This window comes from Mustelus asterias, chromosome 4 (genome assembly GCF_964213995.1).
Source record: "Mustelus asterias chromosome 4, sMusAst1.hap1.1, whole genome shotgun sequence".
NCBI lineage: Eukaryota > Metazoa > Chordata > Chondrichthyes > Carcharhiniformes > Triakidae > Mustelus > Mustelus asterias.
In genome coordinates this window covers 107,165,239-107,237,327 of record NC_135804.1, presented here as the reverse complement: position 1 = coordinate 107,237,327, position 72,089 = coordinate 107,165,239, and the positions used below count along the sequence as shown (strand labels likewise).

The following is a 72,089-nucleotide window of genomic DNA, read 5'->3' as shown; positions in this document are numbered from 1 at the left end:
ATAGGATGGGGTATAGAGTATAAAAGCTGGAGTCTGATGATGCAGCTGTATAGAACGCTGGTTAGGCCACATTTGGAGTACTGCGTCCAGTTCTGGTCGCCGCACTACCAGAAGGATGTGGAGGCGTTAGAGAGAGTGCAGAGAAGGTTTACCAGGATGTTGCCTGGTATGGAGGGTCTTAGCTATGAGGAGAGATTGGGTAAACTGGGGTTGTTCTCCCTGGAAAGACGGAGAATGAGGGGAGATCTAATAGAGGTGTACAAGATTATGAAGGGTATAGATAGGGCGAACAGTGGGAAGCTTTTTCCCAGGTCGGAGGTGACGATCACGAGGGGTCACGGGCTCAAGGTGAGAGGGGCGAAGTATAACTCAGATATCAGAGGGACGTTTTTTACACAGAGGGTGGTGGGGGCCTGGAATGCGCTGCCAAGTAGGGTGGTGGAGGCAGGCACGCTGACATCGTTTAAGACTTACCTGGATAGTCACATGAGCAGCCTGGGAATGGAGGGATACAAACGATTGGTCTAGTTGGACCAATGAGCGGCACAGGCTTGGAGGGCCGAAGGGCCTGTTTCCTGTGCTGTACTGTTCTTTGTTCTTTGTTCTTTGTATGTGAGTATTCAACACTTCTTAGGGGAAAAAAATATAAAATAGCCATGTACTTATATAACATGAAAACTGTTTCAGTTGTCCACTGAAAGCATCTCTTCATTTCAATGGGCCTCGCCTGTTGAGTGCTCACAAATATTTAGAGCAATTCTATTATCTCTTGTGTTATTGTTTCAAGCAAATGCTGTGATTAATTACTTGATTATTGTAACTGATATCGCTTGTGAAGTTACAACAAAAGTAATCATCCCTTAGTAATTTGCTCTGCATAATATTTGAAAAAGTGATGACATCAAACCACAGCTCCGTATTCACAAATATGGTATTAACCCATCACTCCCCAATAAAATTTCATTCGTATTCCTTATTTCACAGAGTAAGCAAGGAAAAATAAACAAAAGAAAGGTATTATTTAAATCTTATCACATTCTAAAGTACTCCATATTTAATAACTTATTCGGAGCCTATTAGGGGCAGAAAGGGTATTGTGTTTGTGGAGGCAGAGGATATGGGTTATGTTCTTAATGAAGAAGCTATCTTCAGAAAAAAGCAGGCCAAGGATGATATTGGGACAGCACGGTGGCACAGTGGTTAGCATCGCTGCCTCACAGCACCAGGGACCCAGGTTCGATTGGGTCACTGCCTGTGTGGAGTTATGCACATTCTCCCCGTATCTGTGTAGGTTTCCTCCGGGTGCTCCGGTTTCCTCCCACAGTCCAACGATGTGCAGGTTAGGCAGATTGGCCATGCTAAATTGCCCCTCTGTGTCAGGGTACTAGCTAGGGTGTGAGGTTACGGGGATAGGGCCTGGGTGGGATTTTTGTCAGTCCACTGTATGATTCTATGATTGTTGTTAAGAAGGAATAGGGATGATAAATATTGCATGTGATAAATATTGTAACGGGAAAAATTAAACATTACCTTTATGCCTTTGTAGGTAGATAAATTAAGAGGCCCAAAAAACATATATTCCATGTTGCTAAAAGAAGCAGAGGAGGAATTATTTGAAGCTCTGACCACATATTTTAATACTTCCAAGCTCCAGGAGTGATACCAAAGGATTGGAGGATGGCCAATGTTCTACCATTGTTTACAAATGGAGGAAGGGATCATCTGAGTAATTATGGTTAGCATAAATTCAGTTGTGGGCAAGTTATTGGAATCAATTTTTTAGAGGCAGTATAAACTTTATTTAGACTAATCAAGCGTGGATTTGGTAGGGAATGATCATATCTGACTAAATTGATTGAACTTTTTGAGGAGGTGGCAAGTAGAGTTGATGAGGAAAGTGCAGTGGATCCGATCTACATGGATTTAGCAAGGCTTTTGACAAAGTTCCACACGACAGGCAAAGTAAAAGCCCTTATGGTCCAGGAGAAACAGGCAAATTGTATCCAAAATTGGCTTAATTGCAGGAAACAAAAAGTAATGCTTGACAGGTGTTTTTGTAACTAGCAGATTGTTACCAGTGGGGTTTACAGAGCCCTTTATCAATCTTGTTTTTTATAGTTTATATTAATGACTTAGACTTAAATGTAGGGACCCCAATAAAGAAGTTCGCAGATTATATCAAAATTAACCAAGTCGGTTGACAGTGATAAGGAACGTTTCAGATAGCAGGGAGTAATAAATGGTCTGATCAATTGGGCTAAAAAATAGATCAAATTCAATCGAGAGAAGTTTGAGGTAATCCATTTTGGGAGGTGCCACAAGGTAAGAGAATATAATGGGAGGACACTGAGTGGTGTGGAGGAACAGAGGGATTTTGGCATTTTTGTCCACAGATCTTTAAAGGTAGCAAGATAGGTCAAGGTGGTTAAGAATATAGCATGCTTTACTTTATTAGCCAAAGCATAGAACAAATGGATTACATTATGCTAGAACTGTTTACAGCATTTGTTAGACTGCCTGAGTGCCTCAAACAGTTCTGGTCGTCACAGTACAGGAAAGATATGATTGCCTTGAAGGGGATGTTGCCAGGACTGAAATGTTCAGCTATGAGGATATGCTGGGGTTGTTTTCCCTGAGACAGAGGAAGCTGAAGGGTGACTTAATTGAGGTGCAAAATAAAATCATGCAGAGCCTAATAGGGAAAATAGGAATGACCTGAGCAGAGAGATAAAAAATCAGAGACTTTGGGTGGGATTTTCCGGCTGTGCTCGCCCCAAAACTGGAAAAATTTGCCTGAGGTCAACGGACCTTTGCATGGCCCTTGTCCTGCCCGCTATGATTCCCACGGCGGGTGAGATGGGAAAATTCAGCCCTATAGGTTTCAAATAATCGATCAAAAGGATTAGAGGGGAGCTAAGGAAATAATTTTTCACCCGGACGGTGATTAAGGATCAGAACTCACTGCTTGAAAGGAAGGTAAAATCAGAGGCATTTGGCACATTTAAAAAACACCTTAGATGAGTGTTTGAAGAGCTGTGACCTGCAGGGCTGTAGACATAATGCAGGACAGTGGGATTAGGCTGAGTAGCTCTTTATCGACAGCTTAACCACAATGGGCTGAATGGCCTCCTTCTGTGTTGTTAAATTTTCAATGATTTCTCTGAGACTTGTAAACTTTGTATGTGTATGTCCTCAAAGATGTTGATAATCAGGTTCTAAAAATGTTTTCCAAGCACAAAGATGCATTTCATCTGACTCACAGCTGGAGGTTTTCTTTGATTTAATGGAACATTGCAAGCCCCTGTTTTGCACTTGGGTAGATTAAAATAGCACTTCCATTATTGGCATGTATTAAAATTAACAGGCTGCTGTGTAAAATCTAGTTAGTGGCAGACAACTACCTCATTATTGGCTGAAATGTTAAGATTACAACAATTGGGCTTCGAGAAATTACTGAACTTCAAAGGACAAATATTCTTAACATATGGGAACCTTGCAGTGTTCTTAGGCTTCTGCTCACTGATCTATAATATGTACAGAAAAGATGGAGCTGACTTACATCCACTTTCACATTATGATGCTGCCCTTGCCATAAGTTGTGGGATAAATTATGATTTAAAAAAAGAAGTGCATAGGCCATTCTGACAGTCCGGAGTGAAGCTGTAAATAGCATTCGACTGCAGATGGGCTATGGAATTAGGGTGGTGTGAAAATACCTAAGAGGGGAAAATCAGGAAGAGAGGAGTAAGGCATGGGCAGCTAAGGGGCCAGGGTTGTTGAGAAAGTAGGGCTGAAAAATGCCTAGAGAAGAAAAGCCCTGGTGCAGATATAAAATTTGCTGCTACTTAAAGGGGACACTGGCAGCGCTGGATGAAGCAAGCAAAGATGGCAGAAATATTGAGGAAGTGAACAATAATTTTCTATACTACCCATGTCCTTTGCCGCATTGCATTTTTGACAACACATATTGATGCGATCAGCTTTTTCAAGAATGAAAAGCATCAAGTCAAACTCATGGCTCAGATCACTCAGATTCTGCTTTCACCCATCCAAGACCTGCAGATCTCATGCAGTGACTTCAGAGACCAACCTGGAGCCTCAATGATTCTGTTACCGCTGAATGAGTAATTACTGAAGAACTCTAACCGTAATGAAGTGGAGCTAATCTAATATGTGATTCTACTTTTAGAGGTGGTTCTCATGGTTGGTGTGGATGCTATCTCCAAAGTGTTAGAAAGTCCCTCAGCGATGTAAGATGAGCATGATTTGTTAGAGTGACATAACAAGAAAACTGAAGTCATTATTATGATCTGGTTACTATGGTTACAGTTAATGAGAAGGAACATATTCTGACTATGCTACCTTTTTCAGTTAGCTTGTTGGAAAGTAGATCCAGTAGATGGTAATTTCACAATGCAAATAGAGCTATTTATCATGTTGGAAACCAACATGATAAAAGAATCATTTTTCATGATTATCATTTACAAAGCCAACGCTGCCGAATTAGGACCAGCAACTGCCTGGTTAATGTGATATAATGACAAGACAGCAGCTTTAATATAATTTTCTTTGTACTTTGTTGCTTAGCAATCAATAGCCTGCTGCAGATTTCCTTCATCTACTGTTTGTATGGCAACTGTAGCAAATCCTTTCATCATTGAAATTGGAAGGAAGGGAATCTATATGTGTACATATAGATATATTTACATTTATTAAAATGCTCTGGCTTTTAATAAAACTCAAGGTTGAGCTTTCCAACAATGCTTGTGAGGAAGATTCCTTCAACCAGACATGTAGACCTGGAATTCATGAGCCCCCTCCCCCTTCTCAAGGGTAAATAGGGATGGGCAATAAATGCAAGTCTAGCCAGCGACTTCCACATCCAGTTAATGAAAAAAAAAATTTCCTAGCTGAATGAGAGTCATGACAGAACATGTTCTCACCATGAACTTGGGTTGAATGCTATTATATTTATGTTGCTATATTAGCTGGAAGATCATCTCCTGCTGTGATTTCTGCTAATGGATCATTGGGACCACCATTGCATTGCCAGGAGGAGAGAGGTCCTCTTGGGATCAGAAGGTCTTCCTGTGAAGACAATTGGAGCCAATCGATGCTGGAGATAATGCTAGCTGTGCAGCCCTGGATGGAGTAGTATACAAAATTCAATGAGCTCACATGAATGATCAATGTCAGTGAATGTATCTTTAACTGCCACATCCTTATAAATGAGCCATCACCCCGACAAACTGCATAATTCACTCCCCTCCTTCATTCACCTACCAACAATCCCTACAAACCATGATTCATACTTCAGATTCATAACATCACATCACCTTCATCCTCACGCACTGCATTGCATTGTTGCAAGCATCACACATGCATCTCACAGCTTGCACATACTTAATTTAATTAATCATGAAAGCCACATCAGCCAAACAGATTGCACCAAACTCACCGACACACTTCGTTCTCTCGGAGCACAATAAGTGGGAGAGGAGGAGGAGATATAATAAAACAAATGCTGTCACTCAATCTCATATTCACAGCCTAGTTCAGATACAGATATTGAACGTACTTTAGAGGGTAACTTAGAAGTGAGATCTACACATGGTGATACACCCAGCATGAGTGGACTGCAATCAGGGCAGGACAAAGGTAGCCCAAATGTCAGCTTGTTAGAGGACAAGGTTACTCCTGAGTTCCACTATAGAACATTAGCAATAGTTTCTTCAGCTAATGACTTACAAAATGGTATCTAGCATGGACCAGAACAGCAAGGTGCCTTGACGTAGATGCTAATTTTGACCCAAAATGTCACTAAGAGTGCCAAAACTAAGGGTATATGAAACCAATTTGTATGGCTTAGCCAAGGTGCCAGAGGGTGATCAATACTACAGAATTATAGCCCAGGAAGGTACCAGTAACGATAATCACAAAAGACAGAATGACTACAAAATTATTCCAGTATTTGTAGGGAAGAATATTCTTCAAAACTTTCAGTGTGGCATTCTCAATGAGAGGCCACAAGATGACTGGTGTACATGGGGAATGGAAATAAATGGGTTATCAGCAAGGTTTGGATTTCGAGTTGAGGTACAATGGAGGGATCTTTAGTCTGAAAATATCTGTGCTGTATCTAACCTGGCCGTGTTTGATGCTGTATATGTGAAATCCCAGCACTAACATTCACCACAAACACAAAGAAACTTCTCTGTGTGACCCTAGAAATAAAATTGACATTAAAATCCGAGGGATTAATACTGCCAACAACCACAGCTGTACTGCTAAATGATGCCTGCTGTGGAATCAGTGGTGTTTAAGTAGGTGCTTGTCAATATGTCACCTTATGATGCACTGGATGGAAGTTTCCAGTTCCCCAGTGACAGATTTAATGGCGGATGGTGGGGAGAGAACGACAATGCAGTGGGAACCAAAAATCAGTTTCCCGTCGGCATAAAATGCTGGCAGGATTGTGCACTTCTGCTTGTCATGGCGAGTCCCCATCCACAACAGAGGCATGAAACCATTTTGCATCCTGTTAATGGATGCAGATGAAGTTCTGGCCCAATCATTGGCACTGCCAGCAGGATTTCACACCGGTCCAGAGTGCATCTGGACCAATGTGGCATGCACATGTCAAGACTTACCTGCAGAAGGCATGGGGCAGCTTGTGAGGATTGGAAGATGGAGGCTCGACTACCGTGGACCACGGAACACCACATGCAGCAGTGGGTGAGTGGAACTTCAACCAGATGGATCTTCTCTGCACAGCAGCAACTTCTAGTTGATGGATCTTCAAGCAGGAGAGGGCAACTGTAGGAGGTACTGCTGGGCAATGATGGGCTGTGCTCGGTGGTGATGGTCTATGCTGGGCGGTGATGGTCTGTGCTGGGCGGTGATGGTCTGTGCTGGGCGGTGATGGTCTGTGCTGGGTATTGATGGTCTGTGCTGGGCTGTGCTGGACTCTGTCGGGCGGTGAGGGTCTGAACTGGGCGGTGAGGGTTTGTGCCAGACGGTCAGGGTCTGTGCTGAACGGTGATGGTCTGTGCTGGAATGTGAGAGGGATTGGACAGGAGGAGAAGAATGAAGAGATGGGGTGGGTGTAGAGATCTAGAGGGGAAGGTTGGGAGTGGTAGAGAAAAGAGAAAATGTGTGAGTTGGTATGGAGTGGGAAGGTGGTAAAGGCAGTGCTGGAGTGTGGCAGGTATGCAGTTGTGAATAGGCATGAGGGTGAAGGGGGAAAAGGGGTTCAGAGGGAGGGCTCTGTAGTGTCATTTTGATGAGTCCTGATGGGGTACACTCAGAGAATTGTCAACAGGAAAGGATGGTGAGGGTTGAAGTGGGCAGTGTGAGCCAGTAGTGTGGAACAGTGAGTATTCGACAATGGTAGGTGAAGGGTGCTGGAGGGAATACAGGATGAGAAGTCGACTTTTGGGGTCTGCTGATTGAGGTGGGGGAAAGATAGACTGTGATGGGGCTGGGTTTCTCAGGAAGGTAGGGGGCATGTTTATGGGGTGAGGGTGTGATGATGGGTAGAGAGGTAAACATATTTGACTCCACCTGGAAGCTAACAGCAACCATGGCCCACCTCAATAGTCCAAAGCCTGTGGTAGAGATCTGGAGATTGTGCATTGGAGTTAGTCATAGGGGGTGTTGTGCTGGAGCACCCAAGACAATAATGCGTAGGACTGCGGGAACGGGGAGGGGGGTGCTTTTTTGGAAGGTTGGTGCGTTTACTCAGGTTGAAGAATGGCACCGATATCAGAAAGCATAGTGCAAATGTGCCAATGGTTAGAGAGCTTGTTCAAGAATGTTAATTTGAAGTCTTGATGAAAGATAATACTTCAGAAAAATCAAAAAGGTAAATCAGCATATCTACCAATATTGACTCTGCTAAAACCTGGTTAGCTGCTCTATGAGTTAATCAGATTTACTGGCATTTTCTGATATCTATTTTGCTAGCAAAGGATGTCATGTCTGTGTTTTAGCCCCAAGCAGTAAATCTGTTGCAACTCAGGTCTGCCGTTTTGTGCCTTTTTGCCAGTAATGGTCTTGCATAACTATTTAACTGTATCAATAATGCAGCAGCCATTTTGTTCCATGATTATTGGTTTGAAGGTGAGGAAAAATCCACCTCAGTGGGAAAATGGTGTCCAGTTGCAGTGAATAAATTAATCTCCCTGGTTCCCATTCAAGATTAGATTTGTGAGATGTTGCTAGATTCTTGTTAGCCTTTAGCTATTTCTAAGGTAAGACAGGCCTTTCAATGAGATAAAAACTGGTGCTGATATCAGGCTAATCTCCTGGCTTTATTTCCACAAAATGAAATAAAGGTGTAATTCCTGCTTATTAAACTTGCGAAAGCCGGATGGTAAAATAGGAAACCTGTGTTAGCCCCATGAGTTCCAAAGGGAATCATTAATTGATCTCCCTGTGGGAGGCGTTGAACACGAGTTCCATGGGTAACAGGCTATGGCCTGCCCAGGTGGAATTAGGTTTGTTAGAGAATATAAAGACTGACAAATCCCCAGGGCCTGATGGAATCTATCCAAGGCTGCTCAGGGAGACGAGAGGTGAAATAGTTGGGCCTCTTTCGCAAATCTTTGTCTCGTCACTGGACACAGGTGAGGTCCCAGAGGATTGGAGGATAGCCAATGTGGTCCCGTTATTTAAGAAGGGTAGGAAGGATAACCCGGGTAATTATAGGCCGGTGAGCTTGACGTCCGTGGTGGGGAAGTTGTTGGAGAAGATTCTTAAAGATAGGATGTATGCGCATTTAGAAAGGAATAAACTCATTAACGATAGTCAACATGGTTTTGTGAGAGGGAGGTCATGCCTCACGAACCTGGTGGTGTTTTTTGAAGAAGTGACCAAAATGGTTGACGAAGGAAGGGCCGTGGATGTTGTCTATATGGACTTTAGTAAAGCGTTTGACAAAGTCCCTCATGGTAGGCTAGTGAAAAAGGTTGGATCCCATGGGATAAAGGGGGAGGTGGCTAGATGGGTGGAGAACTGGCTTGGTCATAGAAGACAGAGGGTGGTAGTGGAAGGGTCTTTTTCCGGCTGGAGGCCTGTGACTAGTGGTGTACCGCAGGGCTCTGTATTGGGACCTCTGCTGTTTGTGATTTATATAAATGATCTGGAAGAAGGAGTAACTGGGGTGATCAGTAAGTTTGCGGACGACACAAAACTGGCAGGACTTGCAGATAGTGAGGAACATTGTCAGAGGCTACAGAAGGATATAGATAGGCTGGAAATTTGGGCAAGGAAATGGCAGATGGAGTTCAATCCTGATAAATGCGAAGTGATGCATTTTGGTGGGAATAATGTAGGGAGGAGCTACACGATAAATGGAAGAACCATAAAGGGTGTAGAGACGCAAGTCCACAGATCTTTGAAGGTGACGTCACAGGTGGAGAAGGTGGTGAAGAAGGCATATGGCATGCTTGCCTTTATAGGACGGGGCATAGAGTATAAAAGTTGGGGTCTGATGTTGCAGATGTATAGAACGTTGGTTCGGCCGCATTTGGAATACTGCGTCCAGTTCTGGTCGCCACACTACCAGAAGGACGTGGAGGCTTTGGAGAGAGTACAGAGGAGGTTTACCAGGATGTTGCCTGGTATGGAGGGGCTTGGTTATGAGGAGAGATTGGGGAAACTGGGGTTGTTCTCCTTGGAAAGACGGAGGATGAGGGGAGACTTAATAGAGGTGTATAAAATTATGAAAGGCATAGATAGGGTGAACGGTGGGAAGCTTTTCCCCGGGTCGGTGGTGACGTTCACGAGGGGTCATAGGTTCAAGGTGAAGGGGGGGAGGTTTAACACAGATATCAGGAGGACATATTTCACACAGAGGGTCGTGGGGGCCTGGAATGTGTTGCCGGGCAAGGTGGTGGAGGCGGACACACTGGGAACGTTTAAGACTTATCTAGACAGCTATATGAACGGAGTGGGAATGGAGGGATACAAAAGAGTGATCTAGTTTGGACCAGGGAGCGGCGCGGGCTAATTGTTCCTGGTTTCTCGTTTCAAGGCTTCATTCTACGATCATCTTGCTGGTGCCAGTACAGAGTGAGACTGCGGATAGTTGGGAACCTGTCTCGGGGGCAGGGGATTCATATGGTGTTCGTGGAAGTGGAAATGACTAGGGTTGGGAAGCATTTTCCGATCGGGGCCATTGTGATCTCCTGGACTCGTTTCGATCGCCTCAGGGGGTCGGAGAGGAATTTCCCAGATTTTTTTTTCCCCATATTGGCCCTGGGGTTTTTCACTCTGGGTTTTCGCCTCTCCCTGGAGATCACATGGTCTGGAATGGGGGGGTGGGGGTAAGTTAATAGGTTGTAATGAACAAAGCATCGTAGCTGTGAGGGACAGCTCGGTGGATAGGATATTGGTATGTAGATAGGCTGGAAAATTGGGTGGGGATCCTGGATTCAGGATTCAATCCTGGACCGGGGAGCGGCGCGGGCTTGGAGGGCCGAAGGGCCTGTTCCTGTGCTGTATTGTTCTTTGTTCTTTGTTCTTTGTTAGTCACCTGAGCTCTTGATAAGGCAGACACTGGGACTACTGTCCTGGTCGGGATTTATGTATGTACGCCATGGACTAGTGGCTTTAATTTGCGTTTAACAATAAACACTGTTCCTTTCCAGTCGGGCTTCCTGAGTTAATACTCAACCTTTTGTCAATCTTTTGCTACATGCTAGATTTATTTACAGGTGATAAATTACAGTTACAAATTACAAATGTCTGCCTCCTCTCTAACTCACACCCAGTGTCGCAGATGTCTCGCTTCATCATCTCTTTTAAATAAAACAAATGGTCAATAAGATAAACTAATGAACAGGAGTGAGAACCCCTGGTGGGGCTGTCACCCAGTAGTAGTCTCTGTTTACGAAAACAAAAACCAATAAATCTAATCAGCGAGAGAGGAGGGCTCTCACTCGAAGCTTGGAGAGTGAGTGAATAAATCACTTATAAAGATCACTATCAGTGAGTGAAAGAACAGCAGCAATCCCAAAGTTGATCTTTGACTGTTAATGGATCTAGCTCTCTGACTCAGCTTTCTGACCACCTGCCTTCTCCAGCTATTCTGCTTTCTCTTTTTATTCTACCTGGCCTCTATATCTCCTTGGAACAAAGGAGATTTAGGGCAGATTTGATAGAAGTGTACAGGTTATAACAAATTTCAACAAAGTAGACAAGTAAAGTCTGCACATCAACTAGGGGACATAGATTTAAGGTTTTGGGCGGGAATGAGGAAAATCTTTTTTACACAGCAAGTGATGATGATTTGGGAATCACTGATCATTAAGGATGCTGGATGCAGGAACTATCAATAATTTCAAAAGGAAATTGGATAGCCACTTGAAGGAAATAAACTGGCAGGTTTAAGTGGATTGAGTGGGGATTGGGACTGACTGGATTGCTTTGTGGAGAGCTGGCATGGACTTGATGGGTCAAATAGCCTCCCTCTGAGCTGCAAATTATGGACAAAGTTCTCCCATCTGGGACTAAGGCGCATAGTGGGGGCAGGTACAGGGAGTGTTTTCCGCTGTGGAGGCCGACGGAAAAACACACCACATCTTCCGGCTCTCATCTCATTAATTATGCATCCGGGGATCTTCAACTCTCTTCCGTGGGGGTGGGCTTGATGGCATGCATCCCCGTATTTAAAAGGTACCTGGACATCCACAATATCAGACCAGAAAGATGTCTGCAAGGTCATCCATCGGCCCATTGCTGCCCTTCAGTGAGACCTCCCTAGCATCCATCTAGGCCGCGTGCAGGAATGTTCTGCACCTGCCTAATTGGAAGAAGAGGCCAAGCAGGCAAACCAATGTTGGCATGGGTGCAGGTGGCCGGTGCTGCCAGTGGCCAGGGGGTGCATAAGACAACACAGTACAAGAGGAGGATTAACAAACTTTCGCTCCGCCAGGGTAAGTCTCATGATGGTCGCATAAATGACAAACTCCAACACGTCAGGGTCTCAGGATCAGTAATAACAGCATGTCCTGTCTCACAGCCACACTCAGTGCAGCCACTTTGCAGTGGAGTGAGAATTGTGTCTCCTTCACCCTTCAGCAGAGGCAAGAGTACAATCACTGAGCCAAGGCTCAGTGAGCCAAGGTTAACTACATGTTAGCTTTATGACAAACAAGCAGATAATTAAATAGCCTGTGAATAGATGTTTTAAAGAAAACTGAAAATAAACATAGGGATTTGCATGGTATAATGAGGGAAGAAACAGTAATTAACATCATAAAGAAGGAAGGAACAAATCTGTGTTTTAAAATAGAAATAGAGAGGAATGTTCTGAGCAAAGAAGTGTCACCAAGAGTTGATGTTCTAACCTATAAATTTACTGTAGCTCTGTGACAGTCCTTCAAACTTATCAGGTTAAACATTTTTAAATGCTTAAATATTCTTCACATTATAATCATGGGGGAGTTTTAACTCCATAAAATCCATGAGGATGAATTAGGGTTAGCTAGCATAACAGCAGTCTGTTGTCATTATTAAAATTGTCATGTATTTAAACGGTTCAATAAATGTGTATTTGATCTATTTTAAATAAGCAGATGGAAATTACTATAACCTAAGGACTGCTGCCAATCAAATAACATTTTAGCTCCCTATAGAAATATATCCCCATTGACTCATTCTTGGACATTTCATCAGGCTCTCACTATAACTCTAACATGTGTCTGGCAGAATGCACTGAAAACAGTGGGGACCCAGCTTTGTTGGGTAATTGACCCTAATGAGATTTTCCTATCCTCCAAAACTCTACTTTCCCATTAGGTGTTTTGTAAAATCAGGAGGCAACTTCAGGGGCGGAGTTTGAGGGCAGGGAATTCCTACATCTAAATTTACCAATTCCCCAGCCCAGTTGGAATGCAGCATGAAACTGGAGGCTTGTACATCAACCTGATTGAAGTAATCTGATCTCCACATGATTACAAGGATTGAGAAGTTTCTTTGAAGGTTGAGGGAAGGTCTGGTTTGAGGGAAGGTCTGGTCAACCCTTTCACACGCAGACAAGCACCATGTTTTCTTGTTGAGTGGGACAGTGGGTGCTGGAGATGTTGGCTTTTTGCCAAGTTAGAATGCTTTTTGCTTATGATATACTTGGTATTGTTAAATTAAAATAGAATATTTACTGAGACTTCTGAGATAGGAAACCATTAGTTTTTTGGAACACATTTACTGTGGGCTACATCTTATCACAAGGCTGTACAAGAGACAGCAAAATCATGTAACATTGCAGCACTTCCTGTGATGATGTATCTGTTAGCATACACAATTAGAACGAATCCCTTATATTACATTTCCCATTAGATTGCAAAGATCCAATAAATCATAACTTTAACTCCGGTATGTTGCAGTTCTTAACTTTGTTTTCTTCTCAGGTCCTCTTCTTTCCTCCTTTCCTTTGATAGGGACATTGCTGTGGTGTATTCAAAGAACAAACAAAGAACAAAGAACAGTACAGCACAGGAACAGGCCCTTTGACCCTCCAAGCCTGTGCCGATCACATTGTCCTGTCTAGATCAACCGCCTGCATCCCTCTATTCCCCATCTGTTCATATGTCTATCCAGATAAATCTTAAATGTTGCTAATGTGTCTGCCTCAACCACCTCACTTGGCAGCGCAGTTCAGGCCCCCACCACTCTCTATGTAAAAAACTTACCCTGCACATCTCCACTGAACCTTTCCCCCCTTACCTTAAACTTGTGCCCCCTTGTAATTGTTGTTTCTATACCCCTCATAATTTTATAAACTTCTATCAGATCACTCCTCAGTCTCCATCTTCCCAGGGAAACAATTCCAGTTTATTCAATCTCTCCTCATAGCTAATACCTTCCATACCAAGCAACATCCTGATACTCTCTCCAAAGCCTCTACATCCCAAGACATTCCCATAGTGGTGATGGAAAGGAAGATGACATCAATGGTTCTCTTGTTTCTCAATGTCCTTGGTGTAATCTTGGCATATTGAACTCTCAGAATAATCACTCTCTTATCATAGATGAGAACATCATCAACAACACTCAGATGTCCCCTGGGTTCAGTGTACTGTCTGAGAATGGAATTGTGTGGCATGTATGCTGGCCATTCTTTGATGTAATATTTTCTAACCTGAGCACATTCTTCATCAGATTTCTGTCCATCTCTGATTTCATTTAGTCATTGAGTTGATGCTTGTAACACTTTTATTGTTATCTGTGCAAAGGATTCTATTTCTTCAACAAGAGCTGCATCACCTTGATTGACCTTGCCACTAGGATACGGAACAATGCATCTGCACCTTGATTGGCCTTGCCACTAGGATACGGGACAATGCATCTGCATCTTGATTGGCTCTGCCACTAGGATACGGGACAATGCATCTGCAATACTCTGCTGCTTTCCCAGGGCATACTCTATCATTGTATCAAACCTCATCATCCTCAATCTGAATCTTTGCTCCCATCGAGGCATTTTTGCTGACTTCTTGTTAGAGTGTCACTAAGGGCTAGGGGCTGTCACTATTCTGAAGTAGAGAGCAAGAATATAAGCCGGAATTCTCTGACCTTTCCTGCAGCTGGGATTCTCCAGGCTCGCTAATGTGAACAGAGATTTGACTGAGCACCAAATTCTCCGTTCTCGCTGGCAGCGATAGCGGGATGTGTGAGACCAGAGAATTTGGGCAATTATCTGCAAACCTTTTCAAGCCCATATAGCAACTTCTTTCTCTACCTCTGTCAGCAAACGGGATGTGTAGTAAACTGGTCTGCACTTTCCATCCATCTGCAACTGACTTATAAACGCAGCAATACTTTCCCTTAATGTTGTGTCTGCTTGTTAAATTTAGCCTGCTCAACAATGGGATTCTTTCTCAGATTGGAGTGGGTATCATATGCCCAACTTTGCAACAAGGCCCGGTGCAGTGTGATATCTGTCAAATCTGTCCAAAGATGCGCAGGTTAGGTTGGTTGGCCATGCTAAATTGCCCCTTAGTTTCCCACGATGCTTAGGTTAGAGGGAATAGCAGGGTAAATATGTGGGGTTATGGGGATAGGGCCAGGGTGGGATTGTTGTTGGTGTGGATTCAGTGAGGCGAATGGCCTCCTTCTGTACTGTAGGGATTCTATGATTCTATAAATCTACAGCACCAATTCAGCCATGCTTCTGCTTGGTTGCAGCCTGTGACCAGCTCAAAACCTCCCAACAATACCAGAGACTTTTCCACAACTGTTCCTTCACTCACTGCCACCACATGTTTACCATATTGCATAATTAGAAGTAGCCCCTTATACTACACTGATAGCCCTAGGAAATCTGCTGATGCCAAGACTGGAGGGCATTGATGGGCACAGCACTTGTGAAATAGGTGGGATTGCAATGTAGAGTTTTGAGTTATTTTCTTTTAAAAATCTTGCATACTCAAGATGAAATTGAGAATAGGATTCTCCAGCTGCACATGCCCCAAGACCAGAAATCCCCATCCAAGCTCAATGGGCCTTTAAATGGTGCGCCAAATTTTCTGTCTCGCCCACTATGATTCCCACAGCAGGTGAGATGGGAAAAGTTTGGGCCTGAAATCTGGGTAAAATTAAGACCCAATTACATGTTAGAATCAGAATTTGTTTTCCAAAGTCAAAGTAGAAAGTTAGAGGTGAGCCATATTGTAGGTTTGGGAGCGAATTATGTTTGCAGATTAAATTTATTCTGAATTTAATGGAAGGCTTTCACTAATTATTGTAGATTGCTAATGATTAGACTTTCACAATAAACCTTTGCAGCTGCCATACACTTACAATCTCTTAGTTGGTGCTGATGCTGAGTATTGTCTCATATTAGCTGTGTTCCTACGAGTGCCTCCGGCTGCAGTGTATATCAACTAGCAATAAGCATACAAATTATGTGTACAGTATGTGCATTGACAATCTGTCACACCAATACTCATTTAGAAGCAGTCATTACTCCGTAGGTATTCATTCCCCATAAATCATAGCATTTGTATGAAAGGGTCTCTCCACTGAGACTGTTGAAAAGGAACAAATAGATGGTAAGATTTGCTTCATTCAGTTTTTGCCTTTTCAATGTAAATATTAAAAGGTGTGAAATAAAAAACAGAAAATCTCGGAAATAGCCATAGGCCACTTAAGTACTTTGATTGGCCTCTGGGTGGGAAAGCCAACCTTGTCAGATAGATTGATAAATATGCATATTCATACAAGCTGCTTGTTTTAATCATCGGTTCAATGCTAATTTAGTTCACTTGAGAGTCTCCAGACTTGTCAGTAAAAGCTTTGTTGAAAATTTTCAGTCAATAAAATGTGTGTTTATCAAACTAGAATACAAAAGTATAGGGATAAGAAATAGTTCTACCAACCTAACGAAGCTAACCCTTCTTGTGCTTTAACACTCCCACTGCAGTTGCCAGCCTCATTTGTATCTTCTCAATGATTTGTCTTCCAAAAATGTACCATTCTTGGCATTCAATAATAACTTTGCACACTCATTTTCCTTATCTATGTCAAGCTCCTCTGTCTTTCAAAATCGATCCTTGTTTCCTCTCTCTGCTACTTTAAAAGCCTCTTAAATTAACAAGCCCTTTAGGCCTCCTCAGCAGTTCCTAATCCAGGTCTTCCTCTCTGAGAACTATGAAGGTGGAAATTGTTTTTGCTAGAATAGAGACAGTTTTCCCAAAAGCTACTTAGAACTATTTCCCAGTTATTAAAATGTGTCTTCCTATTCCTACCTTCCTGTATTAATCTTCTGGACTAATCCACCTGAACCATGTACCACTTGTTATCACTCAGTGAAATCCCCTCTTAATTGCCTTTTTTTAAGACCATGAAGCTGGAGTTTCTAAAATGTTCTCTCATTGCGCATCCCCTTTAAACTTATTTTGGTAACTCTTCTCAGCTACTTTTCTAATGTTTGTATCTGTGCTTTGGGGGTGTGGTTATCAGTTACAAGCATACACTGACCATTAAAGAAGAGTGAGGAGTTTGATGTAATTAGGGTTTCAATTGAATGCTACACTTCTATCTTGACTTTTTACTTCATTTCAATGATAGATGGCTGAATGCATTAAGAAATCAGATGCTGCAGTCACTCCAGTTTCAATTTTTCCCTCTCTTTGATTACTGCTGAAACCTTTTAAGCAAGATCTTCAATTATGCAAACAAAATGCACAGCTTGACTCCTGTGGTTCAGCCTCAATTCACTAAAATTTTCTGAAGCCACAGATCATTATCAGCATCATTCATGGCTGAATAGAGAAGTTAAGGATAGTACCAAATTGAAAGAAACACTGTACAAATCTGCAAAGATTAGTGGAAGGTCAGAAGATTGGTCAACATAACGTTTAGAGTTTGTTTCTTAGTGTCACAAGTAGACTTACATGAACACTGCAATGAAGTTACTGTGAAAATTCTCTAGGCTCTACGGTTTTAAAAGAAGACAATTAAGAGGAGACCTCACTGAGTGATAACAACTGGTACATGGTACAGATAGATTAGTCCAGAAGATTAATACAGAAAGGAAGGAATAGGGAGATAGTTCAAAGTAATTTTTGGGAAAATTGTCTCGATTCTAGCAAAAGCAACTTCCACCTTCATAGTTCACAGAGAGGAAGACCTGAATTAGGAACTGCCGAGGAGGCTGAAAATCGCCACACTCCGGTGCCTGTTCGGGTACACTGAGTGAGAATTTAGCACGGCCAATGCACCTAACCAGCATGTCTTTTGGACTGTGGGAGGAAACCGGAGCACCCGGAGGAAACCCATGCAGACATGGGGAGAATGTGCAGACTCCACACAGACAGTGACCCAAGCCGGGAATCAAACCTGTGTTCCTGGCGCTGTGAGGCAGCAGTGCTAACCACTGTGCCACCATGCCACCCATGTGCCACCGTGCTGCCCATAATTTAAGAACCAATGAAATTATAAAGAGAGAGAAAGAAGAATATGAGAGAAAGCTAGCTAATAATAAAAAATTAGATAGTAATAGCTTCTGCAAGAATTTAGTAGAAAAAGAGTAACTAAAGCTAGTGCTAGTACTCTAGAGAGCGAATCTGGGGAATTGATAATGGAAAACAAGAAAATGGCAGAGGTATTGAACAGGTACTTTGTTTCTGTCAAAGACTTAGAAAAGTTCCCAAAGATATTTGAATATCAAGAAGTGAACAGGAGGGAGGAACTTAAAACAATCACCATCAGCAGGAGAAAGGTGCTGGGAAAACTATTGGACCTAAAGACTGATGATTCCCTTGGACAAGATGACCTGCATCCTAAAATCTTAAAAGAAGTGACTGCAGGAATAGTGGATGCAATGTTTACGTGGTAGCATGGCCTCTTTAAGGGGCGGGTGTTTGGGTCACATGACCCCCTGCACCCTATCAGGAGGAAGTATTCAAACCGTCACCTACCAGGTGTTAGGGTGCAGGTTCTGGTAGGAGGGAATCTTTAGTGTGGACCCAGGAGTCGGTGGAACTAGACTTGTACCTGCATTGAGCTTATTGCATATAGTTTTATCTTTCCTTCAATAAATCACTATTGTGATTTCAGGCTTCTTCATTGTGCAGTCTCAGGCTACAATATTGGCGATGAGGATAAATCAACCTACAGCCACTAAGACATCAACATCTGGAGGGGGAAGGGTGAGTTCCTGAAAGAAAAGCCTGCAAGAGAAGTAAAAAGTTTTTGTACCAACCATAGTCGAGTGGCCATGCCACTGTTTGAGAAAATCAGTCCATTTGATCCAGTAGTTGAAAGTGGAGGCAAAGTATATCAAAAGACTTTGATACTTTTTCCACAGCCATCGAAATAACTTCTGAAGAAAAGCAGAAAGTTATTTTACTCACGGTTTGCGACCCTCACACTTAAAACCTTGTAAGAAGCCTTGCACCTCCAGAGACGCCAGATACAAAATCCTTTGACCAGTTAGTCACTCTAATAAGGGACCACTATAATCCCCTATCCTCCATTATTATGCAGCGATATAAATTCCACTCAGCCGTTAGGACCCAGGGGAGACAGTTTGCTAGACTTTGCCAAATGGCCTAACACCCATCCTTAAGTGATATGTTACACTGTCGTCTCGGACATGTTATTAACAGTTTGAACATTCAAAAGAAGCCACTCGCAGAAACTAAAATTTCCCTGGATAAAGTGGTTGAATTGGCTCAAGCGACTGAGAGCACTGAACAAAGAGCTGCTGAATTGCATGACGGGCAGGACGAGGTGAACAGAATTTGGTGGGAACCACTGGTTGTTTGGATACCAGTAGTGAGGGCCCAGTGGAGCCTAAGAGAAGGAAGAGAAGTCATCAGCCACAGGAGCTTGACAAGTGCTTTCATTGTGGGGAGACCATCCTCAACACAGATGCAAATGTGAAGAGTTAATAGCCAGGATTTTACGCCCTTGCTGTCATTTATCTGTCATAACCAATCCTGCCCCATGAGGCTTGGCTTCTGACCTTTAACAACAATCATGGGTAATTGAGCAGATTAATGTTGATATGAAACCAGTGCAGTTGTGGTGCCTAACATCTTGAGGGTTTCCCCCGTATAAGTGGCTAACTTGGTCGCCATACTGCTTAACCTTAAGGGTTTTATTCCTTCTCTGAGTACTTGTAGATCTGTTCACACACCACTGTGCACTTGTATCAACCTCCATACTCAATGGTCGCCCGGGCACCATAAGGACTATTTCAATGGGAGCCATCTTATTCAACTGAGAGTCATAGCGGCATAATGCACAGAAAAGGCCCTTCGGCCCATCAGGTCTGCACTGATAATAACTACCACTAAATGCACGCTAATCCCAATTTCCTGCACTTGTCCCACATCCTTGATGTTATGATATTTCAAGTGCCCATCCAGGCATTTTTTAAAGGTTGTTAGGTATCCAGCCTTCACTACCTTCGCAAGCAGTACATTCCAGATTCCCACCACCCTATGAATGAAAAGGTTTTTTTCTCAAATCCCCTCTGAATCTACTGCCTTTTAGCCTAAAGCTATGCTTCTATGTGATTGACCCCTCAACCCAGGGGAACAGCTGCTTCCTACTCACCCTGTCCATACCTCTCATAATCTTATACACCTCAATCATGTCTTCCCTTAGACTTCTCTGCTCTAAAGGAAACACTCCAAGCCTATCTAGTCTCTCCTTATAGCCCAAATGCTCCATCCCAGGCAACATCCTGGTGAAACTCCTCTGTCCCTCCTCGAGTGCTATCATGCCCTTCCTATAGTGAGGTGACCAGAACTGCACACAGTACTTCAGCTTTGGACTAACCAATGCTCTGTACAACTCCAACATTACCTCCTTGCTCTTATACTTTATACCATGACTGATGAAAGTAAGTGTCCCATATGTCTTCTTTACTATCCTATTCATGTGCTCTGCTGACCTCAGGGATTTATGAATAATTACCCAAGATCCGTCTGTCCCTCTGAACTACCCAGTGTCCTGCCATTCATTGAATACTCCCTCAACTTGTTTCTTCTTCCAAAGTGCATCACTCTTACTTACCAGGGTTAAATACCATTTGCCATTGCTCTGCCCATCTGACCAACCCATCTATATCTTCCTGTAACCTACAACCATCTTCTTCACTATTAACCACCCTACCAATCTTGCTGTCATCTTCAACTTGCTTAACATTCCCCCACATTATCATCTATATCATTTATGGATATAACCAACAATAAGGGATCCAGCACTGATCTTTGTGGTATGCCACTGTATACTGGTTTCCAGTCGCTCAAACAGCCTTCTACCACTACCCTTTGTGCCCTCTTTCTAAGCCTGTTTCTGATCCATCTTGTCAAGTATCCCTGAATTCCATGAGCTTTAACTTTCTCAATCAATCACCCTTGTTGGACCTTGTTTAACCAACTTAACCATGTTTAACCAACTTAATCATGTTTAACCAACTTAACCATGTTTAACTTATAAATCTCAGATTCTTCCTCTGAATTTTCCTCTACTTTATTGACTTGAGTCAGGTTTTTTTTTAAATTGGGTGCATGCTGTCTGGCTCAGTACTGTGCTTGAATGTGGCCCTTTTTGTTACAATTGAATCAAACAAAATCTTTGCAATTGCATTTGTCCTGGGAGGTGATATCCTCCACATCAGTAGGACTAACCAAACTTCCTGGCCTGATGGCCAATTTTTTCCCTTTGTTTCTGTCCATAATCCGGCTCCTGGGATCTCTGTTCCACCTCCTCTGTCCCTGCCACTCGAGGGCCTCATCCAGCAGCTGTTTCCCTCCAAAGTTGATTCGCCTTCCTGCACACTTTGGCTCGAAAGTACCCTTTTCAGCACTTTTGGTGGCTTGAGATAATTCTATTGTTTTGACCAGGAATATTTTTGTTTCTGCTAAAGGCTTCCTTTGGACATTCAGGTTATTAGCACCACAAACCAAGCAATGATGTAACATGTCACTCAATGATAAGCCAAATTTACAGTGCTCGGCCATTTTCTACAAATGCAAAAATTGTCTCCCGTGGATCCCTGATGGTCAAATTGAATTTATACCATTGCAATATAACAGAGGGTCAAGGGTTGTAATGCTCTTTCATTAATGCCACTAACTGGACTTGGTATCTTGAGCCTCTGGAGATTATAAGTTTGGGGACCGCATATCATAAGCAAGATGACTTTTTGTTTGTCTTCCCCAATAATCTCATTAGCAATGAAAAGTACTGAAACCTTTCAGCGTATTGGCCCCAGTTTTCAATCCCCTGGTCATAAGGATCGATTTTCCTATGGGTGACATTTTTTTTCATTCACTGTTACTGCATAGACCTCTTTTTCCTTTTCTGGAGATCGATGGCATGCCCTTATGGCATTGTTGCCAGTTCTTCTGCCCAGACTCTGGAAATTGGTCTCCCTGGCATTCTGTTCTAATGATGTGGAGACGCCGGCGTTGGACTGGGGTAAACACAGTAAGGAGTCTAACAACACCAGGTTAAAGTCCAACAGGTTTATTTGGTAGCAAACACCACTAGCTTTCAGAGCGCTGCTCCTTCGTCGGGTGAGTGGGAGATCTGCTCACAAACAGCAAACAGGGCATATAAAGACTTTATGTGTCTTTATATGCCCTGTTTGCTGTTTGTGAGCAGATCTCCCACTCACCTGACGAAGGAGCAGCGCTCCGAAAGCTAGTGGCGTTTGCTACCAAATAAACCTGTTGGACTTTAACCTAGTGTTGTTAGACTCCTTATTCTGTTCTAAATCAGTTCTCAGTCAGAAATGAGTAAATGCTGTTTGCTCCACTACTGAGTTCTCAGAGTGCCAGCAGTGCAGACTCTGCTTGGACAAATGCTACTATCAGATAAAAGAGGAAACAGCATTTTATTTATATGCTACCTGCCTCTCTGGCAAAAGACACGGTTAGGTTGTGAATCTTGTTATCTGCATCTAAAAAGCAATGCAAACCATACCTTACCCCGAAATGTTTAGATTCCTGTGGGTTTGTTTCCCAAAACCAGAAGTTAAATTCTATGGAAACAATCAAACAATGCTCAATTCAATGTTTCTGGAAATGTTTCTTCCATAAAACCAACCTGGCAAACTCCTTCCAATGCTGTCCTATCTGTTATCATTTCCTCTATACTGCCAAACCACAAGACTCCTTTCCCCTTGAGTGATCCAATTCCAATCACCTCCCAAGGCCTGCCAATCTGTGGAATTCTTATGCTTCATACTTCAGCACTCATGAACAAGTGCAAAATGCTCACTATTCCACTTGAAGTCCTGCCTTGTCCGGTACCTGATCCCAACTTGAACATCTTGTGTACTATCTTGCCCTGTGTTCTGGGCTTTCAAACATTAAAAAAAGAAACTTACAGTAATAAAGCCTATTAATTTGCTGTTAAATATGCAGTACCTGGAGGTTTTCATAATGTTTGGTCCAGCTGGTTTGTTTGGATCAGTTTGTGCAAATGATTTGCACTTCCATAATGTTTTAATTTATTTTCTACCATCGAAGGGTATTCCACACTCAATTTAAACAAACTACAGTGGCAGGATGAGCAACCCTTACACCCATAGGCGACCTGATAATGAAAAGGCAGGACAGAGGAATAAGGAAAGGGATTTTCATGTTGCAGTAGATAGGAGATGATCATCGTTATAAAGAATGCAGGTCTCCTAACATTCCTCACCTCGTCCTATCCAAGGCCTATTTGAGCATTTGTGAATTTTGTCTTTGCCACACATGCTTCATCAGGGAGGTTTGTCTGCGGGTTGGAATTAGATTGCTGATGTGTCACGCATGCAGAAAATTAAACTTTCAGTGCCAGAAATAGAAGGAGCATATGGAGTGCAGACAATACATGCCAATTTGGATGTCTTAGCTGGACACCGTTCCTTGCACCCACTTTCTGCTGCTGAACATTCATTTTTCCACCCATCAAACTGTGGATTGGGTGTTGTATCATTCCATCACTTTATTTGTTTCACCGTTCCATACTGGGTTTCACTTTTACCTAACACATCTTCTCTTTCCCCTCACCCCTACAACATAGTCAAAAGTGGCAAATACTTAATTAAATATTAATTCTCTGTTTGTCAAATTCTGTGTTTTATAAATGCAAAGAGTGTTTGTCTCCATAATTAGGTATTTATCTTTAATGCTTTGAAGTTAACCTACTGATCAAATATTTCACTTCTCCCATTAGGCAAGTTCATTAAATAAGCTGTACAGGTGGATGTGAATAATTATTCAAATCAACTGACAACAACATGAAATTGGGAGCAATCAGGTCACTGTGCTATTGTAACTTAGCTCTAGCTATACAATAAAAGTCTAAAGTTAGCCTGAAAACTGTTTTCTTTATCATGATTAGCTTTGTTTTCAATTCAAATTGTGATTACATTTAATGTGCAGTCCATTGTTATTGTCAACAGAACAGGTTAAGTTAGGTCCATAGCTTTCAATCATTCTACTCTATTCTTAATTTCTGAGTTGCGTCACTTCAGCAGGCCCTGTCAAAAAATTACAACTAAAACATCAAACAAGTGGGAGTCACTTGCCCAGTCTAATTTGTCTTTCTAATAAGCAAGATTTCCAAATAGAAATATACTTGTTCTGTAAAATACCAGCATTAGATTATACTTAATAAAATCATGAATCAAATAGAGAATGCTGGAAACATTTAGGGGGAGAGGCAGCATCAATGGAGAGAGGGCATAGTTATTGTTTCCGTTTTGAAAATTATCATCCTCGTTTCCAAACTGCACTGTGGCCTCACTCCTCCACAACTCTGTAACCTCTTCCAGCCCCACAACCCTCCCATTCTGGCCTTTTGAACATCCTCAAATTTGATTGCTGCAGCATTTTACATCATGTCTTTGTCTTAAGCTCTGGAATTCCCTTCTATGGGCAGGATTTTCCCTATGGTGGCGGGAAACAGAAGTCAGGGCTGTTTCCAGCCCCAATCCTGCCCATTCTAAAATAAATTAAAAGATTATTTTATTTTTTCCAGATCATTTTTAGAGCTTGTTGTTTTGTTTCAGATTTATGAATCCTTGTTCCTTGATCACATTGTACAATATTAGTACGTAATTCATTAATAGGATCATATGAAATTATTCTCTCCATTATTTTAACATATACATTTGTGAAACAATTCTCTAACATTTAAATTGATGATCTTGTAATGTTTGTAAAGGGATCAAAAGAGAACAAATATAGTCAGTAAAGGGAATAAAAAAGACAGGCTAGATTTTAAAATGATTTGCATATAACTGGTGACCATTTGGATTTGCAATGACTACAATATTTGTACAGTTTTCACCTTTGTTAAAGTCGTAAACAGTCTAATAAGAAGTTTAAAAAAGAGAATATTTATATTTGGTAGGTAGCAGGGGAAATGAAGAAGGCACATTTTAAGGAAGTGACCATTGTTGTTGAAGGAGATAAATACACATGCTTGACATCAAGAGTCTTGTTCATCAAAATTATGCCCAGTGGAGGATTCTCTATTAGATGTATTCCAAATGTAGTTGGATGATTCTTGGCTGGAGGAGTTAAGGTAATAAGGAATTACTTCTGACAAGCCAAGTGGTCTATTACTTTTAACAGCTCCTGTAATCCTATGATCTAAACACCACACTTCTGTGATTGGCCAGTTCTACTCAAAGATGTGTTAGGCTGACAACCAAATTTAAACAAGTGTATAAATACATCAAAGAATTTGAATATTCAGCCCACTGGCAGTGCCTATTAAATGCTTAATTTCTTCCAGTAAGGGAAAGTTACTTTAAAATTATTACATTAAAATATATAGTTGAGCTTTTAATGCTTTATTTTTAATAAATCACAACAGAAAGTGTCAGAAAATACCACTAACATCAACCATTGCCACACTACAGGAGTTTACTTAAAATTAAATTTCTATTCTGATAAACCTAGTCACTAAAAATTAAACTAGGATTTGCTGAGCTCCAGTATATTTGTTTTTTTGTCAGTTTTAAACAGAAAATAACAAGATTAGAACCTATACATTTAATAAAGCTGTGTCTACAACCTTATGAATTTATAAGTTTCCACCTTGTATTTGGACCTGTGACAGACTTGGTTAGAAATATATTTCATTTTGGAGACATTTAAGTCAATTTTGCAAAATTGCACACCCAGCAATTTTATTAAATTATCCAATAATTGAGTATACATGTTGTCTGCTTATTCTTTTTTGGAGTCTAGTTCCGTATCCTATCAGCTTATGTCCTTAGAACAGGAAGTTTGAACACAGAATGCCATGTCAAATTCACACTATTTAATGATTGTTAAATAGACTAGACAACCACAGTAAATGGAGCTGTGATGGAACTGGAGCTGATGCACTTAATCTCCAACAATTGTCAGTGAACAGACAGTTATGTAGTTGATAACATGTACTTGAATATAATGTAAAGTGTAGTGGACATCAGATGGTAAGAAAACCATAAAGATACTATGCAAGATCTCCTGGTCTACTTATTCTTATATAGGTAATATCCAGCCACTCTGAAGGATGATAATATTTGACAGTAGTGATATTTATATTACCAACTTCTTTTCAATTGTCAACTCTGCAGAAGTAATTTGGCAAGTCAGTTAGATAAGGTATTACAATTGCTTCAGTATTCATCTTATTTCTGATAATGGGTTAAACATCATATTTCTTTAGCAATTCATTTTGCCAGTGCCTCTGCTTCTTTAAAAATGTGGAGGGTATTTTAAGCTTTTTTAAATCTTCTATGCATTTCTGTAGCTCTGCCTCCAATGTCTGTTTCTCATCATTATTTTTATTTTGATCCAATTCTGTGGTTTTATTTTGATTTGTGTTTGCTCCTTTGTTGATGTTCTGCTTTTGCAGCTTTTTGTCTTCATCCTCTTGCATTATTTGCACATTAAGTTCTAGAGTGGTTGCTCGGTGTGGCGGCTCTTGAAGATTTTTGTTCATGACTTCTAGTCCAGTGGTTACCCCATCCTCTTGCATTCTTTGCACATTATCAACTTCTAGAGTGGTTGCTCGCTGTAGGGGCTCTTGAAGACTTTTGCTCATTGTTTCTGGCCCAGTGTTTACCTCAACTTCTTGCATTCTTTGCACACCATCAACTTCTAGAGCAGTTGCTCGCTGTAGGGGTGCCTGGAGACTTTTGTTCAGGGTTCCTGGCCCAGTGTTTACCTCATCATTTTGTATTCTTTGCACAGCATTAAATTCTAGGGTGGTTGCTTGTTGTGAAGGCTCCTGAAGACTTTTGTTCATGACTTCTGGCCCAGCATTTACCTCATCCTCTTGCATTCTTTGCACATCATCAACTTCTAGGGCGATTGCTCGCTGTAGTGGTGCTTGGAGACTTTTGGTTGTGGTTTCAGGCCCAGTCTTTACCTCCTCCTTTGGCATTCTTTTCACATTATCAAGTTCTAGAGTGGTTGCTCGCTGTAAGGGTACCTGGAGACTTTTGTTCATGGCTTCTGGCCCAGTGTTTACTTCTCCATCTTGCAATCTTTGCACATCATCAACTTCTAGAGTAGTTGCTCGCTGAAGGGGCTCCTGGGGACTTTTGTTCATAGTTTCTAACCCAGAGTTTACCTTAGTACGGCTCTCCGAACTAGATGCAACAATGTTATTGCAGTTTGTTGAGTCCTCTGTATCCTTAATAGTTTCAATGACTATGCTCTGTTCTTCAGTTGCTCTAGTCAAATCAGGTGATGTATTTTCAGCTGCAATAAAACACAAGATATACAGCATTATAGAAATCAGTAGGTCAGTCTATTCAAATAATCATTTATTTTAAAGGGGAAATCTTCTGTGAAATAATTCCTAAATTTTAATAAATTGCCATCTTTGTCTGCATTATTTTTGAAGAATTTGTGAAGAATAACTTTCAACTGGAAATACATAAATATTTGTTCAAAAATAACATTGTTGAGAAAATGCAAAATACACTATACAAGCTTAGCTATTCTAGGTTTTACCTCAATTTCTCACTTCCTCACCTTCTTCAGACTGATGACAATGCACCATAAGTACTTTGTCTTCATTCCCCAGTGCTTCTTGCATGTTATCTAGTTCTTGTGTGTGTGATTGCTGTGAGGATCCAAGAGAACTTTCATTCATAACTTGTGACCCAGTGTTTGCTTCAAAACAGCTATCCATACTGGATGTGGAAACGTCATTACAGCTCATTGTGTCCTCTGCATCCTTATTAGTTTTGATGACTTCATTCTCTTCTTCTGGAACTATAGTCAGATCAGATGAAGTTTCCTCAACTATTGTAAAAGACAAACATAAATATTGCATTATAGAGAATAATACACCAAATGATTAAATGACAGTTCTTCTTTGTCTATATTTTTAGAGTTTGAGTAGAATAATCTTGGGCTGGAACTTTACAAATACATTTTCAAAGTGAAAAGTTAAAAATTGAAAATATCTGGTTGCTAAAGGCAATGAATCCACAATAAAATTTTATGCTCGTATTTTCAGTTATTGGGATGAAATTGATTTCAATGGAGAAGAAACCCAGGTGAAGTGTACAATTGGCTGCTGTTACACTATCATTTGTTTTTCTCTACTGCCAAAGGCCAATTTCATCCCCATTTCTTTCCTCATATATCAGTGGTCTTTTTCTACAGGACAGGACATAAAGTAAGTTTTGCAATGAGGGATTCCCCTCTACCTTTGCTCCTCTACCTCTCAGTACATCTACACCTGAGGAAAGAGATGAAGCTGAGTTCTACCTGCATTTCTCTGAGGAGTAGCAGCAGTCTGAAAAGGCTTCAGAGAACAACATTTTGCGAGCCACAAGAACTGCTGATATGGGAAATGGCCTTCTGACTACCACATCTAGCTACTGCACTAACCATCCTCTGTACATCTTCCTCTTTTCCCACTAACATGTTATCGTATGAGAACCATAAGAACATAAGAACATAAGAAATAGGAGCAGGAGTAGGCCATCTGGCCCTTCGAGCCTGCCCCGCCATTCAACAAGATCATGGCTGATCTGAAGCGAATCAGTTCCACTTACCCGCCTGCTCCCCATATCCCCTAATTCCCTTATCGATCAGAAAACTATCTACCCGTGATTTAAACATATTCAACGAGGAAGCCTCCACCACTTCAATGGGCAGAGAATTCCAGAGATTCACTACCCTCTGAGAGAAGAAGTTCCCCCTCAACTCTGTTCTGAACCGGCCCCCCCTTATTTTGAGGCTGTGCCCTCTAGTTCTGGTTTCCCTTCTAAGTGGAAAGAATCTCTCCACCTCTACCCTATCCAGCCCCTTCATTATCTTATATGTCTCTATAAGATCACCCCTCATCCTTCTAAACTCCAACGAGTACAGACCCAATCTGTTTAATCTCTCCTCATAAGCCACACCCCTCATCTCCGGTATCAACCTGGTGAACCTTCTCTGCACTCCCTCCAAGGCCAATATATCCTTTCGCAAATAAGGGGACCAAAACTGCACACAGTACTCCAGTTGCAGCCTCACCAGTGCCTTGTACAGTTGCAGCAAGACCTCCCTGCTTTTATATTCTATCCCCCTCGCGATAAAGGCCAACATTCCATTCGCCTTCTTGATCACCTGCTGCACCTGCAGACTGAGTTTTTGCGATTCGTGCACAAGGACCCCCAGTCCCTCTATACAGTCGCATGATGTAATTTTTCTCCATTTAAATAATATTCCAATTTACTATTATTTCTTCCAAAGTGGATAACCTCACATTTGCTAACGTTATATTCCATCTGCCAGATCCTCGCCCACTCGCTCAGCCTATCCAAATCTCTCTGCAGACTTTCCGCGTCCTCCACGCAATTCGCTTTCCTACTCACCTTCGTGTCATCAGCAAACTTGAATACCCTAGATTCAGTCCCCTCCTCCAGATCATCTATGTAAATGGTAAACAATTGAGGCCCCAGCACCGATCCCTGCGGCACGCCACTGGTCACCAACTGCCAACCAGAAAAGCACCCATTTATCCCAACTCTCTGCTTCCTGTTAGATAGCCAATCCCCAATCCACGCCAACACCTTACCCCTAACTCTGTGTACCCCAATCTTCTGCAGCAACCTTTTGTGAGGCACCTTATCGAACGCCTTCTGGAAATCTAAAAACACCACATCCACCGGTTCCCCTCTGTCAACCGCACTAGTGACATCTTCATAAAAGTCCAGTAGATTCGTCAAACACGACTTTCCCTTCATGAATCCATGCTGCGTCTGCTTGATCGAACCATTCTTATTCAGGTGCTCTGTTATTTCCTCTTTAATAATGGACTCTAGCATCTTCCCAACCACGGAGGTTAAGCAAACCGGCCTGTAGTTACCCGCCTTTTGTCTACTTCCTTTTTTAAACAGCGGCGTAACAGTAGCTGTTTTCCAGTCAGCCGGCACTACCCCAGAGTCCAGCGAATTTTGATAAATTACTACTAACGCCTCAGCCATTTCTTTCAGTACCCTGGGATGCATTCCATCCGGGCCCGGGGACTTGTCTACCTTCAGTCCTATTAGTCTACCAAGCACCACCTCCTTAGTAACAGTAATTGTATTAAGGACCTCCCCTCCCACCAACTCTCGATCTCTAATATTCGGCAAACTATTTGTGTCTTCCACCGTGAAGACCGACACAAAGAACTTATTTAAAGTCTCAGCCATTTCCTCGTTTTCCACTATTAAATCCCCCCTCTCATCTTCCAAGGGTCCAACATTCACTCTAGCCACTCTATTCCTTTTTATATACTTGTAAAAACTTTTACTATCATTTTTTATATTTTGAGCTAGTTTAGTTTCATAATCTATCTTTCCTTTCTTAATCGCTTTCTTAGTCGTTCATGCATGCTATTCATGCTTCACCCAAACCCTTACAAGAATAATGTCAATACACACAACAACTTCAGTACAACCAGAATTTAAATCAAAGACTCAAAGTAAATGTTTGTGTTTGGTGCTTTTAACTACCATCTTTCCCTGTGGCGCTAGTTTGTTAAGTGTAAACTCTTAACCTTAATCTAATGCTCCTCCAGCAGTTCCAAAAATGGCAAGAGTGTGTGACATGCTTTGTGGCTGTGTGTTGATAAGAGCCTCCTGGGCCGAAGGGGATCTTGCCTCATGATAACTATGTTTTGAGTGTATGTGTTCTAGTAGCACCTCTTGTGCAGCTTCAAGAGCAAGTTCCTCTGGTGCCTTTTCAGCCACATATGTAAACAGTAAAGGGGGATGCATGACCTCCATAGGTTACAATCCTAGAAAAGCACTATGATTCATAACACGTCAGTACTACTTAGTACCATCACAGATCTGCACAAAAGTAGAATGATTGGTACCAAGCAGGAAAATAAAGTCCTCTGACTATTATTGTGAAATACATAACATTTTCTAACTTTTCATTCCAACTGGAGGTGTTTTCTGTGATTGACAATCCAATGTACTTAATTGAACTGACTGCACCTGTTTCTAGTTCTGATTTCTTTTAGCTGTTTGCCGACTCAATGCTGTCAGATTTGGAAGTATCTCCTCTGAAGTTAGCAGAAAATATTAAAAGGAATATATGAACAGGATTAAGCTATTCTTGAGCATGTTTCCCTATTCAATTCTCAATTTGCTAATCTCTACCCCATCTCTATTTAACTTTAAGATGATGTCCACTTGTTATGGACTCCCCCACCAGAGAAAATAACCTTTACGCATATATCCCATTGTTTTATCATTTTTAGAACCTCAATTAAATCAGCCCTTAACCTTTAAAATATAAGGGATTACAAATCATGTTTATATAACCTGTCATAGAATAGAAAGAATAGAAACCCTACAGTGCAGAAAGACGCCATTCGGCCCATCGAGTCGGCACCGACCACAATCCCACCCAGGCCCTATCCCCATATCCCCACATATTTACCCGCTAATCTACGCATCCCGGGACACTAAGGGGCAAGTTAGCATGGCCAATTAACCTAACCTGCACATCTTTGGACTGTGGGAGGAAACCGGAGCACCCGGAGGAAACCCACGCAGACACAGGAAGAATGTGCAAACTCCACACAGACAGTGACCCGAGCCGGGAGTTGAACCCAGGTCCCTGGAGCTGTGAAGCAGCAGTGCTAACCACTGTGCTACCGTGCCGCCCCTGTCCTCATAATTTAACTCTTAAAACCCTGCTAACATTCTGGTCAGTCTGTAATACACCATCTCCAATGTCAACATATCCTTTGTGAGATGCAGAATGCAATGCTCCAGATGAGGTCTGACTAAGGCACCCTCATTTTTCAACTCTAATTCCCCAAGATAAAGACAAATATTTCATCAGCCAGCCTTTCAAATTACTTTTTGAACCTGTGCATTAGCTTTTAATGTTTTATGTCTCCGGTGACCCAAATCCATTTATTCTCCACAGTTCATAGTTTCTTGCCATTAAGAAAATATTCTGTTTTGTCTGTCTTGGATACAAAGTGAACGAGCTCAGACTTCCCCACACTGACCTCCATCAACCACAGATTTTCTTAGACCATTAATCTATGTCCCTTTGTAACATCCTATTGCTATTTACAAGGCTATTTAAATTGGTGCCATCTGCAGATTTGGATATGCAACTCTTTAGGTGTTCTGCCAAGGGCTTGATATCCAGGTATTGGTAACAGAGCTCAGCTCAGTTTAGATGGTCAGTTTATTGCTCTTTTCTTTGACATTAATCGACCTAACCTGCACATTTTTGAATCTGGGGCTGCTGGGTAGGTTGAACTGATGCTGAAAGTTGGCGCCCCACAAGTGGTCAGGAGGATGACTTTTTGCTGGTCATCCCCTTCTTTCTCATTTTCCTGGAAGAAATATTGCATTCTTTCGGCATACTCCAGACAATCCTCCATACTCGCATCATAAATTTCCAGTTTCCCAAACAATGGCTTTTTCAATATCTCCCCATCGCTATCTTACTGGGTTCATTGAAAGGCAAGGTTGTCTGATTTTTTTCTTGTTCCTCATCACCAATGTAATGGCTCAAGAAGCCCGACTGGAAAGGAACATAGTTTATTACAGACTGCAAAGTAAAATCACTACTGTGATTATACACACACAAGTCCCTGCCTGGAATTACTGTTCAGCAGGCCCTGTCCTAGGCCTGCCTTATAAAAGGCTCAGGTAGTGAGTTCCAGCTGAGTGGGCCACCGCCTGTTACCAGGGGAAACTCATACTCAATGAAACCCACAGAGAGATCAATCAATTATTCACCATGAACTTCATGGGAGTTATCACAGCCAGAATAGTTTATTATTATGATTTGGCAAGCTTCTTATTTTTTTCACTTCCATTCATTTTTTTTATTTTTCATTTTACAATATTCTTTCATTAACATATCTTTCATTTAAAATCAAAGGTTGAGATTTACTTTCAGTCTGAAATCTCATTTCTCTGACATTACTCTGCTCATCTAAACATTTCCTGCCTCCTGTATGACACTTCTGAAATTGCTTGACATTGAACTGATGATAAACTGATTACATTTTCATCAAACCATATCCATGGATTTCTTGTATTTTCCATTCTATGTGCTTAAGGAAAAATATCAATTGAATTATTTCTTGTTCAAAGCATTCTTGAATTTTATAAAAGAAAATATGCCTTTCAACAAATATGTTTGATATTTTGTAAAATGCGTCAATTTGGGTCACTTTCTCATTACAATTTTTGAATTATGTGTTTGGAAATGGTCATTAACAATCTGACTATGGAACAGGATTTAAGTCTCAGTGCCAGTTTTGTGAATTGCCAAATTTCCCTCGGGGAAATTTACAGAGTTCCTACCTAAAATAGGTGGAACTTCTTATTTTATATTTATTGAGAAGAGTTTGGAGAAGAGCATTGTGCTTGTTTCTAGTCTCCTGTGTAATCATAGAATGGTTATAACACAGAAGGCCTTTTGGCCTATTGTGTCCACTCTAGCTCTCTGCGTCACAACTCAACTTGTCTCACTCCCCCACCTTTTCCCTGTAGCTTTGATGATTATCCAGTTCTCATTTGAAGCCTTACATTGAATTTCCCGTCAATGCACTATTAGCCATTGCATTCCTGTTCCTGATATCATGTTCCAGTATATTATGAACTTATTCATAATACTTCAGAATCTTTAACTAAAAATATTCTGCTAAAATGTATGCTTCAAATCATGTGACCCTTGATGGTATCAGTTCCAGACAGTTTCTAGACTCCAGCAAATAACTAATTACATATGGCTATTCACAGGCATCCAGGAAATTCACACATTCGTTTGTTTAGGATGGAATGTCAACAAAACGACTATAGCATTCATGTCTAATCATCTTTCACATTTACCATGGACAAGAGACACGTCAAAACTCAATGTGTGTTAGTCAAATGTGAAGGGGTTCCCATCAACTTCCCACTGTTTTATGTTTCTCACCCGAATCTGGGTAAATTTCAAAGTGTCAAATGGCAACACAATGATCAATCTGATCGCCCACCTTATTTGGGAAAGGACTTTATACTTTGTAACAGGTCACATGGATGAGACAGTCAAGTTTGTTGCCTGTTTATTAAACAGCAAAAATCAGCTCTGGAGAGGCAAAGGTCAGAGACAGAAAGCCATCCGATCAGCTGCAGTCAATAAAGCAACCAAGGTAGTAACAGCAATACTTTTAAAGGGGGAGAAGGACTCTTCGAAGCTTTCAGGTTTATCTGAGAGCTAACCTCCTGGAAATTCAACAAAAGAAACATCAGAGCTAAGTGACAAACCTCTGCTTACACAATTTTCATTTCAACTGAAGCATCAGCTCATCTCAGAAATTACAAGCCTACCATGAAAGAGAGCCTGGAACAATTATACTTCCTGATCTTATCTGTATCTGATCCTTGAGTGATAGTGGGCTGAATATAATGGTATGTATAATGAATATAATAATTTTATCTGAATAACCAAATGACCCCAATGTTACACTGCCCATTCCATAACATGATTGGCACAGGCGGCCAGAAGCGTACAGTCCATTTTTTCAAACAAATTTAAAAGGGCGGGAAGGAAGGGGGCATTATCTTCGGGGAGCGAGGAGTGGAGGGGGGTGTGGTGCGGGCAGATGCCCTTGTGCATTGACAAAACCCCCAAAGGAGGTACTGGATTTCCTGCCTCTCAGCCAGCACTGTAAACCTCACAACCCCTCCCTAAGCTGTTCAATCCCTCATCACCCAGATTTACCTGAGTCGGACATCCATTGGCACCATCTTTTGGACCCAGCAGCAGCCACTATTGAACTCTGCCGCTGTTGGGACTTCCAGAGCTACTAGCCAATCAGATTGACAAGTTGAACTAGCAGCGTCTTCCACAGTTGAATGCTTTTGTTCCAGTTTTGAAACCAGTTGGAAGTCACATACCCAACTCTGGGGGCTGAATTTATGGGGTGCTGTGGGTTCTATATTAAGTGTGGGTTCTATAGTAAATTTACCCCTATTTCAGCACAATGGTCACCCCTTTATGAATTTGTTGAAGAACAATGTGAGATGTGACTGGTCAAAGTCCTATCAGATGGCTTTTGAGAAGTTAAAAGCCATTTTGACATATTAGCAAGCTCTGGCAGCACCAGATTTTATTAAGCCATTCAAGGTGGTCAGTGATGTAGGAGTGGGAGCAGCATTGTTCTAAGATGAGGCAGGTTTGAAGCAGCCTGTTAACTATTCTTCTGGGAATCTTAATATACATCAAGTACTTGAATATTAAAAAAAGCTTTCAGTCTTATACTCGGTCTTCAACAATTTAAAGTGTATGTGACCAATTGTTCAGGGAAAATATTAGCCTATTCTGACCACATTATATTCTTAGACAGTTTAGAACAAATAGCCTCAGGCTGTTTATTTTGAGTTGAATGTTGCCTCAAAAATTGTGCATGTTGCAGGGAAAAGCATTGAAATTACTAATGCTCTATTCATAGAATGAAAAGGAATAGAAGAGGAGGAAAACTGAGTTATGACAATTCTATGATGTTAGAATTCCTTAAAACCTGTCACATTTGGTTGGTTTTGCTACAGGTTAAACCTTAGGGAGTTGCCTCTGCAAAATCTGTAATTGTAAAATGTGACAAATCTATAAGGTATGTAATAAGATAGTTATCAAAAAGTGTTGATAATATTAAACGGTGTTGTATATTGAAAATTGTGAAAAAGTAATTTCTTCAGTAAGGCATTGGGAAAGGGTGATGACCCATGTGTTGGCAAAAGCCTGTATTTTCTTTTAGGTGATCTTCCTTTAGGATCAAGTGGGCTTCAGAGTAAAGAGGGTTAATTGGGGTTTCCTGATTATGATATCATTAAGTTCCATAAAATGTCCATGTGACCTGAGATTAACATGGGATGAACAGCAGAGGGAAAATCGGAAGTTAATTGCAGTGGGGTTGGGTCAGTCAGTATTTTCTGTTCGGCAATGCAAAACACACTGAGAATTTGAGTAAAGAGGAAGCAAGCAAAGTTCAAATGAAATGGAACAGTTTTCTATTTTGCAGTATTCAAATAGATCCTCATGTTGAAGCAGGCCTCTAAAAATAGAAGCCTTTTCCAGCAACATCATTCATTGGATCCCTGTTAGCAATCATTCTCCTACAAATAAGAGGCGTCGGGTGGAACAAACATTTAAAGGGGCACAAACACTCTAAGAAAGTCGATATGACAATATCAAAAGCACATATTTCTTTAAAATCTTGGGCCTTTTTAATTGTCCCATTTTTAGATTTATCACAGTGTTTCTTCCTGTCATGTTTTCTTGGGCATTATGGAGTCCAGCATCGCAAGAAAACTCTTCTATGCAACAACTGGTTAGTGTCATGGGCAGAAATTATGTGTCCTTGCTGTCTGTGATCAATGTGTTTTGTATGTGAGGCGTGCAATTAAAAACAGATGAAGCATTGAAAAAATACAGGGAAAGTTGAAAAGAGCTCAAACAGGGAGTTAGGAGGGCAAGAAGGGGGTCACAAAATGTCTTTGCAGACAGGGTTAAGGAGAATCCCAAGGGATTTTATACATATATTGGGAACAAGAGGGTGGCTAGAGAAAGAGTTGGTCCACTTAAGGACAAAGGAAGGAAATTATATGTAGAACCAAAGGAAGTGGGTGAGATCCTTTATGAGTACTTTGCATCGGTATTCACAAAGGGGAGGGACATGTCAATTGATGGTGTCTTGAAGGGGTGTATAAACCCTTTGGAACAAGTCATCATTACAAAGGAGGAAATGTTAGGTGAATTAAAAAGCATTAAGATAGACAAATCCCCAGGGCCAGATGGAATCTATCCCAGATTACTGAGGGAGACAACAGATGAAATTGCTGGGCCTCTAACAGAAATCTTTGTTTCTTTGGCCACTGGTGAGGTACCAGAGGATTGGAGGATAGCCAATGTTGCCCTGTTATTCAAGAAGGATAGCAAGAATAACCCGGGTAATTATAGGCCAGTGAGCTTGACATCAGTGATAGTGAAACTGTTGGAGAAGATTCTTAAGAATAGGATCTATACACATTTGGAACTGAATGGTCTTGTTAGCAACAGACAGCTTGGGAGGTCATGTCTCATGAATTTAATTGAGTTTTTTGAGGAGGTGACAAAAATGATTGATGAGGGAAGGTCTGTAAATGTTGTCCACATGGACTTTAGTAAGGCCTTTTCTCAAGGTCCTTCATGGCAGGCTGGTGCAAAAGATTAAATCTCTTGGGATCAGTGCTGAACTAGCGAGATGGATTTAGAACTAGCTTGGCCATAAAAGACAGAGGGTAGCGACGGAAGGGTGTTTTTCTGAATGGAGGTCCGTAACTAGTGGTGTTCCGCTTTTGGAGTGCAAACTTACCTGATAAAGGAGCGGCGCTCCGAAAGCACGTGCTACCAAATAAACCTGTTGGACTTTAACCTGGTGTTGTGAGACTACTTACAGTTGAGGGTGGTGGTGATGGGGAGCGGGACAGGGGGAGAGTGGAATGCTGCTGGATGCTAGTGTATTGCTCGCCATCCACCAACCCCCACCAACTAAAAAGTTGGTTGGAAGCTGAACACAGTGGAAAAAAAGATCCACCATGCAGTAATTACACACTGGGCAGCAACAACAAGGACGTTCAACTGGAGACTTGACATCCACTTTCAGAGCCCCACTTTCTCATCTTAGTTGTCTGAGATGCGTTAGTGGTGGCCTGCAATTAACATACCAATTAGGAATATTACCACAACCTGTAAAATATGGTATGGTAAGCAGAAGAGGTCCAAGGTAGTCACATCCCTGCTCACATACTGTGATGCATCACACTGTAGATTTTTGGGAGCATCAAGATGTATGGTCCCATGAGAGGTAAAATTACATGAAACTTTCAACCTTAGATGCTTCTGGTGGGCTGTCTATTTCCCTTTCAAGTGTGATTATTCTCTCCTGAGTGCTTAATCTGCAATTACTGCTGGATTCTGGAACTGAGCCAAACTGTGGATTTATCAATTGCAGAAGGACTCTTGCAAAGCTTGCATTGTCCATCTGTATTTGTCATTAATATTAAGTAAAGATTAATCATGAAAGTCGGTAATAGAGAATAAAATGTTGGTATCAATTTGACAGCCAATCATTTTTAACCAATAGATTGTATCATAATGTGATAGGTCCATATCATGTGTAACACCAGTCTGAGCAACTTCATAATGCGCAGTGCAGGGTGATTTCAAAGATACTGCAAACAAAACAATGATTGCAATGGAGAAAAAAACATCGAAAGATGACAGAGACTTGTTGTATGTTTAACCCCTAAAAAGCAGAGAATAAAACAAAATTGAAAGACAGGATGAAATAAATAGGGGATGATTCTCCCAACCTCAAGTGGAGCAGGAGACTCAAGTAGAGGCCATATAGCGGCTTCCTGCTGGACACCATAGCCTCCAACCATTGGATTTCCAGTGTCGTCAGTTCCGCGCAGAGCTGTATAAATTATGCTAATGACCATTTCCATCTCATTAGTGGGCCCGGGACTGAAGTCTCTGGGCCCGCTAGCGCCCTGCACCACACCACCCCCCTCCCCACCGACCCCCCTCCCCCCCAACCCTGCTGTCCCCCCACCCCCGTCAAGGGTGTTTCACTCTAGCGGGGTTTACCATAGCTCCCCACTAGTGGGGAGCTGGTGGCCCGACCCCGCTGGAGTGAAGGGGGGGCCATGGAGGGCTCTCAGGAGGTCAGGGGTAAGGGGGAGTACCTTCTGGGCATTGTCAGCTTGGCAGCGCCGGCCTGGCCCCTGGCACTGCCCAGCTAGTTTTTTAGGTTAGCATGTATGAAGCTAACTTAATGCTTGAATCTGCAAAGAAGCTTGAAATTCCTCGTTCCCAAACAGCTTCAACCACTGACACAAATATAAAAATACTATGAGGTTAGTTATCACGTAAGTTTACTGAGCTGCTAATGTTAATTCTTATTAAAGATTCAAAAGCTTATCAGCAGTGGTGAAAAGAGAATATTTGCCTAATGTTCCACATGGACCCAATGTTTTGTCCTAATTAATAAACACCTCACTTGCTGACAGCACAGATCAGTGGAAAAATTGGAGTTGGTGGTTGTAAAAACTATTAGTTTTATTACCTGATACTATCTATAGAAATAAAATGATGCTTTTTGCTTAATGACAAGAGATACCTAATGAGATAACCCATTTCAGAAAATTAATACTAAAGAGCTCTTATCACACAAAAATATAGAGTTGTTTAGATGCTCTGAATATAATGTAATTTGGAATTGATGCATATTTGTTATTTAATCAAGCTTTCATTTTGGCGTAATGGAGCTTGTCACATAATTGAAATCTAATTATATTCTGGTGCTGAATCAGTGAGTGAAGAGTTAGATTTTTAAAATTTTAACCATATGCATTCCAAAGTCTATGTTACATGTGCCTCCTGCTTGGTATTAATTGGATTTACAATGCAACCACTAATAATGACTAAATCTCTTGGGAGTTGGCACATCTTTAATTAGCCTGTTCGGTCTCAGGCATTTTGGGGTTAAAATGTTGTGTATTCCTGTTGTTTCTAATATTTCCTCACTAGCAGCTTTGCATTGGAACAGGGGCACTTAAAGAGACCAATCACATAATCTCATGGGGGCAAATGGGCAATCTACCGTAGCAGCCTGTAGTATTAACATCCTTTCAATAAAGCTCTTTGATTGTTGGATCCTTTGAGGCCTGCAGCCTATCTTTTAAAACCACCACATAGAAAACTGGCGACGAAGTGGTGGGACCACTCTTGTCGCCATTCCAAAAGAAAATAAAGTGGAAAATGTCTGGCAGCATTATAGACACCTGACAGAATCACTAAAAACTACAATACAGAAGAGGCCCTTCGGCCCATCGAGTCTGTACCGATGCATGAAAGGCCCTGACCTGCCCACCTAATCCCATTTGCCAGCACTTGACCCATAGCCTTGAATGTTATGGCGTGCCAAGTATTCATACAGGTACTTTTCAAAGGATGTGAGGCACCCTGCCTCCACCACCCTCCCAGGCAGTGCATTCCAGACCGTCACCACCCTCTGTGTAAAAATGTTTTTCCTCAAATTCCCCTGAAACTTCCTACCCCTCACTTTTAACTTGTGTTCCCTTGTAACTGACCCTTCAACAAAGGGGAACAGCTGCTCCCCACCACCCTATCCATGCCCCTCATAATCTTGAATGCCTCAATCAGATATCCCTCAGTCTTCTCTGCTCCAAAGGAAACAACCCAAGCCTATTCAACCTCTCTTTATAACTTAAATGTTCCATCCCAGGCAGCATCCCTGTTATACGTCACTGGTCACTGGCCACTGGCCTCCAGTCACTAAAGCAGTCATCTGTCCTCACCCTCTGTGCCCTACCACTCAGCCAATTATGAATCCATCTTATCAGATCATCCTGTAACCCATGTGCATTTGCCTTCTTAATAAGTCTCACATGTGGGACTTTGTCAAAGGCTGAGAGACAGAAGAATAAATAGTTTAAATCATTGCTACACAAAGGCTGGCCCCTGGAAGAACCAAAATATATTCAAAGATTCTGGAGAAAACAACTTCAGAAAGAAGCTTGTGATGTGCTCTACCCAAAAAGATTTGTAACAGTACCCAGAGACAGGGAGCACCGTGAGTAGCAAGTACCCTGCAACAATAAATTTCAGGCTGGGGGGTGTTGCAAAATATGAAAGGAAACAGGCTGAGCTCAGGTTTACCTTGTTTTCAGGAGTAAGGAAGCAAGGTAGAGCTAAACATTACGTGGCACATGGTGTTCAAGCAGGCCCTTTCCATTGTAAAAATGGTGCAATTTTGGCGCCGTGAAACTGTTTGATGAGAATACAGAGGAATGGAACTCACATACAAAGAATCATAGAATCATTGAATCCCTACAGTGAAGAAGGAGGCCATTCAGCCCTTTGAGCCTGCATTAACAACAAGCCCACCCAGGCCTTATCCCCGTAACCCCATGTATTTACCCTACTAATCACTCCGACACTAAGGGGCAATTTAGCATGATCAGTACAACTAATTTGCAAATCTTTGGACTGTGGGAGGAAACCGGAACACCCAGAGAAACCCACACAGGCATGGGAAGTACATGCAAACTCCACACAGACAGTCACCCAAGGCTGGAACTGAACTGGGTCCCTGGCACTATGAGGTAGCAGTACTAACCACTATGCCACTGCGCTGCTTGGTTGCTGATAGGCTGCAGACATTCAACTATCTTGTCCAAGCAAACAACACAGTGGCTGATATAGTAGTCCCAACTTCCCAGAGCATAAAGAGGGGAAATATTTAACCTCCTTAGAAGTCTGGTACAGCCAGAAAAGCCAGGTGTGAAAATCTATGATGAAAAAGAAGACATATTACAGGGACACTATTCACCGAAACATTTAGGCGTCGCAGAAAGATTTAGGTTCGATAAACATAACCAACAAGAAGGTGAATCGATCACACAGTGTGTAGCTATCATGAAGAGACCAGCTGAACACTGTGAATTCTGGGACGTCATGAATGACAGCTTTCGAGATAGATTAGTCTGTGGCTTAAGGACTGAGGCTATTCAAAAGTTGTTAACAGAAAGAAACATAACCCCAAAGAAAGCTTTAGAAGTTGCTGTATCTATGGAAGTAGAAGCCAAAGAAGATAAACAGTTGAGTTTGAGCACAAGAATTCATGAGATGTCGGCCGAAAACTGAACACAGGCACAGCCTTGCAACTGTCATTGGTATTCAAAAGCGGGCACTCAGCAGCAGATTGTTGGTGCAAAGACATCATGTGCGGGAATTGTGGCAATAAAGGCCACATTGAATGTGCTTGTTGGAAAAGAAACAATTTTCAGGTCAGAATTACAAAAAGCAAAAGCCAAATGCATCAAATGGAAAGCTGAATAAGGGGATAAAGTATCCACGCGGTAGAAAAAGGGCATGAAAAAGAAGTTGAGTTGCAGTCCAAAGATGAACTGTTCTCAAATGTACTGGCTATTGCTGGTGCAACAAATCATTACTGGGTCACTCCTTTACTGGATGGACCAGCCGATGAAAAGGGAAATGCACACTGGAGCTGCAATTTTGTTGGTGTGGCAGCGGACGCATCTTCCCCCCACCGCCCTCCCACCGATCTCAAGCAGAGAGATGTCGAACCCACCTTCCCCACCCCCCCCGCCCAACCGATCTCAAACAGAGAGCCATCGCGGATGCAAGGCACTTACCTCCTCACTAACCCTCACTGATGGAGCGCCGAAATAGGATTTCTTTGGAGCATGTATGTTTTGTGCTGATTTCAGATGGGCGAAGGCGGTAGTAAAGGGGGAAGTGCCGGTAAGGTTGGGCATGCAGCCCATTAAGTCAATTTAAATGCATGCAAATGCAGTTAAATTGCCGTCATGCCCGTTTCAGGCGTGGTTCCAATCACGGCCATTTTCGGGCCTTGGTAAAGTGGGAGGCGGATGTGATCGCGCTACTCGCCTCACACCCGACTTTACCAAGTTTTCGTGTCCGAATACGGGCGCAACACAATGGTAAAATCGGGCCTGATATCTTAGTTACTGGAAAGAACAATGAAGAACATCTCTACAACCTAAATGCCACACGACAGGGATTAGAACAATGCGAATGAAGAGTCCAGGAAAACAAATGTAAATTTTTCAGTTTTCAATCAAATGTCTGGATAATGTTATAGATGCAAAGTGACTGCACAGGTCACCTTTGAGAGTCAAAGCCAATACTGAGGCACCTGCACCACAGAATGTTAATCAACTTTGAGTTTTTTTGGACTTACTAAATTATTATGAATGGTTTGTCTCTAATCTGGCTAATATTATTAAAGATGTGGAGATGCCGGCGTTGGACAGTAAGAAGTCTCACAACACCAGGTTAAAGTCCAACAGGTTTATTTGGTAGCACAAGCCACTAGCTTTCGGAGCGCTGCCCCTTCACCAGGTTCACTCAATTTACAAAATAATGGTTTGAATGCGTGTCTTTACAGGTAATCAAGTCTTAAAGGTACAGACAATGTGAGTGGAGAGAGGGTTAAGCACAGGTTAAAGAGATGTGTATTGTCTCCAGCCGGGACAGTTAGTGAGATTTTGCAAGCCCGGGCAAGTCGTGGGGGTTACAGATAGTGCGACATGAACCCAAGATCCTGGTTGAGTCCGTCCTCATGTGTGTGGAACTTGGCTATCAGTCTCTGCTCAGCGACTCTGTGCTGTCGTGTGTCGTGAAGGCCGCCTTGGAGAACGCTTACCCGAAGATCAGAGGCCGAATGCCCGTGACTGCTGAAGTGTTCCCCAACAGGAAGAGAACACACTTGCCTGGTGATTGTCGAGCGGTGTTCACTCATCCGTTGTCTGCATGGTCTCCCCAATGTACCATGCCTCGGGACATCCTTTCCTGCAGCATATAAGGTAGACAACGTTGGCCGAGTTGCAAGTGTATGTACCGTGTACCTGGTGGATGGTGTTCTCACGTGAGATGATGGCATCCGTGTTGATGATCCGGCACGTCTTGCAGAGGTTGCTGTGGCAGGGTTGTGTGGTGTCGTGGTCACTTCTCCTGAAGGCTGGGTAGTTTGCTGCGGACAATGGTCTGTTTGAGGTTGTGCGGTTGTTTGAAGGCAAGACGTGGGTGTGGGGATGGCCTTGGCGAGATGTTCGTCTTCATCAATGACATGTTGAAGGCTCCGGAGAAGATGTCATAGCTTCTCCGCTCCGGGGAAGTACTGGACGACGAAGGGTACTCTGTCCACTGTGTCCCGTGTTTGTCTTCTGAGGAGGTTGGTGCGGTTTTTCGCTATGGCGCGTCGGAACTGTCGATTGATGAGTCGAGCGCCATATCCTGTTCTGATCTTTCAGCATCTGGAGGTGTCTGTTGCGATCCTCCTCATCTGAGCAGATGAGGGCTTGTCCATAGGGGATGGCTTCTTTAACGTGTTTAGGGTGGAAGCTGGAGAAGTGGAGCATCGTGAGGTTATCCGTGGGCTTGCGGTACAGTGAGGTGCTGAGGTGACCGTCCTTGAGATGCGTGTGTTCAAGAATGCAACCAATTCCGGAGAGTACTCCATGGTGAGTCTGATGGTGGGATGGAACTTGTTGATGTCATCATATAGTTGTTTCAGTGATTGTTCACAATGAGTCCAAAGGAAGAAAATGTCATCGATGTATCTAGTGTATAGCATTGGTTGAAGGTCCTGTGTGGTGAAGGGGTTTTGTTCGAACCTGTGCATGAAGATGTTGGCATATTGAGGTGCAGATTTGGTCCCCATGGCTGTTCCGTGTGTCTGGATGAAGAACTGGTTGTTGAAGGTGAAGACATTCACCTTTAGTCCTCCTCCCCCCCACCCCTCATCTCCCCCCCCCCCCCACTGATCTCAAGCAGAGATCAGTCGGACACTCGGCACTTACCTCCTCACTAACTGGACTGCCCGAATCGTACTTTTGTGGAGGATGTCTGTTTCGCGTCTATTCTGGATGGGTGAATGCGGTGGTAAAGGGGGAAGTCACATCAAAGAGGAGAAGTCCATATCAAAGGGGGAAGTGCCTGTAAGGTTGGGCGTGCAGCCCATTAAGTCAATTTAAGTGCATGCAAATGCATTTAAATGGCCTTCACGCCTGTTTCTGTCATGGTCCTGATCGTGGCCATTTTTGGACCTTGATAAAGGGGGAACCGGCGCAGAGGCTGGTGCGGATCACATTACTCGCCTCACGCCCGACTTTATCAAGTTTTCACGCCCAGAAAAGGGGTGCAACGCGATGGTAGGATCGGGCTCATTGTGTCAAAATAGAAAATGGAAGCGGGTGGATCAGTGCAAGAAAGCCTTAGTACAACTAAAGAGACACAACAAAAGTCAGAAGGCACACTTTTGATCCGAATTTACCCTTGCAACTTTCATGTGATGAAACCCTGAACAAGCCATGTTTCTCCAACATTTCTCGTAGAATCATAGAACCCCTCCAATGCGGAAGAGTCCATTCGGCCCATCGGGTCTGCACCAAATCTCTGACAGAATCTCTTACCCAGACCCTCTCCCCTGCACTATCCCTGTAACCCCACACATTTACCACGGCTAATCCATCTAACCTACACATCTTAGGACACTAAGGGGCAATGTAGCATGCCCAATCCACCTAACCCGCACATCTTTGCAGTGTGGGAGGAAACCGGAGCACGTAGAAGAAACACATGCAGACATGGGCAGAATGAGCAAACATACACTGAGACAGTCACCCAAGGCTGGAATCAAACTCAAGTCCCTGCAGCTGTGAGGCAGCAGTGCTAACCACTGTGCCACCATGCCGTTCTTTCTGGGCGCAAAGCCAATTTGCATACTTAAGTCTTCATTAGAGTGACATTAATGCATCCCGCATGGCATCTTGCAGCCTCACGGCTGCTTTCCCAACCACCCCCAGCTGACGTGAAATCACTATTAGTCTCCACCTGTGCCCTCCCCCCCACCGGTGTAAATCTCTCTGCTGTCAAAAAAATTGATGTGGAGATGCCAGCGTTGGACTGGGGTAAACACAGTAAGAAGTCTAACAACACCAGGTTAAAGTCCAACAGGTTTATTTGTTAGCAAATGCCACTAGCTTTCGGAGCGCTGCCCCTTCGTCAGGTGGAGTGGGAGATGTGCTCACAAACAGGGCATACAGAGACACAAACTCAATTTGAGCTTGTGTCTCTGTATGCCCTGTTTGTGAGCACATCTCCCACTCCACCTGACGAAGGGGCAGTGCTCCGAAAGCTAGTGGCATTTGCTAACAAATAAACCTGTTGGACTTTAACCTGGTATTGTTAGACTTCTTACTGTCAAAAAACTGACAGAGAATAAGAAGATTGCAGTGCCAAACACATCCAAAAAACAGGTATGAAACACATCCATTTACAGACACACAGGGAACAATCATACTAGCCATTCACACCACTCTCCCATTGCAATAAAGTCAGAAAATTTGGTGAAATCTCCGTTCACTGTAGTGGGATGGGAAAACCCCGCTGGCATGAACAGCCATAACATTCCCGTCTTAGATTTTTTTTGGGAAGAGGTGCTGGAAAACTGGAGGGAGGCAAATGCTGTGCCGTTATTTAAAAAAGGCAGCAGGGAAAGGCAGGGAACCTTTGGAAAGGCAAGGACTGATTAGTGATAGTCAGCACAGCCGACTAAATAGCTATTCTCCATCTGACATTATTTTAGCAGACTGGTATAAAATAGACTTGTATAAAATTCTTACATGTGTAGTTCATCAAAGTTGTTCATTTATTTGGAAAACAGTTTTCATTGACTATGTAAAAACAGCATAGAAATTTTACACCATGCATTGCATTTAGCAGCATTCAAACCCTACTCAGGTTTTAATTTGCAAATCCTAATGTGACAAATGCCTTTTTAAGATAGTGATTGTGACACAAAAATTAATGCTCTCCAAAATACCTTGCTCAGGCATTGTGAAAGTCTTTCACAATTAATCAGTTTTAAAGCATTGTGAAGATCAGCTAAAAATGAACAACGAACAAATATAAAAATAACCCATTTTATGAGCTTATGGATTTTCACCTATAATACTGAACACCATCAAGGGTGAAAAGTATAAGAGAGAAAATATGTCAATCCTATGAATGGACACCAGGCTTGAATTTTAGAAGTCTCTAAATTGAAGCAGTAGGGAACAATGATGGAGGAAAGAAATTCCAGTTTTGAGGTACTGGAAAAGAATAAATTTGCATTAAATATTAAACATGATAAACAAACCAGTTTTGTCAACATATGTAAGATTTGTTTCACTGTTGTGTTTGTTTACCTGCTCTGGTGAGCTGGTTGGTGACATCAATCTGATTCCAGGAGTTGGGAGAACCTGTTCAGAAAAAAAGGACACAGCTTGATAGCTAATTAAAATAGTTTAGCTACACCTACTGCAGTAAACAATACCATGCAATCACATTAGTGCTTCCGTCCTATTTGTTATGTAGTCTGTTTGGATTGTGTAGGTCAAACAGTAACTTCCATATTATTCACAATCTCAGACAGTGCACATCTGGATATTGGCACACACTCAAAAACTTTCCTAGGATTTTAATATCATGCCTAATTATATAAAATCCCCGGAATTGTGTTGCAATGAAAAAAATGCTCATGGATGTTTTGGTTATCAGTTTCTGTGGTCTTGATTATTTAGATTTTCTTATCCAAGTTTTTTTTTCATAGGATTAATTTCATATGTGCCGAAATTTTGATTCTTAGTTGCATTATAGTAGAATATATTATTTTTGATGGATGCAGTGTGCAACACAGGGCTGAACAATATGGGCGGGGGTGGGCATGGATGCCACATCCCTTGGTATAAAGCAGATTGGCATTTCCCACCAGGGACTAATCTGATAGGCCAGCAGTTCTACCATTACTGGCAGCACCAGGAAGGGGTCAATGGCAGCTGCTGGGACTCAGGCAAAATAAGGAGCCCAAGGTCTAGGATCTCAGGTAGGTCAGAGACAGGGCCAGTGGTGGGGAAGGGGTGGTTTTGAGAGGAGTGGGCAGGACGGAAAGGGGTGGTTTAGTCCAGGGTGATCACATGATCAGCAAAGGGCAGCCCCTTGAAGAATGAACCCTCCTTCTTTCCCATCCTTTATCCATTTCAGGTTAAAAATCGAGCTTTCCACTCCTGTATTCTGGTGTATTATTGGGGTTAATTGGCATGATAACATACCTAATTGAGCCGTCAATTGGTCTTTTGAATATGGTGGGCGAGTTGCCGAAAGAGGTGAGCTCAGGGGTGGGGAGGAAAGTGGTGTGATGGATGCCCATTAAATTTTATGTGCCCACACCCTCCCCCACTCCCCGGTCCATGGAAGCAGGTAAAATTCAACCCACAGTAAAATACAGAAGTGAAGTGGAATTGTAGATTAAAGCGCGTTTGCGCAAATTTTCAAGTGTTTGCAGGTGCAAGAATTCAATGAGAATTCTAACTGATCAAAATCGGGCCACTTCAAGTGTTATTACTTGCTATTTCACATAATTGAATCGAATACTGGTTCTACACCTGCCCAATTGAGTTCTTCATTGAGGTCAATGGGGCGTACAATTAAGTGTGGTGTAAATTAAAGTTCAGCTCAATCCTATCAGTTTCACCCCAGGCAGGTTAACTTAAAATTACCTGCATAATGCATAACATTGTATCACATCACAATAGCATTATAGACACTCCAGTTCATCACAAATTACAGTCTTTGTATTATATATTTTAAAGAGTTGCAGGTTGCTTTAAGAGCTGATCACATGATTTGATGGTGATATCATTAGGGTGTTGGAAGGGGCTGCTGTTTTACTTTTAGTTTTGTATTCTGTGCAGACCAGAAAACATCTATTTCAATAAAACCTGTTTTGTGTTAGTTGAATCAATGGGCCCTATATGACCATTTTGATTCGAAGTGCTGGGCGGACTTGAAACTGGGAGTGTTTCAGATCCGACTTTTAGACCCATTCTCAGGTGCCCCCATATGCACTCTGACTAAAAAATCAGCAAATCCGAATAGTGCTGCACAAGCCTCTGGACAGGGCTTAGCACACCCAAAATCCCGCAGCTCCGATTGGCGCCTCCAACTGCGCATGCACAAAACAAAATGATAAAATGCTGCTCCCTTGCCACATCCTTCCCGGACCAGATAATGCCTCCCTGGTCCCCACAGACATTGCTCCACCTCCACAATATTACTGACCCCCTTATCCCCTCAGCTCCCGCCACCCAGGCCAATTGTTCCCCTCCCCCACTTCCCCCCACCGATCTCAGACAGAGTGGCACCAGAGCCCCATTCCCACCACTGATTTCAGGCAGAGTGGCAGCGGACCCTCCTTCCCCCAGCACTTCTCAGGCAGAGTGGCAGCGGACCCCCTTCTCCCCTACTGATCTCAGGCAGAGTGGCAGCGGATTCATTTCCCCCCCACCCCCACTGATCCACCGGCAGAGAGATCCACCCTTCCCCCTCTACCCTACCGATGGCAAGTAGAGTGATCCCCCTCCCCCCCGACCCCAGACCCTCCTGCATAAGGCCCCCATCCACTCCGGACTCTGATGGCAGTATGGCACCTTCCTCTTTCTCCCCTGTCCCCAATCATTGAGGCACTGATCCACCATCCCCTGCCCCCCACCCCCTCCCTCCCTATCAGCTCATCTGCAAGTGCTCACTTGCCTTCCTCTCAATGCTAACAAGCAAACTGCATGGAACTTGCTGGAATGTTCTGCCAAACTGCCTACAGCTGATCTGCCCTAACGAGGGGCAGCTCCATAAAAACCCAAGAATGGACAGGCAGGCATTCCTGCACAAAATGTGCGCACGACCAGCCTCCCCCCGCCACCCCCCCCCCCCCCCCCCCCCCCCCATTTACTGAGGGCAACGTGGGGAGGCTGCTGGATGCGGCAGAGGCGAGATGGGACGGGACACCCTTTTCCCCCCAGGAGGAGGTAGAGCCAGGGGGGCTGATGGCAATGCGACCTGGGAGGCAGTCGCCAACTTGGTCAGTGCCATGGCACTGGCCCTGTGAACTGGGAAGCAGTGCCACAAGAAGGTCAATGACCTTACAGGGCAGCAAGGGTGAGTGCTTAACCCCATCTAACATCTTCCGCCAAATCTCCCCCAGATCCTCCCATCCCCAGCACACCGTTGACTCCCAAGCACCTCCTTCCTATCCCCCCCAAGAGCACCACTGCACTTGCCCTCTAAGTTCCACCACCTAACACTCTGCAGGAGTCACGCCATCATTTCTTTCATGACTCCATCTATCACCACAGGAGAAGACCGACCATAACACCAGACAGAGGGCAAAGACAGGGGGCGGTGAACCAGACCTCCAGGTCCCCACCCCCTTTGAAGATTGGGTGCTGGAGCTGTCCAAGGAAGGGGAGATGCAGGCTGTCAGTGACAGCATGATCAGGCTGCAGTCAAGAAGTCAGCACCTGTCAATCCTCCACTCAATTTCAGGCAACTTCTCTGGGGCATGAGTTTTGGTGTGAGGAGCAAGGTTTAAAAGAGATATACGAGACATTTATTTGCACAGAGAGGGTAGTGGGTGCCTGAAACTCACTGCCGGGGGAAGAAAATGCCACAAACATCTCCGCTAGGAGTCTGGAAGGATCCAGTCGCATAAATGTTCAGAGCAGCTGTCAATTTGACAGCCACCGAGAGTGGGTGCCCCCCACCCGCCTCTCGGTGCCAGGTCCTGCAACAGGTTGCACAGGTGTTGCACTGTCTCCTTTCAGAGGCAGAGCCGTCAGCGGCACACGGTGTCCAACATATGTTCAAAAGACACTCGTGCACAGAACTACCGGGGTCTCTGCTCCCTCTTTCTCCTGCGCCCCCCACTCCAGGCGTATGGCGGGTACTTCCTGCTTCTGGTGGTCATCTCCTCTACTCTGGCAAGTGGTAAGGGCTGGGCCTCCTGTGCCCGCAATTCTTCCTCCTGCTCGTCCTCCTCAGCGCAGCAGCAACCAAAAGAACAGCAAGATCAATTGGTTGCATCGCAAAAGCCATCTCGTCACTCTGAAGGGGCGGTGTGGTGGGGGGGAGGTTTGGAGATGGAGAGGAACACATGAACGCATGCTTGCCCCTAGCCCATCAATAGTCACTGTCCATACCCCCCAATTCCCCCAGCCACATGCTCCCCAAAATCACAGCCCCCCATTCGCCAGCCACATGCTCCCCAAAATCACAGCCCCCCCCCATTTCCCCCAGCCACATGCTCCCAAAATCACAGCTCGCAGCAGTGCACTTTGCAACGGCTTTGTGCACATCCTTCAGCTGGAAGAGTGCTGAATGCACTAGGACCCAGCAGCATCCACAAGACCCGAGGTAGGTGCTGAAACCTGGGTCCGTGCTGCAAATCGGATATCGGACACCCTACTGAGCAGCAGCCCCCCACCCCTATAGATTTGCAGAGCCCCCACCGACCCGAGAAAGAAAATGGCCACAACGAAAGGACTTCCGTAAGCAGCAGAGAGCTGTCAGAGACTGGGCACTTACCTCCTCACTAACCCTCACTGATGGAGTGCCCAAATCAGACTTATATGGAGCATGTCTGTTTCACGCTGATTCCGGATTGGCGAACGTGGTGGTAAAGGGGGAAGTGCTGGTAAAGTTGGGCATGCAGCCCGTTAAGTCAATTTAAATGCATGCAAATGCATTTAAATGGCCGTCGTGCCCGTTTTGGGCGCGGTTCCGATCGCAGCTATTTTTGGCCCTTGGTAAAGGAGGAACCGGTGCCTCGGTGGGCACGGATTGCGCTACTCGCTTCATGCCCTACTTTACCAAGTTTTCGTGCCCAAAAACGGACGCAACTTGATGGTAAAATTGGGCCCTATGTGTGAAAAACACATCTTTTTTTTTTCTGTTGAAAACCTCAACCCCTAATAGTTAGGGAGTTACAGTTTGCAGATCAAGTTTGTTAACCAATAGTATACATTTTTAAAATAAAGGATCCAATCTAAACTATGACTAACACAGGGTGGTTACATCTTAATAGAAAGTTACCGTACTAAGTACAGATACCTAGTAAGAATATTGTCTGCACATTACCCTTATTTAATGATACAATGGAAAAATTAAGATGGTAGGATATCAACAAATAAAAAAATAAAATTGAAATAACTTTATCTGACTGTGCAGAGCATCGACAATAAGATAGGCGAAGCAGGCACAAAAAGAGATAAATGGTTTAAATCTAATCAATATTGCAGAGACATAGATACAAGGTGACCAAGGTTGAGAAATGAATACTCGAGGGTATACACCATATTGAAACGACAGGCAGAATGGAAGAGGAAGAGGGATAGTTTTAATAATAAATGGTGACATCAGGGAGAAAAGATCTTAGCTCAGAAAATCAAGAAGTTAAATCAGTATGGGTGGAGAATATGAATAGCAAGGGTCAGAAAATGCTGGTGGGAGTTGTTTATAGGTCTGCTAACAATAGCTATACTGTTAGGGGGCTAATAATATTGAGGAAATTAAGATAATTAGTATCATCAGTGATAAAGTACTGGAGAAAAACTCAAGGGACTAAAATGTGACAAATCCCCAAGACCTGATGTCTACATCCTGTGGGTTCTAAAAGGATAGCTGCAGAGATAATGGATGCATGAGCTATGATTTTCCAAAATTCCCTAAATTCTGGAATGGTCCTGGCAGATTTGAGGTTGACAAATGTGACACCCCTATTGAACAAAAGACGAAGAGAGAAAATAGGGAACTACAAATCAGTTATCTTACAATAGTCACCAGAAAAGTGTTGGAATCTATTATTATGGAAGAGTTAACAATGCAACGAGAAATGCATAGAATGATTAGTATAAGGCACCATGATTTCACAAAAGAGAAATTGTGGTTGACTAATGTATTTGAGTTTTTTTGAGGATGTAACAAGTAGGGCAGATAAAGGGGACACAGTCAATGTAGTATATTTGGATTTCCAAAATACATTTAATAAGGTATCGCACAAAAAGTAAGTACAAAAGATAAGGGAACATTGGATTTCAGGTGATATATTAGCATGGCTAAAGGATTGATTAATAGAAATGCAGAGATTAGGGATAAATGAGGGATTTTAAAAGTTGGTAGACTGACCACTGGAGTGCAGGAAGGATCAATGCTGGGGCCTTAGCTATTTATAATCTACACCAATGACTTAGATATAGAGGCAAAGAGTAATGTACCTAAGTTTGCTAATGATACAAAGATAGATGGGAATGCAAGCTCTGAGGAGGACACAAAGATGCTGCAAAGAGATTTGACAGGTTAAGTAAATGAGCAACAAAGTGGCAGATGGAGTGTAATGTGTACAAATAAGAGGTTATTCACTTTGGTCATAGGAATCGAGAAGCAGAATATTTTTTAAATGTTGATGTTTAGAGAGTGTGCTTGAGCAATGAATAGAAAATGTATGCAAAAACACCTGGCCTCCTGATTTATTCACAGGCTCCTCCGGATCACCAGCTTCCCACCTGAAACTGCACCCCTAGTGCTGGGGAATCTAGGACTAGGGGGTGCAGTTTCAGGATAGGGGACTGATCACTTATCAAAGAGTTGTGAGTCTTTGGAATTCTCATCTCTGGAGGGTTGTGGGTGTGTAATCATTGAACATATTTAAAGTTGAGATAGATTTTTGGGTTCTCAGGGAATCAAGGGGTATAAGGAGCTACCTTTGTTTTGTTCTCTTCATTTTGTTTTCTGCACATGATCTGAAATTGAATCAACTATACTAACTTATACTTTGCTGGTTCAGAACCAAGTGAAAATTTTAATCCGGCAAAGCTGTCAGTGGGCTAGGAAGCTGGTCTGTTTGCTGACCTTTGCATGAAACTGGATTGTGCTAGGTAGCTTTGCACAACCCTCCAGAAAGATGGGTTGGTACGTTGGCATACGGTAACGGATCAATTGAAGCATATTTCAATAGACTTTTAAATTCAGTGGCCAGTGAGCACAAGGCAGGAACATAGCAGCAAGTGAGGGGCTGAAGCAATCTCATGGAAATGTTGCAGTGCATACTCAGTATTTGCGTCTCCTTTCTTTATTATGAGCAGGTGGGAAAGGGTTTGTTCACGGTACTTTTGCTGAGAGGAAACTTCCTACTTTTTGACATTTTTTTCAATCATATTAGGACTGGAGGCATTATGGTTGCCTTTGATTGGTCCTCGAATGAGGACCAGCACAACCAGCAATAGCCATTGTTCATAAGAGACCTGTAAGTGGGAAACAGGGATGGTTTATGCAGAGAGGGGAGCAGCAATGCAGGGAACAGCAGAGTCTTAAGATGGTACTACAAGCGATACATTGTATACAAGCAGAGGCTGAGATTACATGACATATCCAAACAGTAGTGTCTCAGGAGGTTTAGGTTGTTTTAAGGGAAACCTGCCATAAGATGATTTGTTCCCTGCGGGATCTGTGGCCACACGTTACCATGGCTGTCAAAATGACCACCTTTCTCAACTGTTTTGCCGAGGATTGCACCAGCAGGAGGAATATGATACAGAACTCATCCTCTTTGGATGATGCCAAGGAGGAGAGGTAAGGAGGTGGAAGATGACAAGGGCAATGTACTTCAGACTGCTCACATTGCCATCTGGAATAACATGGATACCCTTATTAAGCAAGGTCCACTTAGGTTGCACTAGTGGACCCATGACAAAAGCACATGCAATGGCCACTTTCCCCTCCAATCTCCTCAATACTGCCGACAAAAAGCAATCTTGCAAAGAACCTTTTGCATATCCGCCGACTCGTCCCTATTAATTCATGTTTTCTGATTCATCACCAAAAACTGAAAAGGTGACTTGCCACTCAGCAACCATGAATGGGCAAGATGGGAAAGTGATGCAACAAAATAAGATTTATCTGATTCTATTAAACAACAGAAACATTATGCCTGGAATTCTCCAACCTTGCCCACGGCTGAGATTCTCTGGTCCCGCTGCAGTGATTAGAACTTTGGCTAAACGTCAAATTCTCCATTCTTGCTGGCAACGGTGACGGGGCGAGCCGAGATCAGAGAATCCCAGCCTGTATTTTACCACACACACGTGCACATACCTTTATGCCACTGCAAAATAAAGCTCTTTCTTTTTCTACTGATCATATGTGGTATAACGCCTGTGACTGTGCTTTCCTCCTGTTTGCAACAGGGAAAGTCATTGCAAGGCTCCTTGTCAATTGCCTCTTCCTAATGGCCATACAGTTCCTCCAAACTCACAGTGAGATTTTCATCCATTGAGATGCACCACATGATTTTCATTGTGTGGTAAATTCAAGTAAAATGAAAAAAGCACCAACCGCAGTACAAGACCTTTATTGATGTCACAAAAGCCGTGGACTCTGTCAGCCATGAAGGGTTATGGAATATCCTCATCAAATTTGACTACCCTCAGAAATTTGTTACCATCCTCCATCTATTCTATGATGACACAAACCATCATCATCACCAATGGAACCATTACAGATCCTGTTTCGGTGAAGACTGGGGTCAAACAAGTCTGTGTCATCACACCAACCCTCTTCTCCAGCTTCTGCACTGCAATATTACACTTCACTTTCAGCATCGACTCACTCATGTGGAGATAATTTACAAAACAGATGGGGACTGTTGAAGGCACGCCACATTCAATCCAAAACAAATGTTACTCCAACCTCTGTCAGTGAGCTCCAGAATGCAGATGACACTTGTACATTTGTTCAGTCAGAAAATGAGCTTCATCTCTGAATGAAATGAAAAAATGAGCCTTTCGGGAATACCAGGAAAACTAAGATCCTCTTCCAACCAACTTCCACAGCACAACACCCATCTATCCCTCTCCCCACTGCCCCATTAAGATGAGTGGCAAGACCTTGCAAAATGTGGACTATTTTCTATATCCTGGGAGCCTCCTCTTGTGAAAGATAGAAATTGATGACAAAATTCATCATTGCTTCCAACATACCAGTTCAATCTTCGGGCGACTGAGGGAAAGAGGGCTAGGATCTTGAACCATTCAAATGTTATGATTTACCAGGCAGCAGTGGTCTCCACAATCCTATATGCTTTGGTGACTTGGATGACTGACAGCAGACACCTCAAAATACTGGAGAAACATCACTACTGGTGCCTTCTCAAAACCTGTGACAAGAGAGGTAGTCCAATAAAGGTGTCCTCTACCAAGCTAACATGCTCAACATTGAGGTGCCGGTCAATCAAACTCGGCTCACTGGGCAAGACATGTCATTTATATGCCTTACACCACACTACTGAAGTAATTGTTCTATTCAGAATTCAGTTGTAGCAAGAAACTCTCAGAACTCAGAAATGCTTTAGGGATGTCCTCAATTCCCTGAAGAGGTTCAAATATCCCCAGTGGCTCATGGGATTCCCTGGAATGTGACCAACCAAAGGAGAAGGTTCATTTGGGAATGCATCACTTTGAGGAACTTAGTGAGGAACACATAGAGACAAAGTTGATGCACCAGAGAAAGAACACAGATCTCCAAATAACTCATCAACCCAACCCTTTGAGCACAAACTGTCCTGGGCATTGCAGAGTCTGCAGATTGTGCATTGGACCTGGCAGTCATCTCAAAACCCAACAAACTCCAGTCAAAGCAAGCCAACTGAGGGAGTGCTAAAGAAGGTGCAACCCTTGGATCTCGAGCAGCAGGTAGAGACATGTTGCTCAGATTCCCACTCTGACATAAGAACATAAGAACTAGGAAGAGGAATAGGCTCCAGCCTGCTCCGCCATTCACTATGATCATGACTGATCTCATCTCGGCCTCCACGTTTCCGCCTGTTTTCCATAACCCTTCAACCCATGAATAATTAAAAATCTGTCTATCTCCCCCTTAAATTTACTCAATGTCCCGGCATCCACTGCACTCTGAGTTCCATGGACTCATGACCTTTTGAGAGAAGTAGTAAAATCACAGCTATATGTCTGAGTGGGCCCACCAAAGTGTTGGTATCTGAACTGATGCATTGTATACACAAATTCTGTAATACTTTCCAAACCCTTCATGGTATCACCCATCCCTATCTCTGTAATCTCCCTGAGCTCAACAACTGAGGTATCTGCATTCCTCCAATTTCTGCCCCTTGAGCATCCTGATTTTACTTGCTCCACCACTGGTAACTGTGCTTTCAGCTACCAAGGCCCTAAGCTTTGGAACTCCCTCCATAAACAACTCAGCCTCTCAGTCCTCCTTTTGTTATCATTACTTTCCCTGTGTTGTCAATGATGGCTGTTTCTTGCATGCATAGTACAAATGTAGCTGTGGAGCCTGACTGCAGACTTGCACAGCTTTTCACAGTTTGGGAAAGAATGAATTTTCTGTTATTGCTGGGGCTGCCCAGTCTTTCTAGCTTGCCTTTTGTCCTTTTCTGCCTGTGTTTCTTGCTGTTCAAAGGTGAAAACAGCACTACTTGAGATTGTTCCCCAGATAGTTCTTTATTGTGCATTTTTCTCTCATTGTCGCAGATGTGCCTTATTTCCTGAAGTTCTCCTTCAAGGAGTCCTTGAAACCGAGCAAGCAGTATCCAAGTTTTGGCTGTGAATGAATGACTGTCTTAGGTATTTTATCATTGGTCATACCCCCAGTTCTCTTTCTCAAAGGGGAGTGCAGCCTATGATGCTCTGGACTATTGCAACATTTACATTTTTTACATGTCTAATCCATTTAAACTGGGTTCTGATGATGAGTGCTTCAATCAGAGACATTTCTCAATGTTGAGCATTTATCCTCCTGTTTGATTCCCATGATGTTCCAAATGCATTTCATGTGGATCCCATCCAATTGCTTTATATGTCTGCGATAGATCGTCCATGTCTCACAGGCATCTAGAAGGTATCAACACACAGCATGGTTGACACTTTATTTCTTCCATAGTCACTCTATAAATGAATAAATTCTGAGCTTGCTTTGGCAATTCTATTCACCTCACGTTAATGCAGACATTTCTGAAGATTGTACTTCAGCGATCACTGAAGTTATCTCCAACCTTTAAGTTTGTCATTGATAGTTGTAGGAGGTGGGGCATAATTAGAATTTGATAGTGGTTGGTAGAGTATCTCTACCTTCCTTAAGCTAATAGTTAGCCCAAAGTCATCTGCTGTTTTTGAAAAATGGTCGATGATCCTTTGAAGGCCTTGCTCGCGGTTTGATACGAGGGCAGTCATCGGCAAACTGCAATTCCCAAATCATCATATCTGATATCTTAGTTGAGGATTTCAGCCATCTGAGGTTGAAAAGATTGCTATCTGTTGTTAATTGGATATATATTCGATCAACACTTTCATCAAATTCCCCAGAAAGCAGAGCAGCAAACAATATTAACTTATGCTAGAATCTTACCAGCTATTGCAACAATGAGATTCCTCTGTGATTGTCACACACAAATTTGTGTCCTTTTTTTTGCACAAATGAACAATTGTGGCATTCTTAAACGCCTGAGGAATGATTTGTTGATCTCGCAAACTGTGATATAATTGAGTGCATTTGTTGGCTTGCTGGAGTCCCCAGATTTGTAAATATCACCTGGAATTTCACCTGAACCTGGGGGTTTCCTTGAGGGTAAGCATCTGATAGCTTTGTCAACCTCCATAACAAAGGGGTTTGCTGTCTATATTTTCACATTTGGGCCAACTTTTCTATAGCTACCCCATTTACAGTGGATGGGTGGTAGCTGTTTGTGCATGGCAGGCCACACCAACTGCACCGGTTTCTCCTTTAAGACATTCCTTAAAACCTATTTCCTTGACCTAGTTTTTGGACATCTGGCCAAATATATCTTTATATCGCTCAGTGTCAAATTCCCATTAATAATGTTCCTGTGAAGTGTCTTGGGACATCTTATTACTTTATATAAATGCAAGTTGTTGTTGATGTCATTGCATCTTCAGAATTCAGTGTCTCTGAGGAATTGACAGCCACGAGCTTCACCAATTTCTGCTGGATGCCTGAAGGCCCTTCAGGGATAAAAGGCATGAATCAGCTCCGGCAAGGTAGGAATATGTTGCACATTATCATTATGAAGATGATCCTATTTCATCAGTTGAAATCAAGTCAGTATAACTGAGTGCTGTATGACATAGGGGTTGCTGATATTTTATTGTGTCACTCAGTAGGTGGGAACTCTCCATCTCCAATGGCCAGGGGCAGCAAAACTCCAGATATCCAGTGCTGCCTCCTCTGCACTTGTAAACCAGGAAATATGTGGAAGCTGATCTCAACTTTTCTCTCTCATGTTCTTCTGGAGAATGAAAAGACATACATATGGCTGAGTGTAACGTCATATGTTCATTGGACGGATGGTGTGTCTTTGCTAAGGGCGACCATGAGGTAGATGCTTAAAAGTGGATGAGCAGATGGGAATTTGAGGAAGTATATAGAAAGAGAATGAGAGCAGGCTTAGGGCAACTGGGTGAGGAAGGGTGTCACAGTGGTTAGCACTGCTGCCTCACAGCACTGCTGCCTCACAGCGCCAGGGACCCAGGTTCGATTCCCGGCTTGGTTCACTGTCTGTGTGGAGTTTTCATGTTCTCCCTGTGTCCGCGTGGGTTTCCTCCAGGTACTCCAGTTTCCTCCCACAGTCTGAAAGATGTGCAGGTTAGGTGCATTGATCCGAACAGGCGCCGGAGTGTGGCGACTCGGGGTATTTCACAGTAACTTCATTGCAGTGTTAATGTAAGCCTTACTTGTGACTAATAAATAAACTTTATTTTACTTTACTGAATGGTGTGTCATACGTTCCATAAAGCATAGTGAGGCAATGGGATGATAGGCACAGCAGGACATAGGTGAATATGCAATAATACTCTGCTTTCTTGATTAGATCATTAAAGTAATTCCTATATTGAATCCATAAATGTTGCACAATGAGCATATGCCCTTATAGCTCATCTCCTGAACAACTTCCAGTCATGCATTCTGGGTTAAAACCTATTTCCTTGACCTAGTTTTTGGACATCTGGCCAAATATATCTTTATGTCGCTCAGTGTCAAATTCCCATTTATAATATTCCTGTGAAGTGTCTTGGGACATCTTCTGGTCTTCATAGTTCCCAGCACCACGTCAAGGCAGGTGTTATTGAAACATGGCATAACCTTTCCTGTTTCACATCCAATGTTAAAATTCATCTTTCTTTTGTTGTAAACACCAACTCCTCCAAATTGCATCTTTGAATTGGCTCTTTAAGTACTGAAGTCGGAATCACGTGATACAGATCACGCCAAATCCAGAAATGCTAATGAGCTGATTGAGTTACAAAACCATTGACTAATGCACTGAATTTCCTCTGAAATTCTTACATCATTATCAGAACTCCCCCCCCCCCTCCGCCCCCCCACGGCCAACAACCCCCACCTCCTCCCCGCCAACAATCCCCAGCCCTCCTCTCCTCCAAGTAAATAAAAGCTTGGCTTCTGTATTGGTAAAGAGTTTTCAATCTAACTGGTTAATGGAATATACAGTTAGTTGCTTGTTCTGTTAGTTTCCAGATCTTCTTAAGGTGCACTCTCATACTTTGACATTGTTTCTCCCTTCTGTGGTGAAGCATTTGTCACTTTATTCATGTCACTTTGATATTACCATACCACTATTACTTCAAATCATTAAAATCCACTGGGGCTGAGGCTCCAGCTACTATGGAATTCATCCTGTTACAACTCCTCATTTTTAAAGCTCATTTTGACTTTAATTTACTTGCTGATGGTCTTTCTTGATTACTGAGTAAGTTCCAGACCATTCAGCAATCTGTAAACTGCACTATTGGCATATATGTGTGCCCTAAACAGTCAGGAATCACAAGACCGGAGGTATTGGCAACCAGCACCATTAGTTGGTAATATTTTCATTTAACAGCAGCAATACTTCTTCAATTCCTTTTCAGTGGAAATTTCTGCTTTATTCTTTCAATGTAACCACATAGGTTAAATCAGTACCATGTAAGATCTATCTTTAAGTAAGATTTTATTAAAGCACAGGGAAACAACAGGAGATATCAATTGTAGATGGCAAGTCATCCATCTCCTTCACTGTTTGCCCTAAAAGAATTGTATATACAAGTCATATGCATTTGGCTCAAACATTAACACACAAGACTAGAGCATTGTGATTCACAATCCAGATTGAATAGCACAGAAACAAAACCAACACAATTTAAATTTGATAAACTTCCCACGTTGATATCTAAAATTTGGCAGGATTGTTTGTTTCATTGCATACTTCAGATTGGATCAAAGTATTGTGATGATACTGTGCCTTTAAGAAATGTATTTGTCATGCTTGTGCAGTATGTTTTTTAGAAGTCAGTTCTATTTACCCGGTGTCGCTTTGTCCATAACCAGCAGCCCACATGTTGATACTGCAGAAGTATAATTGACCCCAATTGCTCGAGTTTTTTTAAAATCTAGGTTAATGCAGTTTTATTATTTTAGTGTTTTCCCTTGGAGTTTTTCATAGTGAGGTTTGATTAGGTTGATTGACAGGAAACATCATGTGACTGGGCAGGGCTAGGCTCACAAGAAACAAGAACAGTTGTTTTGGATCTTTACAGATCAATATCTCTCTTTCAAGTTTGAAGTCTGGGACCTGACAGAAAATAGGTCTTTTTGTCTGAAATTCTGCTGTTTAAAGATATATATTTCTCTGGAGCCTGCTGTATGGGAGTCAGAAGCCAGAAGTGTTAAAAGGTTGTAAGCCTAGCACCCACCTAAGCCTATATGTTTTGTGCTGATTCTGAAGGATTTATGTCTGTGGGGATATCACTTAAATTGAAATTATAGATAGCTAGCAGTTAAGAATTCTACCTTGTCATGTTTAATTATTTCAATTGGTAAAAGTTATTTTAATTATTTTTGTAATATTTTAGCTATGTTATCAAAAATTGTTTTAATAAAAGCTTCCTAGTCAGTCAACGGAATCACACCTGGAGTGAAACATCTTATGGTCGCACTAATGCCAAAATCAGAAAACATTGGCATCTAGGTTAATTTCATCATATACTTTGGAGTTTCTGATCTGGTCCATAACAGTATATAATAGGGCAATGTTGTCCAATTTGATCCGGAAATTCAACTGCATCTAATAGGTGACATATTTTTAAAATGACCTGCTTTCTGGCTAACTTTATAGGTAAACGATAATTCTGATTTTTTTCTAACCCTATCTTAAAGCATCAAGCTCATTGTGAAAATGTATTTAGTTCAACTGAGTCTTCATTTGGTACTGATCCATCCAGTGCGATATCATCTCTGGTCTGTGTTGAGTTAGCTGAACTCAATTGGGTTAGCAGTTTGAGGGGCATAATTGATCTGTGTATTTCTATGTTAGCAAGGGGAAAGAAGGCAAATTACAATGCCTACTGCTGATTATAGTCCAGGTGCCTCTCCTGGAAATGGCATATATATGAGCTGGGTGATATGCTTGACGGGAACTGTGATCAACATTGACATCCTATTTGCCCTCAAGCTGAGCTTCAAGTTGAATACCCGTCTCTCTCATGATGGTGGCCAATTTCACCTGCATAAGTTTTCCTCAGCTACTCTCCTGGCCCAAAAGAGTTCCAATGGTCTTCCAGTATCTTTCATAAACTTAAGTTCATCTAAATCTCTGCTTCACATACCCTATTCTATACCAAGTTTCAATTACCCATCAGTCCTCCACTTGATAGCTCTCATTGACTCCTAGTCCCTCAATGCCTACAATTTCATCCTCTTTAGATCCCTTTTCATGGCTTTGCCCTTCCTATCTGAGTAATCGCCTCCAAAAACACTCAATCTGTGATCTCTTATCTATCCTCCATTGCTTTCATGCCATAAATGGCGATTGGGCCATCAATCATCTGGGCTCTGTGCTCTAGACTTCCTCCCTAAGGTTCTCCGCCTCTCCTTCTTTAAGGCCATCTTAAAACCAACCTATTTGGCAAGGTTTATGACACCACTCGATAGATTTCTCTAATTAGGTCTATGAGATAACACTTCTATGGAGCACCTTGGGATGTTTTTTAATACATTAAATGTGCAATATAAATACAAGTTGTTATTGGCCTCAGCTTGTATCACAGAGGCTGACAGATTGTATTCCTTCCTCTCCCTGCAGTGAATTTTGACCAAAGTGACTATCATAGAAATGAATCATTTTTATGTTTTTTCTTCATTCATTCACAGGATGTGGGCATCACAGGCTGGACCAGCATTTATTGTCCATCCCAAATTGGCCTAATTTCAGGTCATTTGAGAGTCAACTATATTGTTATGGATCTGGACTCACATGTAGGCCAGACCAGGTAAGGATGGCAGATTTCCTTCCCTAAAGAAAATTAGTGAACCAAATGGCTTTTTACGACAATCAACAATGGTTTTATAGTCATCGTTAGATTTTTAATTCCAGAATTTCTTTTACTTAATTCAAATTTCACCATCTGCCATGGTGGGATTTAAACCTGGGTCCACAGATCTTGTCCTGGGTCGATGGATTATAGTCCAGTGAAAATATCACTACGCAACCTTCTTTTGTATGTGACTTTCCTCAAAATTTTGACATACAAAGTAAGCAAGTTAAAAATGTATCATGGCCACTGGAGAAACAAGGAGAAATTGCATTCTTAATTTTCTCTATTCATTTCTAAAACCAATGTCCAATACCATTTCACTGCAGAAATATTAGTTACATAAAAGTTTGTTCGATATCAGTTAACGTTTGAAAATTGGGGATTGTAGAATAAAGGATGTGTGTGACCAAGGTTATTTTTACAACTGTAAAATATTAGAGGTGCAATTAAGGGGTCACTGCAAGCAGATATCTCAACGCGAGAATTGTGCTCATCTTCTAATTCTCTCCCACTGGCAGAAATGCACATACACTATGACAAATTTACTTGCATTAGAAATTAAACAAATTAACTAGCCCAGGAAAATTAAACTGTTGGCACAGTGTAAATCAGGCAACATTGCATCAGTTCCTAGTCATTTTGAATGAATTTCACTACGCTTCAAAGATGTACAGCCAGATTCTTTACATGATCCTGTGGACTGGCCTAGGTAAGTTATGGACAAACTCCTATGAAGGGATGTAAAGTAGAGAGAAAATAATTGGAGAATGAGTGCCATATTTTTACGAATTTGCTAGTTCCAAAAATTGCGTGTAGTATAAAAGGCACTATTTTGGAGTTGGCTGATGTGAGGAAATCAGATTGAAAATACATCCATTGTCTGAATTAATACTAAATTAGATATTGGATCACAGGACCCAGTCTGATGATTTTGATGCCAGACACAAAAATAATCAATCGGTGCCGATAAAATTTAAATAATTGGACTAAATCATAAAAAAGAACTGGAAACTAGTATCTGAAATACATTTCTAAAGCACTTAAAAACAAATATTTTTGAGTTTTAGTTCAATTCTTGTATTTGGAAAATTTTAATATGTATATAATGTTAAGGAAAATGCATGGTACTAATTAATTGTTAAAATAATTTAAAAATATTATGGGTGAAAATTTCACACAAACTGAAGTGCAAAATGATAAAAGAAAAACAGTAACTAACCACTTAGATGTTACCCTACTCAGAATGTACGGAGAAGGACTAGCCTCTTTCAAGTAAATTGTTACCTAAAACTTCACAATACAGTAACATATAGTGACCACAGAAATTTTGCTTTTTTACCAAGTTTCCTCTTTAAATTTTATCATAAATGACAGTTTGAAATTTGATGAAAGAAGGATGTTACATTACTCCCATACAAATACTTCTAATAGTTACATATGGGTTTTAGTTATATATTACAAAAAGGACGTGTGTGTTGTCTGTAAAAATTAAAGTATGAGTAGAGCACAGGCTACAAATGCTGGAGCCAGAAGCATCAATTCAGAAGGGAATTATCAGGAACAATGTCAATTTTGAATATGCAATATAGTTAACATCTAAGTTATTTGCTTTTCCTTTTCTCACATATTTGCTAACCTGTAAAACGTAGGATGGTCTAATGCTCGATTTTACAAAGGACAATCTGATAAGAACAAAAATTTTACAAAAATATCGCTGGAGGTTAAGAGACTGAGAAGGCCCATCAGACTCATACTCCCAAACCTGTCCCATGACCCATATGCACTAAGAACCATGTATCAGCAGGTGACAAAACTTAATTTCATTTTTTATACCAGAGTTCAGGGCAATGATACAGGAGGATGGGGGAAGGGATAATTAGAGCATCATAGGAAACAGAAACAATGTATTAAGTCTACAGATATTAAAATATTCAATGCAGTCTAAGTGCGGCAACTGCTGCTTGCACAAGAGGTTGTTTTTTTAAACTAAGCCTCAGCTTGCAAGCAAGATAAATTACCAACTGTTGAAATGACATATCTATGGAAACAACTTGGGTTAATGGGGATTTCTCTAACAGCAATAAAACTTCAATACATTGCCAGTAACATTTACAAGTTGGTTATCAACAGTGTAACCAGCATATACCATTAAAACATTTTTTACAATAGGAAAGACAAAATTAATCATAAGTATTTTTAATGTTTCATGTCAAAAGACTGACAGTAAGTCTCTTTTCAAAAGATTTATTTAGTTAATAGCACATAAAGCACAGTCTGACCATGTCGAAGTAGCAATGGCTTATTAAAAATAAGTTCTCAATGGTGTTAGATCAGCAAATAAATTTTAAATAGTCTCAATTCTAGATCAGTTTAAATTTGGTCTCATATTTATGCTATATTTATAACTTTTGAGTTTAAAATTCCTGCTGAACAATCATGAATATCCAGTCATTGCACTTGCAGCTGTGAGGCACCGTAAAAGTCCATTAGAGTAGTTGATCTTTCATTACTTTCAAGAAAAGCAACCACTGCAGCTTATTAAATAAATGCTCAATGATTAAGTTCTATTTGAAACAAACCTTCACACTTACTAACCATCTGTAAACTCAGTTCCTTACTAAGGATAAATAATCAGATTTTGAATGGTTTTGTCATTAAGCTAACTTACTCTTAAACTTTGTAAATATATTATTTGATTGCAGTTAAAAAAGTAATTTCCAATAGATTACAAATTTGTGTATAAAAATGATAACTGACATTTAAGTAAATATACAAATTAAACTGTGAAGACTTTGGCATTTGATCTAGTCACAAAATAGCTTTATTTTTAAACAATATTACATACGCATATAAGAAACATCAACGTTTATTTGGATAGATCTGCACAAATGTCCTGACAGAAACCTATTCAGAATTATCCAAAATTTTACAACAGTTATTTCACTTTGAGATTTGAATTTATCTTCTTAAAGGCTACGCGTTATTTGGCAAACATTTATTATAAGATACAAACCGTATATCTTAGAGCTCAGTACACCACATTGTCGGAAAATGGCAAATCTCTATTAAGTTCACTGTTTTGCATCCTTGCGTCGATGTCAATAGGAATATAGCCTCCCCCTCCCCCCCGCATTAACCTGTCCTGTAAATATTCTTGGAAAGGAGCACATAGGCAGTTTGTTGTTCATAAAATAATGACGGTTCACTAATTCGCAACTGACATATACAAAAATCAGTTTTTTTTAACACCACTACCGATCATTTTCGGCTCAGTTTCTTTGTAACTGACCAGTTTTTACAAAAATGCCTCAAACGCTACCAAGCTGCTGAAGGCACCGGGGAGATGTGCCAATACCCAATGTGTACCAAACACATGCCTAGACTACAAAACTTTGTGCTCGTTTACTTAAACAGCATTGTGTTTTTGAAATAAAAAGGCAACAGACAATAATTTAAAAAGTTCATCCATCGAAATAATTGGAAAGCGTGGTAAAGTAGGTGAGGCAGCAATGGCACATGGAGGAGCACTGAGGGGCAGTTCTAGGGATGGTGGATCGGGTTTAGATCTAATCATTTGGGGAAGAGCAGGCAGAGGTTGGTGATACACAGGTCACTCACGGTAGAAAATATATTCGGTATAGCTGGTCCATATCTTGTCATCGGTCTGATCGTGAGCGAAGGCGCAGGTCCCGGTGGAGTTACAGGACACCATGTGGAAGCCAGCCTCTGCCAACCTGTCAAATGCTTGCTCCAGGAAAGTAAACTTCAGGTAGTAACGGGACGTGTAGCGCTCGGGAGGCCGGTCCGGATCCCTGCTCTCGTTCAGAGTCTCCCCAAATACCTCCTTGGCCAGAGCCGTCTTTCCGCACACCATGATCCTGGCTACTCTTCTGAATTTGGCGTCTGTCTGGCTGTCTCTGCCCAGTGTGTAAGAGCCCCGGTAACCGATGGTGATGAAGCCCGCTCTCCTCTCGCTGCCAGTGCCGCTGGCGGTAGCCGTGGCCGAGATGATGCTTCGAATCGCATCCGTGCTCGGCGAGCCATCCTCGGTGTCACTGGGGCAGGCGTCGTCGTTGATGGAGTTCTGTTTGCTGAGTTTGGGACTCAGCGTTTTGACTAGTTCGGGAAGTGCGAAGTACTCGGCCTCCCTCTGCAGCCGGCTCCTCTCGGGGAAGTGATCGGGCAGCACCAGCTGCTGGTCCCGCATGTAATCCAGAATGTAACGGAACAGAAAGCCGTCACGGTCGATGAAGAAACGTCCCTTCCCATCCCTCGCCAGCCCCAAGCCGCTTTTCCGCCCGAACATCTGAGACAGGAGGGAGTCGGGCACACTGAGCAAGGTGGAGTAGCGGGTGATGTACACCTGCCCGCCCACATTCAGCTCCACAATCTCAGGGAAAGGTGTCTCCTCGCTGCCCATGATTGAGCTGGCGTTGTCTGGCAGAGCCATGGCCGCGCGCGCGCTCTGGCTCCTCGTGCTCTCCCTCCCCGCAGTGGCGGGCTCCTCGTGCTCCCTCCCCGTTCCCGGGGCTCCTCGTGCTCTCTCCCGCCCCGCTCTGCCTCTCACTCAACTTTAAACAGAACAACAGCGCGTGTCGCGCGAGAGTCGCCGCAGCCCTTGACGTCAAGGCAGTGGGCGGAGCCTGAGCGGGCGAACCAATCAGTTTCCACTGCCGGGAGCTGAGCGCTGCTAGTGCAGTTGTCACCTGCATTCATCAAAACCTCCAGCAAAATGCCTTCCCCCTCCTTAAGCACTGAGGAGGCATTCATTTTCATTTACAAATTCGAAATACTGCAATTACTGGAAATCTGAAATAAAAAGTGAAAATGCTGGAAATACTCAGAACGTCGACACCAACTGTGGAACGTTTCAGCAGACCTGAAAAGTTAACTTATCTTCTATAATTCGTTTCAGTGTACTTCATTATTAGAGGCTACACCACCCCTTTGGCAGTACAATCGGTTCCACTCTTTGATCATGGAGCTCACACTAATATTAACAATTTTGCAAACACCTTCATACTTGATAAGGTTGGATAATCAGAGGCTGTTTCCAAGAGTGGAAGTGTCAATTACAAGGAGGCACAGGTTCAAGGTGAGGCAGGGAATGCTTAAAGCAGGTGTGTGGGGAAGTTTTTCACACAGAGTGATGGATGCCTGGAATGCGCTGCCAGAGGAGGTGGTGAAAGCAGGCACATAAGCAACATTTAAGAGGCTTCAGGATGGGTACATGATAAGGACCGAATAAGAGCATAAGTTGTTTTCTGTTTAGTTAGGGCACCATGACTGGCACAGGCTTGGAGGGCCGAAGGGCCTGTTTGTGCGCTGTACCTTTCTTTGTTCTCCCCCCCCCCCCCCGCCCCACATCCATAATCTTCCGCTAGAGAATTTTCACAGGAGGTGCACAGCAAGTGCAGTCTAGGGTTACAATTTTAAAACAGTTTAAGATGTGTTTTTTTAATTAATCCTCAGAGGGCAGAAGATTGAGGTTTGTGGAAGATTGTTCCAGTACTTAATTGTTCTTGGCAGAAAAGGTGAGCTGTAATGAACTCTTCCAGCTTGGTCACTTTTGGACTTCATATACTGCTTAGAAATGTTTAGCTGTTCATTCAGTGGTTTAGAAGTACGTCAATCTGTCGGCTTTTCTTTGGTTCCAGAGACTGTGCCAGCCTAGGAACATAATCAACTGGCAGATATTGGTGTTGTGCACGTTGTCCAGCACAATATTTTCAGCACTATATAAATGCGAAGTGGCTCTGCTGTGTGGTCCAATCAATGTTTGATATAACATTTCCTTTACTCTAATTTAAGAGTGATGGAAGTTCTGTTTCACAAACGAAGCATTTTGGACGTCTTGGAGGTTGCATGTTGACTTCGTACGTTAAAATTTAAATTATTTTGGATGTGGTTTTCTAAATAACAGCACTCTTTAGTAACTTCAGGGGAGGAATCATTCATTGTGTAGTTGGATACTGATGGATGAATATTGTTGACTTACATGATGTTAAACTTCTGTATGTTGAATGTAATTCCCCATATATTGGCCTATTTGACGAGATTATTTAGGTCTTCCTGAAGGATAATCTCATCTGATGTTTCAGTAATGCTTCAGACTAGGCAGTCATCAGCGAAGAATCTGATGTGGCTTGATATTCCATTCTGGATGCCATTTCTAAAAAGAAGAAACAAATGTGGGCCCAGAACAATTGCTGCGGCATACCACTTAAGACTGGTTTCTCCTAGGCAATTCTGTTTCTGTTTGGTAAGAAATGTTCTTATCCATTGCTTAGTATTTTGTCATATTCCATAATTATCTAGTTTGAATCATAGAATCCCTACAGTACAGATGGAGGCCATTCAGCCCATCGAGCCTGCACCAACAACAATCCCACCCTGACTCCGTAACTCCACATGTGTACCCTGCTAATCCCCCTGAAACTAAGGTCAATTTAGCATAGCCAATCAACCTAACTCTCACATCTTTGGACTGTGGGAGGAAACCAGAGCACCCAGAGGAAACTCACGCAGACATGGGGAGAATATGCAAACTCCACGCAGAAAGTGACCTAAGCTGGGAATCAAACCCGGGTCCCTGGCACTTTGAGGCAGCAGTGCTAACCACTATGCCACCCACAGTGCAGTAGCTTTATGTGTGATACACAGTTAAATGCCTTAGAAAAATCTAAAATTACTATCTGTGGCGATACAATTGTTAGGTTATAGGTCAGTTTATGGGCGGTAAGGATGTGTTGTGATGCTATTGATCTAGCTTTACAAAAGGCATTATGCTTGTAAAAAAGGATACTCTGCCCTTCAAGATGTCTCATTAGCTATCAATAATGTATTCTAGTAAATACCATAGTTTGCTGGACCAGTAGGGGTTCCTTTCTTGTGAATTGGAAATACATTAACTCATAACCACTAACATTGGTGCAAACTCATTTGCTGCGATTTTAAGTGCATGGTTTGGGATATCAGGACCACAAACTTTAGATGGCTCAATATTATGGAACAGTTTCTCAACACATTTAGTAGTTATTATAACATCAGGCATGTTCTTATAAGATATGACAAATTTATACTCAGGTGCTCTGATTCCTTCCTTGAAGATGTTCTCTGAAAATGCAAGCTTAAAGCTGTAATGTTTTCCTTCTCATCCAATAGTAACTTATCACCTACATGCAGAACTGGTATTCCAGTATTATCCTTTCTTATTGATTTAACAGGCATCCAAAATTTCCTGAGGTTTTCTGTCCTAGTCAATTCAATTTCATATTTGTGGGCGACACGGTGGCCCAGTGATTAGCACTGCTGCCTCACAGCGCTATGGACCCGGGTTCGATTCCCAGATTGGGTCACTGGCTGTGTGTAGTTTGCACATTCTCCCCACGTCTGTGTGGGTTTCCTCCGGTTTCCTCCCACAGTCCAAAGATGTACAGGTTAGGTGGATTGGCTATGCTAAATTGCCCCTTAGTATCAGGGGTACTAGCTAGGGTAAATGCATGGGGTTATGGGGTGGGGCCTGGGTCGGATTGTGGTCAGTGCAGACTCGATGAGCCAAATGGCTTCCTTCTGCCCTGTAGGATTCTATGATTTACACTTGGTGCATCAACACACCCTGTTGACCACAATTTGATACTGTTGGAACTTAATCCAGACATCCCCCTTCTTTGAAGGATCACCATTGCAAAAACGCGGGCACCGCAGGGGTTGGGGTGCGTTATTGACCCTGACAATCACATTTTAATTTGATGTTTTTAAGTTTCCTTTGTACTTTGATTTCTGTTCGGGCTGTTCCCCCTCCTTTTGGGGAGCTGCCCCTTTTACTTTGTCCTGACTTAATCTGAGTTTGTTTATTTGGTTTGACCTAAAAAGAGGGCAAGAATGATTAGCATGGGTATATAGTTTCCCCCTTTATGTGTGATGGCATATTTTCCCAATCTCTCAGTTTTGGCGTGATCCAGTTCTCTATTAATTATGCCACTGCAAATTTGAGGTAGGATGGACTAAAAATGTTAATTTATTTGCACACAACCAAACACAAGGGCGTGATCCTTATGGGGGAGCCTGAAAGATAGTGCATGAGGCCAACAGCCACCTTCCCGCTGTGTTTTGCTGGTGCAATCGGCTTTGGAAGCCAATTTAAATATTAATGCTTTACATGTCATTAATATGCTCAGGCCGACTGTTTCCAGCCTCATGGATGCTTCCTGGAGGTCTTGCCGGCGAGAATCACTTATGGTCCCCATCCAACAGGGACCGGACGTGATGACCATGTCGGGGGATCAGAGTCCATTGAAGCCCCAGGTGGTCGGGGGCAGTACCCACCTGACACCCTGGCACTGCCCACCAGGCATCATAAATGTGCCAGGGCAGTACCAAGAGGGTGGGGCCTGAGTGGAGGTGGGGCTAATGACAGGTGGGGAAGCAATGGGGTGATTGGCAACCGGGGGGAGGCAAGGGGGTGGTGATTGTAAAGGGGGGGATCTTGACGGGGGACTCATCGGGAGGATCACAAAGCTTCGATGCTGGCAACCCGTGTATCCATGGGGGTAGGTACACTGCCGCTAATGATGGGGTGGGGGTAATGTCCGTTGTGGGGTGGGGAGGTGGCAGGAGGTCCCCCAATGCACTGGGGGATCGGGATGCCTGCACGATGGTGTCCTGAGCAGTCTGATGCCAGCTTCACCAGTTAGCTTAGGGCCCCCCTACTAGCGCCCTACTATCAAAAAAATTGACAGAGTGTAGGCAGATTGCGCGGGGTAACTCACTCTCGTTTACAGACTTGTATGGCATTTAGGGTCGCAACATGGCCTCCTCTTCCTTCACACAATAGCGGTGGGATAGATAACTGAAAAAGCTATAGAGCAAAGACCACAGACAAAATAAGAATTATTGTTTCACTGAGTCCACAATAAAAGTCCAATGGTGTATTCTTTCAGAGTTGGCAGGCTGAAGACAGATGCTGGATAATCCTCTTTTTCAGTCGACATGACTTCCACGATTAGAGATTATTTAGTCTTGTAGGCACTGGTATAGAAGTTCTGTTAGAAACAGTGTAGATGGTGGGTGGGGCAGGCAATTGCAATTTCAAACTGGGCAGAGCTCTGGTTCTGCCATTGCTTGGCTGATAGAAGATGTCTGAAGCAGCACAAGGCAGAATAACTAGTTCTCCCAGCTTGCAGGTGTTATCACATGTTATGACTCCCATTTCTCCATTTGGTTTGGACACAGGATTTACCTTCATTTGGTTAGAAGCTTGTTTCAA

General features: G+C 42.4%; 1 protein-coding gene across 1 annotated transcript; it reads right to left on the bottom strand.

Annotated features, from left to right (window-relative positions):
- Positions 1–25,301: 25,301 nt before the first annotated feature.
- LOC144492921 (uncharacterized) lies at positions 25,302–67,400 on the bottom strand. Its single transcript, XM_078211547.1, has 4 exons — positions 66,440–67,400; positions 46,784–46,837; positions 27,498–27,770; positions 25,302–27,221 (listed from the first exon to the last, which is right to left on the bottom strand). Exons 1-4 carry the CDS (start codon positions 67,269–67,271, stop codon positions 26,161–26,163), a joined length of 2,220 nt encoding a protein of 739 aa, XP_078067673.1. The 5' UTR covers positions 67,272–67,400; the 3' UTR covers positions 25,302–26,160.
- Between the last annotated feature and the right edge of the window lie 4,689 nt (positions 67,401–72,089).

Excerpts from the sequence above, each read along its gene's own strand:
- LOC144492921 (XM_078211547.1), bottom strand. The coding sequence starts at position 67,271 with ATGGCTCTGCCAGACAACGCCAGCTCAATCATGGGCAGCGAGGAGACA. Across the intron at positions 46,838-66,439 it reads TACCGAATATATTTTCTACC|GTTCTCCCAACTCCTGGAAT; the intron begins GTGAGTGACCTG and ends TTTTCTGAACAG. Across the intron at positions 27,222-27,497 it reads TTGTCATCAGTCTGAAGAAG|CTGAAAATACATCACCTGAT; the intron begins GTGAGGAAGTGA and ends GTTTTATTGCAG.